General features: G+C 43.6%; 1 protein-coding gene across 3 annotated transcripts; it reads right to left on the reverse strand.

Annotated features, from left to right (window-relative positions):
- Positions 1 to 6526: 6526 nt before the first annotated feature.
- HDX (highly divergent homeobox) lies at positions 6527 to 51689 on the reverse strand. Of its 3 annotated transcripts, none has more exons than XM_075186218.1 (11): positions 51539 to 51689; positions 49923 to 50032; positions 46077 to 46223; positions 43295 to 44398; positions 39134 to 39187; positions 33200 to 33346; positions 27812 to 28004; positions 19396 to 19475; positions 17828 to 17911; positions 10085 to 10207; positions 6527 to 8804 (listed from the first exon to the last, which is right to left on the reverse strand). In XM_075186218.1, exons 2-11 carry the CDS (start codon positions 49989 to 49991, stop codon positions 8679 to 8681), a joined length of 2127 nt encoding a protein of 708 aa, XP_075042319.1. In that variant the 5' UTR covers positions 49992 to 50032; positions 51539 to 51689; the 3' UTR covers positions 6527 to 8678. The 3 variants fall into 3 exon arrangements, with proteins under 3 accessions (XP_075042319.1, XP_075042317.1, XP_075042320.1); XM_075186216.1 differs by having other exon boundaries at positions 19396 to 19478; positions 51539 to 51688; XM_075186219.1 differs by lacking the exon at positions 46077 to 46223 and having other exon boundaries at positions 19396 to 19478; positions 51539 to 51688.
- Positions 51690 to 72089: the final 20400 nt, after the last annotated feature.

A 72089-nucleotide genomic window follows, 5' to 3' on the forward strand; every position in this document is an offset into this window, starting at 1 on the left:
CTTGTGATTTGGGAGTCTATTTATTAAGACCCTGCATTATGGAAGAATTTTCCTGCGACAGGCAGTGATAAAAAAAAATCATATATTGGGCAATGTAACAATAACAGGGCGCGGGAGCAGCTCAGCGATGCTCAGCTCTCCGGCGACACTGGCTGACAGCGGTACGAGGAGTCTTAGGGGGGTATTCAATTGTTAGTGAAATTTTATTTTTTCCTGCCGTGTTAAAAAAAAAAATATTTTGCCGGCAATAGCGACCGTTTTGAGTTAGCGCAGCGGGGAAACCTTGTGCAATTCAATTTAAAAAAAAGCAGGAATACGAACCATTATTTATTTTTGCAGTGTACCCTGGCTAATGTCATCCTGCAACTGTGATTGGAGGACAACAGAGGTACTAGTACCACCATGATCCTTCCTAAAAAGCGATAACCAGCGTTAGACTTCACCAGAGTGGGGACTTTAATAAATAGAAAAATTCACTAATCGGCAGCTTCTGCGGGATCTAGGTATTAATAAATAGACCCCTAGGTATTTTACTTGTTTGTTATTCAGGAAACTCTTTTTGGTCTGGTAAAAACCAGGAGGGCCGTTAGATTCTGTGCCCAAATTGTGCCAGTGCCAGTTACTAGAGGTGGCACTTGCTGAGATCCTTACAGACACCAAGTAACGGCTGACTTCCAGCCATCCTCTGGATAAAGTGTCTCTTAGTCTGCACATCACCAGGAAATGAATAACTCTCATCACTATACATCGCTATCTCTGGTACCTTTAATTGCCACAGTATTTCTATATCCGTACAAGTTATAACCAGATGCGGAACCCTGACGCTTATCAGAGTACAGTCCTATAAGCAACCAGTACCAAACAAATAAAAACATGGTAATTAACACATGTTTGTAATCTTATTCCCATTAGCTATGAATATACAGTATATGCACTGACCTCTATGTGAGATATATCACAGCAAGAAAACCTCTTCTCAGTGGGAGCTATAGTCAGAGGGGGTGTGGCCAATCCATAAAGGGGTGTGTCTACCTATGGAAGGCGTGGTTAGCTCTCTACCAGTGCCCTCCTCCACGCACCCCATTGGGGTGATTTATTGATTTTTGTGCACTTTGAGTCACTTGAAGCTGATTTACAGGAAATACTGACTCTGCCATTTACAATATGAAGGGGTTTAAAGCTAGTTCTCTCTCAGTACTGTGCATGTCCTTATACACAGGGCTAAGCAAACCTAGGGAAGATGATAGGAGTTGCAATCTGTGGATCTCAATCTTTGATCAGGTGATGGGAAGATGATGAGTAGATGATGAGAGTGATGATGTCATGGTTCTTACGAGGAGACTCGGCAGATGTAGCGAAACCAAGAGATTCGAGCAGTTTGGCACTACTCCAACAGGGCGCGGAGTCTAATGAGGAGACGGTGTTCACCAGGAACCGCCGCAAAGCGGTATGGGCTTAGATGCGTCTACCTCGCAGGTCGCGGTCCCTACTAGAGCACTGTACGGAAGTCCCTGGGAAGACTACAGGCAGTAGTACCGTAGGAAGGATGATCAATACACTAAGTAATGGCAATGAAGAGGATGCAGATCGGTGTAACTCTGTAAACCACTATGTGGTGTAAAGTTCAGGAGAATGAGCGTCAGCTCTGAAGACAAATGTAGAGGAGATGTCTGGAGAGGAGCGCCAGCTTTGCAGGCCACTATGTGGCGGATAATTCCGTAGAGTGAGCGTCAGCTCTGGAGGCCACTATGTGGCGGAGAGTTCCGTAGAGTGAGTGTCAGCTCTGCAGACCACTATGAGGTAAAAGTTCAGGAGAATGAGCGTCAGCTCTGAAGACAAATGTAGAGGAGAAGTCTGGAGATGAGCGTCAGCTCTGCAGGCCACTATGTGGCGGAGAGTTCCGTAGAGTGAGCGTCAGCTCTGCAGGCCACTATGTGGCGGAGAGTTTGGTGGAGTAAGCGTCAGCTCTGCAGACCACTATGTGGTAAAAGTTCAGGAGAATGAGCGTCAGCTCTGAAGACAAATGTAGTGGAGATGTCCGAAGATGAGCGTCAGCTCTGCAGTCCAGAATGGAGGAAAATCACTGGAAAGTAACAGGAAGCCACTTCAATCACCAGGAGGTAACACGAAGAACAGGCACTGAAGATAGAGAGGAGGGGCCTTTTAAACTTGCCGCCAGGGAGAAGGACCAATCAGCAGAGAGCAGGGGAATTAGAATAATCGCTGGGTCTGCGCATGCGCAGACCCGAATCCAAGATGGCGGCGCCCAGCGGGAAGCGGAGCGCCGATGAGAGGTGAGTCTGCCGGGTGTCAGGTGCGCTGCCTGAACACCCGGCGTGTGATAGATGATGGGAAGATGTAAGTGATGATGTCAAGATGAGAAGATGATGGGAATGATGATGGGAAGATGATGAGAGTGAGTGAGAGTGATGATGAGTAGATGATGGGAGTTATGATGGGAAGATGATGAGAGTGAGTGAGAGTGATGATGAGTAGATGATGGGAGTTATGATGGGAAGATGATGAGAGTGAGTGAGAGTGATGATGAGTAGATGATGGGAGTTATGATGGGAAGATGATGAGAGTGAGTGAGAGTGATGATGAGTAGATGATGGGAGTTATGATGGGAAGATGATGAGAGTGAGTGAGAGTGATGATGAGTAGATGATGGGAGTTATGATGGGAAGATGATGAGAGTGAATGTCTCAGATGGATGAATTTCTCCACAAATCCTTCTTAGTTATTTATGTCTAGTATGTGAGGCAGATAATTAAAGAAGTCAGATATGGCCCCAAACAGCTTTCTATAGGGTATATTTCTAAAGGGTGATAAATCCTATTGCCATAGAAACAGCTTTGCCCTATAAATCTAGGACTCACCACTGACCATCGGGTCCCCATTACCCCACTAACAGGGAGGGGTGGTAAATTTTACCCCGCGGGGCAGAGCTCAACTCAGCAGCCTATTAGGGACATTTTAATGGAAAAAAAACGCAGGGAGGGAGTAGATGGAGGGTTGCTGAATATTATACCACTAATAAGTAGTATTACAGATAAGTAAATAAACATCAATTAGAATTAATGTAAAATGACTGACACAGTATATTAATATTAAGATGAGTCTTTCTCAGAAAAACAGTGAAGAGATATTTCTATAGTTCAGCTATTCGGCCCTAACAAAAGACTTCAGTGTTTTAGGCTTAATTATATGTTAAATAAGAAACTAGTAATGATGCTACAATGTATCAATACATTCATCAATATCTCTGTTGAAGTTTCAGCCCCTCTATGATGTCACTTGTCTGGGTGAAGATTTACAAGTAACAGGTCTTCTGTTGCCCGCATAGAAAGTACATGAATCTTAAATCATGGTACCCGGTGTATAATACTGTTGGTTATCCCCTTTCTGTCCCTCATATCCAGTCCAGTGAAGTGAGGCTATAGATGTGGGTAGATCGTCATCTGGCCAGGACATACTGTATTTACTCGGATACTGGCTATATACTTAGTGGTGCCCCTTATCTGACTCCTGTTCTGGAAACTCCCTGGATGACGATGGATTCTCCCATAATGTCCTGGCCCTGGGTCCTCGCTGCCACCTTAATCCTCTGCTCCCAGATCTCTGAGACCAGCGTTATCCTCGCACTCTGCCACCCTCTCCTCTCCCTCTAACGCCTCCTAACTCTGTCAGCTGTTTCTCTCTTATCTCTCTCTTTCTCTGCATCAATTATATAGACATATAACCATTAATGTATCGAGAAACCATCAATATATACAATACATATTTGTGACAAACGTCACAAATCTCCCCCATATGTTTGTACGGCTATCCCGGCCCCCCAATTTATTCCATCCTGAGGAAAAGAAAATTCGATTTCACACATTTTGTCCCTGACCCACATAACAATATCAGACCACGTATAAAGAACAAAGACAAAAAAAAGAGCAAGAACAATTTTGAAAGAATCTTTAGGTTTATCAAACAAAAAAACACACGATGGTCTCCTAAACAATTACGATGAGGATTCGGTAACAAGGGACAATTAGGAGACAGAGACATTACATTTGTTCTTCTCCTCTGTGTATAGAAACCTGGCTTCTGCCATAATAACAAATGTCCCGCCACGGCTGACAAAACCCGTGGTCCACAGAGTGGTAACATAAAATAAATGTGAATAAATCACCTGGAGCAGACGGCTTACATCCATGTGTCCTTAGGGAGCTTAGTGCAGTTATTTCTATACCATGAGTTATACTGGCTTGTACGGTCCTGGATTGTCAAGAAGCCTCGCAGGAGTAACTGAGTGCTATTTTCTATCCAAAGAATTGCAAGTCTCCAAAGCCCTCATATCGCTTTACTTTAAGTCCCAACAATAGATGCCATATCTTTATATAGTTAATGACTGAAACTATCGGTGACAGGATGGACCTCCTATGACACCCTGCCCGTGTGTTGATGGGTACCGGCTGGGCCTTGCCACCATCCCCTTTCTTTATCCCAAATTATGCTTCTCTTGTAGCAGTAGGAGGAGCCAGCTATCACTACTAGGACAATTACATGCCAGTCTCTGGTACTAGTGATCTTTCCAGAAGTTACACATGGTATGGTGATACATTACATGGTCAAACAGTGCTCCTTTTATACACATTCTGACACACATGAAAGCAGGGGCTAACACCACCCCCTGATTCTAGATGGCTCCGCAAAGACTGAGATATTACATTAGATATTTAGTATCAGGATGCAATATGCTCTCCGAATGCAAAGTTAACAAAATTTACACCAATCTGTGATATACTAAATCACATTGTTCAGAGGTTCAGGGGCGAACAGAGGACTGTCGGGGGGGGGGGGTTCCCCCCCCCCAAAAAAAAAAACCACCGCCCGTGAGAGCTGCTGCGCATGCGCAGCAGCTCCGTTTCTTCAGCGCTGTCCTATACAGCAGCCGCGGCGCTGTCTAAGAAGCGTCCGCGGCGGTGCTGTATACACTACAGCGCCGCCGCGGACGCTTCTTTGACAGTGCCGCGGCTGCTGTATAGGACAGTGCAGCTATAGCGGCCACTTAGTTAGCGCAGGGGGGGGGTTCTGGAGACTCAGAAACCCCCCCTGCGTGCGCCACTGAGGTTTCCTTTCACTTTAACAAGGCAGGATAATAGGTAACAAATCCCTGCATTGCTTTCATGGCTAAAAAGACATGTTGGTCCCTTCACAGGAATTAGCAGGAGGCTTCCTCAGAAATAAATAAATTTCCTATACAGACGTACAATACAATATAAAAAAATCAGTACATTTGCAATGATATACAGAGGTGCCCTGCACCCCTATTTAAAATAAATATCTACAATAAGTGATTTCTACGTGATCCAGCCACAAATAAGTTATTTATAAGTGATCCAACCGCACTATCTCACACCAGCACACCTCCCAATATTTGTAAAGTTGGGCATGGCCACGCCTCCTCTAAAAAGGGTGTGGCCACACCACATTGGGGGGGTGGTCGCATCACAATGGACCTGGTCACACCTCCAGGGGGGTGTTTAGTTACTCTGAAACGCTAGGCCACCCTAATCCACCTCCCCATCTCCTGTTGAATCGGAGATCACAGCGGCCTCTGGTGTGTGTTGCACAACACGACGAGCGGGGACATAACTCCCAACTTCGGGGCAAACCAGCCAAAATCGGGACAGATCAGAGCTATGCACCACTTTTAAAGATTTCTTCTTTTTTTTTGATTTCTGGTTTCATTATGAAATCTTGTAGAGGTGAAGTGAATAGAACTCATATAACAGACATATTATTATATTTATATGTTACATTTAAGAATGACATACTCTGCAGAAGGTGTATGTATTAATGAAGGTGTTTCCTGTACATCCTTATTACAGACAATCTGCAAGTAAGGTCTGGAGGTTACATTCAGCTCCTGTTAGAATAACTCTCTATATGCGCCCTCTTTATTACATCCTATGGTTTACCCGCTGCTCTCATTTTATTCTATTATGGAAATATAAACATGACTTTTTGCATAATTGTAGTATACACTGTCAGACTGAATGTGATCGCCGCAGACAGCGACTTGTGCTGTAGAAATCCTATTATGGTTGGTATATTATACAGTGACTGGTGACCCACTTAGATTAGGTCACTCTTCCATCATCCGCATCTTAGAATGGGATATGATTCCCCCCCCCCCCAGACCCGCTGACAAATGAGATATTCGGGGCTGTCCGGGCAGGTCACCGTGAACTGAGACCGCTCTGCGTTGTTGTTGAAGCGCTGGGGACTTGACATTTATTCACTGTTTGGATGACTGCAGAGAAATGAAGACTCGCAGCTAGAGGGCAATAGCAGGAAAACCTTCTCGGCTGCAGAAGCAAAAAATACTGACATTGGTGTAAAAAACTAATAGTAAATGTTTATATTTTAGGTGGATGATATTTAAGGGAAAATTAAATGATGTACAATATGAAAAGCTTGTAACATTGTTACAGTATATTTATAAAAGCTTCCATACCTTGACATGATGTGTTTGGATTCACATTTATTATACTGATTACTACAAGCTGTTGTTTTCTGTTATCAGCCTTGTTAGGTGTTGAGAGACTCTCACAATTCTATAGGTGAGTCTGGTGTGCAACAAAAACTGTTTCCCCCAACACAGATTTACATCCTGACAACCTCCGAAAACCTTTGTAAATACAGTGCATCCAGAAAGTATTCACAGTGCTTCACTTTTTCAACATTTTGTTATGTTACAGCCTTATTCCAAAATGGAATAAATTCATTTTTTTCCCTCAAAATTCTACACACAATACCCCATAATGACAACATGAAAAAAGTTTTTGTGAAAATTTATTAAAAATAAAAAACTAAGAAATCACATGTACATAAGTAGTCACAGCCTTTGCTCAATACTTTGTTGATGCACCTTTGGCAGCAATTACAGCCTCAAGTCTTTTTGAATATGATGCCACAAGCTTGGCGCACCTATCTTTGGGCAGTATCACCCATTCCTCTGTGCAGCACCTCTCAAGCTCCATCAGGTTGGATGGGACGCGTTGGTGCACAGCCATTATCAGATCTCTCCAGAGATGTTCAATCAGATTCAAGTCTGGGCTCTGGCTGGGCCACTCATGGACATTCACAGAGTTGTCCTGAAGCCGCTCCTTTGATATCTTGGCTGTGCGCTTTGGGTCGTTGTCCTGCTGAAAGATGAACCGTCGCCCCAGTCTGAGGTCAAGAGCGCTCTGGAGCAGGTTTTATCCAGGAGGTCTCTGTACATTGCTGCATTCATCTTTCCCTCTATCCTGAGTAGTCTCCCAGTTCCTGCCGCCGAAAAACATCCCCACAGCATGATGCTGCCACCACCATGCTTCACTGTAGGGATGGTATTGGCCTGGTGATGAGCAGTACCTGGTTTCCTCCAAACATGCCGCCTGCCATTCACACCAAAGAGTTCAATCTTTGTCTCATCAGATTAGAGAATTTCGTTTCTCATGGTCAGAGTCCTTCAGGTGCATTTTGGCAAACTTCAGGCGGCCTGCCATGTGCTTTTTACTAAGGAGTGGCTTCCGTCTGGCCACTCTACCATACAGGCCTGATTGGTGGATTGATGCAGAGATGGTCGTCCTTCTGGAAGGTTCTCCTCTCTCCACAGAGGAATGCTGTAGCTCTGACAGAGTGACCGTCGGGTTCTTGGTCACCTCCCTGTCTAGGGCACTTCTTCTCCGATTGCTCAGTTTAGACAGCCGGCCAGCTCTAGGACGAGTCCTGGTGGTTCCGAACTTCTTCCATTTACAGATGATGGAGGCCACTGTGCTCATTGGGACCTTCAAAGAAGCAGATATTTTTCTGTACCCTTCCCCAGATTTGTGCCTCGAGACAATCCTGTCTCGGAGGTCTACAATCAATTCCTTTGACTTCATGCTTGGTTTGTGCTCTGACATGCACTGGCAAGTGTGGGCCGTTATATAGACAGGTGTGTGCCTTTGCAAATCATGTCTGATCAACTGAATTTACCACAGATGGACTCCAATAAACCTGTAGGAACATCTCAAGGATGATCAGTGGAAACAGGATGCACCTGAGCTCAATTTTGAGCTTCATGGCAAAGGCTGTGAATACTTATGTACATGTGATTTCTTGGTTTTTTATTTTCAATAAATTTGCAAAAATCTCAAAAAAAACTTTTTTCACGATGTCATTATGGGGTATTGTGTGTAGAATTTTGAGGGGAAAAAAGGAATTTATTCCATTTTGAAATAAGGCTGTAACATAACAAAATGTGGAAAAAATGAAGGGCTGTGAATACTGTAAGTGTATTATCAATAAATCTTTTATATAAGGCACCATAATTCTATGTACAACGGGTTACGTTACATCAGATATATACAGATATAGGTCCATAATGTATTTATCCTCGGATGATCTGCACTCCAGAAAGGACTTTGTGATACACATTTATTCCTATGTAAATCAATGCAAAATGCTCTTTAGATGTATTATGTTTTATTTACTCTGTGAAGCAGAAATATTTCCAGGATGCAAAATATATTCTATTTCCACTTGATGAAAATAAGTTAGCCTTTTTTTATTTCCTTTTTGTACAGTCAGAGAGTTCCTTCAGTCCTACAAAGAACGAAGATCCAGGCGAGAGTCCCGGGGCGGAGGTGACAGTCTCACACGCTGTCCGATGTGTTCTTCTCAGACAGAGAGGACATACTGTATGAGGTATCGTCGGGTTCAGGAGACGTGTGGCTAAAGTCCATATCATCCACTTCCAGAGGCGGCTCATTGAGGAGCATCTGAGGGAAAATAAAAAAAAAATAAACTTTCACAGAACACAAGTGTCCCTGATTTATACACGACAGATAGACACAACCGGGGAGTCTAAGCTGTGCGATATCATAGGGACAATGTCCCATATTTCCAGGGACAGTTACAGGTTTTAAACATCTGTCCATGGAAATTATCGTCCCTGAAATTGTCCCTATTTTTCTAACTCTACAGTACAATTACTCTGACTAAAATTATCAACGTTATAAAATGATTAAAAAAAAGTATCAAAAAGGAAAAAAAGAACCTACGTGAAAGAGTATTTATGTTCTTGGGTGGACAGGTCAGAGCGACGTTACAGAACATAGATTCCTGAAACAGGCCCAGCGGATGTGGTAGGGAGGTATAATGGTATATTGGAGTGGTATAACGGCATATAGGGGTGGTATAATGGTATGTGGGGTGGTATAATGGTATATACGGTGGTGTAACGGTATATAAGGTGGTATAATGGTATATAGGGTAGTATAGCGGTATATAGGGTGGTATAATGATATAGAGGGTGGTACAATGGTATATAGGGTGGTATAACGGTATATAGGGTGGTATAACGGTATATAAAGTGGTATAACAGTATACAGGATGGTATAACGGTATATAGGGTGGTATAACAGTATATAGGGTGGTATAATGGTATATAAAGTGGTATAACAATATATAAGGTGGTATAACAGTATACAGGGTGGTATAATGGTATATAAAGTGGTATAACAGTATATAAGGTGGTATAACGGTATATAGGGTGTGTTAACCAGTAAATTGGGATGATCCTATCCCTCACTCCGTCCCGCTACGTAGAGGGGGCTCAGCTTAGACGAGGAAGTCATCAACTATGAATCTAATTCAACCTTGTTTTCTTATGTAAATAAACATGTTATTCATAGACACAGAAACATAATGGCTAATTATATAGGAAACCACAGTATATTGGTATCATATCTATTATAAGGAATCTTTGGGACTTCCCACGTAACCATGTCTATAATACACTAAATTACTTTTAATATTGATGCCCACACTATCCTTAGCATCCTCCTACTAATTAAACAGTTTATCGCCTCTTAGTGCTCATTTCTCTGTGTATTTCATTATTACCAAAAACAGCCATTGTTTAGTTATTTGTGTTATCAGGTCATCAGATAAGACTGGGTGCGTGTAGTTCTGTACGTCGGACCGCTGGGATCCAATCTAAGAGCCGCCAGCAAAGACGCTGCACATCATGAACTGCGCGTGCTAAGCGCTCAGATACCTGTTGTTGGTCTCTGTTGTTGGATCGCACGGCATGTACCAGGCTCCTTGTGAACGTCTGCAGCTCACTATACTTGTGCTTGTAGTTCTCCAGCTCAGTCTCCACATATCTCAGTTCTTCATTCTGAATGAACAAATAACACGACCGATGAGGAAAGAAAACGACAATACAGCAAAGTGCAGACAAAATCAGGCACTTGGGTTTCAAAAGGTCCTTACGGAGGAGGACAAGGGTCTGGGAATCACTGTGATGGGACACAGATAATTATTTATATAGTTACCGTTTAATCATTCACATCAGTCCCTGACCAATGAAGCTTACAATCTACCTTTCCTACAACATGGAAACAAACACACTAGGGTTCATATCAGCAGCCAATTATTATTATTATTTATTACCATTTATGTAGCGCCACTAATTCCGCAGCGCTGTACAGAGAACTCATGCACATCAATCCCTGCCCCATTGGAGCTTACAGTCTAAATTCCATAACATACAGGCAGACAGAGATGGACGGACAGACAGAGACACAGACTAGGGTCAATTTTGTTAGCAGCCAATTAACTTACTAGTATGTTTTTGGGGTGTGGGAGGAAACCCACGCAAACACGAGGAGAACATACAAACTCCACACAGATAAAGCCATGGTTGGGAATAGAAATCCTTATCCCAGTGCTGTGAGACAGAAGTGCTAACCACTGAGCCACCGTGCTGCCAATTATCCCACCAGTATGTTTCTGGAGCGTGGGAGAAAACCGGAGGACCCCCACGGGAAGAACCCGTGACTCTGGAGCTATGAGCCAACGCGGGCACCTCTCCGATGTAGCAGCAGACATAGAGGGATTTCAGGATGCTGGGAACCTCGGAAGTGAATGTGCCTCTTACATGGAGTCCTGGCCATGGGAGGGCTGGAAAATTATAGCCCGGAGGGCAAGACTCGGCTCAGCAGCCTATTAGGAGCATTTTAAAGGAAAAAAAATGCAGGTGGCCCAATGACCCAGCCCAAGGTAGCTCTCTATGGTACCAGTCCGGGGGGGCAGATGTCCCCTGCCCCCCAGCCCATAGGCAAACCGAGAGGGGGGGGGGGGGGTTGCCAGTGCCTGGAAACCCCCTCCAAGCCTGAGGCACTGTGTTATTGAGGTGGCTGGACCCTGCCCCCACTTCACACGGCTCTGCTCGAAAAAGGGAGAGCTGTGTGCACCTAACAGTAGTGCACGCAGCATTGCCCATGTATATTATGGGGTTAGGATTAGTTGGAGAGCAGCCAAGCACTGTTTAATATTATAGCCACGCCCCCATGCATGCTGGTCACGCCCACTGGCGGCGTGGTGTGGAAACCCCCCCTCTACAAATCCTGAGTTTACCCCTGCATCCTATAGAGATGACTTGTAATACACTATTAATAAATGAAGGAAAGTAGGTATTAGTTGCTGTGGGAGATCTTACAGTAACAGATTAGTATTTCCCTACAAAGCTGCAGCCCAGGGACGGGCAACAAGCAATTGTCCGGTATGAGGAATGTGTCTGTACAGCAGCTGGAATGTGTGACCACAGCAGTGCCAGGCTCTGACAGCGAGAGGTGACTCACTGGTAGCGTACGCTGAGTGGCACTGCAGAGGAGATTCTACATACCAGTCATTGCCTTGGCAGCAGAACTCCCTTAATGGCCTGTTACCATGGTACCAATTTGAATTGGTTTAACAAGGAATGAAAACAGATTCTCCCCGAACTCCCATTATAATGAAATTTCATCAGCAATCCCCTCCTGGAGCCTACATAAGAACAAACCCCGGGAACGCTCCTTTCCCTGCCTTCTACGCATAACCTGCCGAATGGAGAATACCATGGAAATAATAGTTTTCGGGGCAGGCGGCACTAACGCATAAATCCATCTTAATCTAGCAGGTGCTTAATATTTTAACAGCTCTGTGTCTTTGGAGCTAGGAGATTCTGACAATAGCAAAATGTGCTTTTTGCTGGGGAAACGCACATTCAATAGAATATTACTGAACGGTGGCAAAAAGATTTAAAACAAATATCTGTAACATTGTAGCTGAAGCCTTGGCGGATTTAAATAATCTATAGGTTCTATATAGAAGTACAATCTGCACAAGTATTCTCACGTTTTACCATCACAAGTTCGTATAACTACAATCAGTCTCCTATCAGTTGTACTAAGAATATATTTACATTAATATTGAGAAAGGCAAGAAACACATTTCCTGCTCTGCTGATAGGTCACTTATAGCTGGAGGTTATGTCCTTAGAAAACTCTTATTTCTGTACATTAATTCCTCCCTGTTGTACAAAGTGACAGCAGAATAAAATGATTCTCGTCTTAATAGTCACCCCCGGCCACCTGCGCTGTAGGGAATTGGGGACACGAGGTTTTTACACAGGGCTTAGGCTGAGAAAGGGTTAACGCTGGTCAGCATTAACGCAGCTGCAGATCTATTTTCACTTTATAATCCCACATAAAGTCATATTAACGAGCAGGTGATGCGGCCTTCAGAGTAACTATTAATGCTCACGGTATATTTATCTCCCTGCTATTTATAGAGCCGTTCTGCCATACTAGGAAAAACAAGGGCTGGAGTATGTGACACCCTTAATGTAAGGCAGAAAATTATCCATAAAAGAAACGTCTCTATCGCCTAGAAACGGATAGAAGAGACTGAACCGGAGTCATATACAGCTACTCCCGGATTCTGGGCGTATATCAAACGTTTCTACATAGTAACTGTCATGTAAACATGTTTGTAAGGGATGGATATGTTCTCCCGTAGGCGGTGGTCAGAGAACGCTGCGATGATCGGGCTGGATCTGCGGATGGACAGAAATTTCTGTTGATTTGGGCTCCGAGTTAAACACTGATTCATCAAGGAACGTGAAAGGAATGTATTGCGCATTTTTTAAAAACACACTTAATTCAGGTGTACGCATGTTCGTATTCAACTACAAGCGGATCTGAAGAAACATCTCTTGTTCAATATGGGTCTAGGTGCGCTCTGTTCTGACAGACAGAATACACTGCAGGACACGTACAATATAGATGTGGATTATAAAGTCCCAAAAGAATGCAGAGGAAAAAAGTATTCAATTAATGTCACCTGTTAATAATATAGACAAAAATGAAAAAATATTAAAAAAAGGAATTTTTTTTATCCCCTCCCCATAAAATACATCTATCAGGGTGTTATGAACGTCTACTAAACATAAAATCATTTTTTACAGTTGCTCCTGACACAGCCGCCATCACTAGTAATCAGCACTTACACCCGACCTGTAGTTGGTGCCAGTCATACGACAGAAAATCTCCTACCTGAGAGATGCCCAAAGTTTGAATCAAACGCCGCTGTGTGCGCTCCAGCTGGGCACGTCCTCACTGTACACTGACTACTGGCATACGCCCAGTTCTCTCCCCGTTCTGCCCCTGAAATCGTTGGTGTCGGAAGTTTATTTACCTGCGATGTTAAATTGCTTTTTTTGGTCAATGTATCAGTTTCGTGAATGCGCAGTGTGAAAAAACACGAAATACACATATGGTATGTACGTTCCTTAATGAATCAGGCCCGGGATGTATTTATCTTCTAAATTCTGGCTGAACATCTTTCACATTTCCCCCACCGACGATGCGGACATAGGAGCTGGTGCAGAGATGGCAAAATGGGCACAAATTACCCTAAAAACCCAAAGTAACAGCGTATTACCACCAACGCGCAGAGTCGTGACCGGGTTAAAGTGAGTTATCAGTGAGTATTTACACACGCCCCATAACAGGTGCAGAAAATACACCTAACGGGCCCACATACGTGTATCTGCAGGTCTGCATGATCCATGTGCACGCCTCTCCTGTACTTGGCCTGCTACTGCACACCTCTTCCCTCCTCCATCCAATCGCTACAGACCCCGGTGGGCACAAGTACCAGAATCACACGTGTCTGCAATGTAGCATACGACTGCGCCCACATTCTGGGCACGAGCAGAGCAATTTCACGCAAGATGCTACGCAATCTGCAGAACGTCCGACTGTCTGCTGTGAGGGCAGTGGCACAGATAGCAACACGAATGCCCAGTGCCACCCATGGCAACCCATATACTGTGTACAGTAATGGCACAGGTATATCTCAGTAGGCGCCTATCACATAATAATAACTTATACATGTACAAGAATAAGTGACTGCACAGAAAATGCAGAATTGTGACATTATTGCATCCATATGAAGGGGCAGGCGCATAGTATAATGCATCAAGATGGCTGCGAATTGCAGGGGTGCAACATGCACTTTGTATTACACCCCCATAGATAAAGATATTAAGATGAGCGTCCAGGGTGAAGACTGTGACATTCTCTGTGTATAGAAGAAGCTGAAAATGACCAGCGGAGCCGATCGGGTGTCGTCATTTACTTTCCATCACAATCCTTGTTCTGTGGTCAGCAGGGATTATATGTAAGGAATACGCAGTCCCTGCTGTAAATTACATGGACATTACAAGTCACCATGGAGTTTTGTGTATATATTTCACACTTAAATTCCAGGCAGTACCAATGTCCCATTACTGTCAGACAATACTCGAAACACACAAGAGGGTCAAATGAACTACAAAGTGAGAGGGGGGGAGGAGGGTTTAAAAAAAATAACTGAGGGCAGGACAGATGTATTAGCGAGCCGTGCGTAGTTCAGTCGTACAAGTTACGTGCAGAGAAGTTCCGCCATCCAAACCACAGTAATGATGTATATCGGATGCACAGGTAGATCCCGCTCAATGTAGACGTTCACCTGTGAATGTATCCACCCACCGGGCTAAATAGGAGGAATATATTACATAAATAAGTCTTGTTCTCTGTAAGCAGATTTAACAGACTATTTCAGTCACTAGATGGTAGACACTCTGCATATAACCAACAGGCTGCAGATTCCTCGGGAACATCACCCTGAATCCTTCCGAGAATCCCTGCGGCTCCTCTCCTCCTGGGTTGCTAGGAGATTAATCCCTGCATTTTATTGATCTCTGGACCACTCTGGAGGTCTGCCAGCCTGAGCGTATGAACATAAAAAGTTTTACAGGCGTGTGGACACGCGGCATTACACGAGAGAGCAGAGCAATTAGCAGCGATCTGACCTTGCTGAATATTTCTAACGACGCTGAAATGGAAGAGTTGCAGAACGTTGTTTTTATCGCTAACGCTGGTTAACCCCAAAGAGGAAATTCTCATGAAAACGCTGCAAGTCGCTGCTAGGAACGCAGATCGTCGCTTAAACATTTCGCAGTTGGATCTGTACGTGGGCTTATACAGGCCCCTGGCATTACCCTTTAAGAATCCAAAAGCCCAGATATAATACATAACAGAACAGGGAGATCAATCTCTGAGATAAATAAATGAGAAATTGCAGCTTGGTGATGACTCAAATTATATTTAATATAATAATATAATAATATAAGTAATATAATATAATAATATATTAATATAAGTAAAACAGAGACCGTCTTGGAGTCGAACAAATTAAAGGCTCCTTATTAGAGCCCCATCTGAGCTCAGCAGTCTGGGTGTGAATGGGTTAAACATGAGATTAGGCTCCTCCTCTTTTGCATATTGTCATCTACATAAAGATTTAGACTAATGATCTTATCAGTCACTACAACAGTGCCATCTGCAGGCTACACGGAGGTACTGCACAACATTCTAATAGAGGATGGGCAGCATAAGAAATGCAGATAGTCAGCTTGGCTCAGTTATAGCTGGGGGCTATTAATCCAGGGAATTAGTCCAACAGCCGTTGATGGCATCAGATTGTTCTACCTCCTTCTATTCAGAGTTACGATGATTCTATTAGGAAACAGTTGTGACATTTACTAACTTATCTTACTGTCATTTCCTGTCTATTCTTATATGTCTGTTGTCATTCATGTCTCTTTCTGTAATTCTACCATTGGGAGTCTGTTCCCACCGATGCTGTTAACGTGTATTTATTTCTCACACATAAAACCTGATACAAAGATTCCAATGTGTCAGTACTCAGTATACCTCCATAATTCAGTTATATTGATTCCCACGAATAGAAAGTGAATAAACACATAAAAAACCGGGTTCAATAACTACTTACAAATGTGTCAGAATTGATTAGTGGTCTTTATTAAAGTCCTTTGTACAATAATACTGAGAACCTGACTCCTTCCCACAGTTGTGGTAGTTCTCTGCTTTTCACACTGATTTTCCAATTGGAATAACCTGGGTTGAATTTGGTAACAGAGCCTCAGAGGAAGTAGATCATCTCTGTGAGGAGCTGTCAGGTATGACAGGCTCAGAAGACCACCCTACCTATAAAGCAGGAGGTGGATCTCACCCAAAAGGGGGTGGGGCTTATCATCAGCGAAAAATTTACAGAAACGAAGGTGCAACTGCGACATAAAACCTGCACCAATTAGGTACTTTTCCTATGTCAGCTCAGACCTGGCACGTGGTGCAATTCTGGGGGGGAAGGGATAATCTACTACTAAGGATGCCTATTATACAGCAGCTGGGGTCTCACAAAGCCCCTGCATCAGATTATTACCCATAATGCAGTGTTTCAGCTGCAGTCAGAATTAATATCACAGAGATCAGTTATCATCTTTCTGTACATATCATACAGGTTATGTGGCTGCTTTAGGGGCAGGAAGGAAACCGTTTAATATGAAACTGCACCTTCTTTATAGTATAAATGTCTGGATGCACCTTCATGCAACATGGTCTTATACGTGCCGCAGCTGATGAACTCTCCCTCTCTTTCTTCCTTTTTCTTTTTCTCTCTCTGACTTTCACACTAACTTTTAGTAGAACAAAAGTCTGTAGATGTATAGTATTTAATATCCTATTAATTCTGGGACAATCGGACCCTCTCCCCACTGAGTAACTTCAGAGTAAAGTTCTGATAGATGCTGCAGACACAGATGGAGCAATACTACAAACACGATTTATGCTGCAAGGACAAGGCTGTAATAATGATATTGGATTACTGATCCCTACGCGTCAGACAGGCACAGAGACCTTGTGGAATAATATAATAGACTGATATTAATGCAGTGGGTGACGTGGGTCAGATCTGGAAGCAGTTGGCTTGTCGGATCCAGATTACACTGAATTTATTATAACTGGTTGTAGGAGAGTCTCATTAAAGTCTGATCTTACTACAGAAATATATATGATAGGCATCTCTTTGTTTTTGGTCTTATAAGTGTCAAACTTTGTATCATCATCATCATTTATTTATATAGCGCCACTAATTCCGCAGCGCTGTACAGAGAACTCACTCACATCAGTCCCTGCCCCATTGGGGCTTACACGCTAAATTCCCTAACATACACACACACAGACAGAGAGAGACTAAGGGCAATTTGACAGCAGCCAATTAACCTACCAGTATGTTTTTGGAGTGTGGGAGGAAACCAGAGCACCTGGAGGAAACCCACGCAGACACGGGGAGAACATACAAACTACACACAGATAAGGCCATGGTCGGGAATCGAACTCATGACCCCAGTGCTGTGAGGCAGAGGTGCTAACCACTAAGCCACCAAGCTGTCCACGCTGAATATATTATAGATGTGTTTTATGAGACCCATCTTTCTGAATAAAAGGACTTCTGGCGGCAGATGCGCTGCTGAGATCTATGGATAGTAGTTTCCGCTACTCCTATTATACTAAGATCCATTAAGAGAATCTCGCAGGTCAGTAAGGATGTAGATGTACCATGCCCGTACCTTAAAATCCAAGAGAGAGCGCATCTGTTCCACGTCAAACTTGCTGATTGTGTCATTCGTCTCTTCTTCCGGAACTTCTACTTTCTGGAATATAGAAGCAGAGTTTGTGCTATATGAAAAAACAGTCAGTATTTAACTTATGTGCAAAACAGAACACTTATTTGCACCCCTTGTATTGTAACATGGTTTTGTCCAGGAGACTGAAATAAGGATCCTCTTCATTTAAGATCCTTAATGAATCAGGCCCCTAGTTATTTATAGTACATTCTACAAAATGACAGCTAGAATCTGATTGGTTGCTATAGGCAACATCTCCCCTCTTCAAACCCGCCTGAAACTCGCAGCTTGATACATTTACCCCCAAGACTACTAATATATTTATTACCTATCTGATATTTAAATTTATGCATATTTCTCACTGGATAATGTGCACATTGGACAGGGCTGTGTTGGAGGCTAATCGGGTGTTAGGGACAGATTGAATTTGACGCGAGGTGATGCAAAGTGTCTCCAGAACAGTCTGCAAAGCCACATTCGCTTATATTCCTCGTATCCCATAGGAGTGAGCAGAAAAATTAGCGGAAATTCTATCCGCAATAGCCGACAATAGGTGCATCTGAACATCGAAATCCAGGTGATGTTCATGGGCACCTCGCGCCAAATTGAATCGGCACTTAAAGCCTTTTCCAAACTAGCCTGGTAAATGTGCCAAGAGACTTGGTGGAAGAGGCAGCCTTAGTGCCGGCGCGTTCAGGAAATGGTGAGTATCCCCCAAAATAACACTTTAGGAAGAATAAGTTGGGAAAAACATAACAAACGAGAGAGACTACTATACCAAAACATTTATACTCCTGTATTATATTAAAGAGGTATCAGCAAATTCTACATTACAGATTGCAAATCTCAACGCTGCTTATTTGGTGGAGACATTTTTGGAATTTTCCTTTTTTAAACTTCTTACATGAAATATCACAGTCTAAGCCCAGGGGGTAAATCTATCAAGCTGGGACTTTTCCGACGGGTTTGAAAGGTGGAGATGTTGCCTATAGCAACCAATCAGATTCTTTGATTCATGATAGCTAGAATCTGATTGGTTGTTCAACCTCCCTGGAAAACTCTCAGCTTGATACATTTACCCCCAGATGTAAATGTTAAAGCAGTAGGATGGTACAAGGATTCCTATGTTGTTGGAAATAATTCTCATTATTCATTAAACTTCTCCCCCAATAAGTAACAAATTGAAGATGATTTTCTGTAAGACGTCTGGTCTGGTGCAGCCAACGTCTCCTCCTAAGTTTTGAATGGCTTAGCTTAGCTTTCGCCTGGTCTTTGTCTTGCAGGATCCGGTGGATCCATGTTAGCGGAGTGGCCTGGGGTTATAGCCCGCAAGTTAATCTAGCCTTATGGTCCTGGATGGAATTCCTCAAGAATCTGGATTTATTTTGAGAAAGTCACAGGTAAGTCATTGTTTCAGCCACAAGAAATGTTTTTATTTGGGTCTATTACCCTATGGGTTTCCACAAAGCCCTTGTGGGGTAGACATTGCGGCGTACAGATGAGGTACTTACCACAGTATGCAGTCGCACCACGTTCAGGCTGTCTTCTTTCACTGCCACGTCCTCGTTCCGGCCCACCTCCGGCATTTCATCTGCTAGAAGCCAAGAGATGAACTTGTTTTACTTGTAGTTTATTTATGATTGCTGCTTATTTAGCTTGTACCCCAATAATCACATAACTCTGACTCCCCAGGATTTTCTGAACCTGCTCTGCAATATTACTGACAAGTGTCAGGAGTCTGGTTTTTAGGTCATAGACACATTAGATGCAGGAAAATAGAGATCTGGGATTAATCTCCTGCCGGAGACATTCTGCATCAGCCTGGGGCTCCCAGTAATACACAACACACAGAGATGTAGCGGGGTCCTGGAACGATTCCTTCTTCTGAGCTAACGGCTGCATTGGTTTCCTGGGTCACCTTTTAATAAATCTATGGTTTTCTAGGTTCTCCTGGTAAATAAATCCTATTATCTTTCCTGTGTGTCTTAATACATACGGCTCTGGCCGACTCAGTTTCTAAGGCAATGACAATCCTCGGAGGGACAACCTTCCGATAGGAATTATTCCAGTTCTCTATATGTGGCCTCAGCCGGTGGAAAGACATTTTAACTACAGTTATAAACTGACTGTTACTTGCAAGAAGCGGGAAGATTATGAGTAGTGGTTTAATCAAGGTACCGGCAGTTTCACGTGGCAGTTGTACCGTTTCCTGTACAGAACAATATATGTATTAAAAACTGGAATGTGATGTAATTAAGATAACAGCATTGTTGGTCAAGGTAAAAGAACTTATTTTAAACCATGGTAGCTCACTGTAAATCGTGTATGTAACAAAGTGGCCCACGTCTCACCGATTTCTCTGGTTCCTAGTGATTTGATAGGCGGATTAATGGCTGAATCCATAGTGGACAGGTGAACTCTGGAGCTTTGTCCCTGGAAATATATTGTTTTGCAGCCCTTGTATTGTTGCACAGGTTAACATATGATATAAAGCACAATTTACGGGGGTTCCTGTGTGAATACAAACACTTGCTGTCAGGGCCGCCGTCAGGTGGGTACGGCCGGTACAGCTGTAAGGGGCCCAGACAGACCTCTCTCTCTGGGGCCCCCTGGACTGCCCGGGCCCCTCAATCTGACTGACCGTGCCACCATCTCTTCTCCCATCTCTCCCTTCCCCTATCAAATTAATACCCAATTAACTCACCTTCTCCTCCACGATTCTGTGGCTTCCAGGCTCTGATAGGCTGGGACTGCGCGGCGCGGTGACATCATAACTGCATGCCGCGTTCCCAGTCTATCAGTGAACGGGAACTGCCACATCACGGAGGAGAAGGTGAGTTAATTGGGTATTAATTTGTTAGGGGAGATAGGAGAGGGGGACATTTACTGGGCTGTGATTGGAGAGAGGGGGATATTTCCCGGGCTGTGATTGGGGAGAGGGGGATATTTTGTGGGCTGTGATTGGGGAGAGGGGGACATTTACTGGGCTGTGATTGGGGAGAGGGGGATATTTTGTGGGCTGTGATTGGGGAGAGGGGGATATTTCCTGGGCTGTGATTGGGGAGAGGGGGACATTTACTGGGCTGTGATTGGGGAGAGGGGGACATTTACTGGGATATGATGTGATGGGGGGGAGGAGAGGGGAACATTTACTATGATTGGGAGGGGAACATTTATTGTGATGGGATGAGGGACATTAACTGTGATGTGATTTGGGGAGGAGATGAGGGAGGCATGTACTGTGATGAGGGAGGGGGGCGTATGTATGACGAAGAGGGAGGGGACATGAATGAAGGGAAGGGGGGAGGCTGCCAGATTAATTAGTACTGGGCCCCACAGTTTCTGATGGCAGCCCTGCTTGCTGTGGAGAGATCCACGGTGGTCTACGCGACATCCTGAGCAGGTCACAAACTCCTTATTTTGCAATCACAGAAAAGTGTTTTATTGGAGAGGAGAGAGGACAACGCAGATACGCTCTCACCGTCTGCATAGGCATTAATAACCTTACACAATACTTAGGGATATGGTTGCAAGTTACCCCTCAGTTTTTGCCCACTAGTGTCTTAGAGTAACCCTTGTTAAAGTCAGGTTTATAATTGAAGGAAAGCAATCGAATCAGCAATGAAACTGTAGTACAAATCAATATGTGTGATCTTATTCTTAGTATATAGGACTGTCATTTATATTGCTACATAAGTAGAAAAAAAACTGGAGATAAAGAAGATGATTCGGAAGAAGCAGGAAAGCTTTAAATTATTGCATCATTTTGTCTTGTAACCAATGACTCTGTGTACGGTATCTATGTATGATGTCACAACTCTAAGCAGATACTTCTGTGTGTTCTGTATCTATGTATGATGTCACAACTCTAAGCAGATACTTCTGTCTGTTCTGTATCTATGTATGATGTCACAACTCTAAGCAGATACTTCTGTGTGGTCTGTATCTATGTATGATGTCACAACTCTAAGCAGATACTTCTGTGTGTTCTGTATCTATGTATGATGTCACAACTCTAAGCAGATACTTCTGTGTGTTCTGTATCTATGTATGATGTCACAATCATGCGTTACATCCCTTATTGTATTCCTGTATAAACCGTCAGGCACTGAACAGAACATTTTGGATAGAAGCTCAATACTGGTACTTGCCCCGCTTGCACACTATAATCTTTTGAACTTTTATTTGCGAAACAAATCTTTTTATGCTTTGGAACCACAACCTGATTGGACATCAAATTATTTGCATTTCATACCCTGTATACACTGTTACCTTCCTCAGTAATCTGTGGCACAGCTAACGTACAGTGTATCAAATTTAATCAGTGTATTCTCTCAGACTCTGGCACAGACTGCACAATGAAAAGTGTCCAGAGAAAGCAATACACAAGATATCTGTTGTTTTAATTAGTAATCCTCAGGCTGCTTCTCGCTGTTTAATAATAATAATGGCACAGCGATACCCCTATATTGTGCCAACAATAACACTTCATATACCACAATATTCAGGTACTGGGTGTAGACAAATTGGCATTGCGCCATTTTTGAAAGAGAGATCCAGGTTTGTCCTTTACCGTTATCGGCGTTTGTGGCAGGACTGGCGCTCTGCGTGGTCTCCATCCCTCGGCCTTTCTACAACCAGATAACATGACGTCTACTCCGTACTCTAATTTTTCATCTCTAAAGTAACTTTTTACAAGAGGTCCTGACACCTAAACTCCAGCCTGTCTAACTCACCCATAGAATATATATATATATATATATATATATATATATAAAACCTTCTATCCTCTGAAGCTCCTTGAATTTAATTGCTGCCTAGACTTAATGACCAGCAGCCAGACTGAATTGGATTTCAGAGGTGACCGGGGAAAATTTTCTAAGTATTTGGCATAAATGTCCCATTAAATTATTTTCTTTTGCATTTTATTTCCTGATCAACCCCCAGAAATGTAATAAGCGTGTAAGCGCATAGTCGCACAGCGCATACAGAAATGTTGGAATAACAAGACTGAAAAGTGGTTGCTGCGGCAACAGTTATTGTCATCCGCTGGGACCTTTTCTGTACTTTGGAATTTTACTCATTTTAAGATAATTTAAGAAAATGTATCTACAAATGTTTTCCCTAAACCCCCAACCCCATAGCCGTGGCGACAGTCGTCGTTGGCTACAGTCAGTTCCTCCTTTTGCTTTTGAGACTTTTCTACAGCACTAATTTTAAACTATTTACAAATCATTTAGTTTTCTTATAGCTGTGAAATCAACACGATTCAGATCTTGCCCAGAGTTCAGCCTACAAACAGCTTATAATTATGTTTAGCTGCAATTATAAAGAAACAATTTATCTGCAGTTTTAAGAGCTGTGAAATGTAAAATAAAAACATAACCCTTAAATGTGAGCGATTATTGCTCGGTCGAGGGAGGGAAAGGGGGAAGAAGGAGAGACAGCCAGAGGCAAAGACGAGGGGGAGAAGGAGAGACAGCCAGAGGCAAAGACGAGGGGGAGAAGGAGAGACAGCCAGAGGCAAAGACGAGGGGGAGAAGGAGAGACAGCCAGAGGCAAAGACGAGGGGGAGAAGGAGAGACAGCCAGAGGCAAAGACGAGGGGGAGAAGGAGAGACAGCCAGAGGCAAAGACGAGGGGGAGAAGGAGAGACAGCCAGAGGCAAAGACGAGGGGGAGAAGGAGAGACAGCCAGAGGCAAAGACGAGGGGGAGAAGGAGAGACAGCCAGAGGCAAAGACGAGGGGGAGAAGGAGAGACAGCCAGAGGCAAAGACGAGGGGGAGAAGGAGAGACAGCCAGAGGCAAAGACGAGGGGGAGAAGGAGAGACAGCCAGAGGCAAAGACGAGGGGGAGAAGGAGAGACAGCCAGAGGCAAAGACGAGGGGGAGAAGGAGAGACAGCCAGAGGCAAAGACGAGGGGGAGAAGGAGAGACAGCCAGAGGCAAAGACGAGGGGGAGAAGGAGAGACAGCCAGAGGCAAAGACGAGGGGGAGAAGGAGAGACAGCCAGAGGCAAAGACGAGGGGGAGAAGGAGAGACAGCCAGAGGCAAAGACGAGGGGGAGAAGGAGAGACAGCCAGAGGCAAAGACGAGGGGGAAGAAGGAGAGACGGCCAGAGGCAAAGACGAGGGGGAAGAAGGAGAGACGGCTAGAGGCAAAGACGAGGGGGAGAAGGAGAGATGGACAGAGGCAAAGACGAGGGGGAGAAGGAGAGACGGCCAGAGGCAAAGACGAGGGGGAGAAGGAGAGACGGCCAAAGGCAAAGACGAGGGGGAGAAGGAGAGACGGACAGAGGCAAAGACGAGGGGGAGAAGGAGAAACGGCCAGAGGCAAAGACGAGGGGGAGAAGGAGAGACGGCTACAGGCAAAGACGAAGGGGAAGAAGGAGAGACGGCCAGAGGCAAAGACGAGGGGGAAGAAGGAGAGACGGCCAGAGGCAAAGACGAGGGGGAAGAAGGAGAGACGGCCAGAGGCAAAGACGAGGGGGAAGAAGGAGAGACGGCCAGAGGCAAAGACGAGGGGGAAGAAGGAGAGACGGCTAGAGGCAAAGACGAGGGGGAAGAAGGAGAGAAGGCCAGAGGCAAAGACAAGGGGGAGAAGGAGAGACGGCCAGAGAAAGGGAGACAGAGAGGGAAAGAGACAGTCAGAGGCACCGAGAGAGTGAGGCAGGGAGAGACAGCTAGTGAGACATAGCCGTCGGTAGCAGGGGTTACTCCTAGTCTGCGTTATGAGTTTCATTTATTTTGCAGTTTTTATTTATTTTGTTCTAAGACCAGCTGCTGTTTATTAAGGTAAACATACAATATATGCCGGGGGTTAGACTGTAATGCAATACTACCATGTTCTACCTGGAGTATGGCTACAACACGAGTGGACGTTATCTGGCTATTATATAATATAATATGTGCTATAGGACAGGTAGAAATAAATGTTGATCCTGTGTATGGCACTGCATATGGGCAGAAATACCTTTGTATATGGCTGACAACGGTTTAGATTCCTTCTCCACACGAAAGACAATATACTTGTCTAGGAATACAGCTATAAAAGTATTTAATTATTTACATTTATGCTACAATAACTACATCTCTTTCCACTGAACCATTCATGTAAGGAAGATTATTTTTGCAGTACCTTGGTGTATTCCGTGTGCAAAATAACTTGTTTCCATGTTTTACTGGAGAACTTAAAAATACAGAGGAAATAATTCCCACTTTTAAATGTGGTACATTATTCCTTTAACTCACAGTCCCTACATAAGTACCAGGAAAGATGCATTGGTAGATGTAAGCAATATACGATAATTACATTTACTGCAGCCGTTCAGGATAAATATTTGTACTAACCAAAAACTATTTTGTTTTTGAAGACAAATTTTTCCTTCAAATCAGAGGGACTGCGATGGGAACCTCATCTGCCCCAGCGTATGCAAACATGTGTTTGGGGTGGTGGGAAAAAGAAATTGTATTCAGTGATTCTAATGACAATTATACCAGCCACATAAGCTTGCGGCTACGGTATATAGATGACCCTTACATACTATGGGAGGGTGAGGATAGTTTCATGAGTTCACATGAACAACAATTAAATTAACCTCAGTCCAACCATCATGGAAGTGGTAGTATACGGGGTATGTCATACCACCACTTCTCCTACTGCCTTCATTGTAACACTGTTACAAAACAGTGTGTGTGTCTGTGCATATATATATATATATATATATATATATATATATATATATATATAGAGAGAGAGAGAGAGAGAGAGAGAGAGAGAGAGAGAGAGAGAAGTGGGGGGTATACTGGGTATGTCATACCACAACTTCTCCTGCTGCCTTCCTTGTAAAACTATCACATTCCAGTCACTTTTTATTATGTATGATTACTATTACTACAGAGGCTCCTAATACGGTCAGATCTTAGTCTTTAATAACTGTAGAAAGTAGCTGCTCTCAATTTTAATCCGTTATCTGAAAACCATTACCCAGAAATTTCAGAAACCCAGAAATGGGAAAAAATATGTTATCTATGCTGTTCTGTGATGTTGTTATACACAAAGACCTGAGCGCAAACTGTTTCTTCCTATAAGGAGATAATGTCAGATGTGTTTTGTAAATTGGTAAAAACAATAGAAGAACAGCAGTAATCCCCCGTTATCAAGATGCCATTCTGGCAAAACAACCGGTCAGACCAATTGTAATTAGCAGTCGCCTGACTCTCAGGTTTTTCAGGTAACATTCAATGCAACCCAGACCGCCGTGCCACCTGCTGGATGTCACATGCCCAGCGTCGGTCAATCACCGGCAGTCTGGAGGTTTCTGATTAGTTGGTAATGTTAGGAAGATGTCTACCATGGTTCATAGCAATTTTACCACATGATTTTGCTATATTGAGGCTTATAAATGACTTCATTATCAGGTCCCTCTCATATTAATTATTGCACGGCGATTGGGTGCTTTATGGAGGATAATTGAAATAACTGATGAATGACGGGACACTAAGGGCCGGACGGCCGGGACACTAAGGGCCGGACGGCCGGGACACTAAGGGCCGGACGGCCGGGACACTAAGGGCCGGACGTCCGGGACACTAAGGGCCGGACGGCCGGGACACTAAGGGCTTGACGGTCGGGACACTAAGGGCCGGATGGCTGGACACTAAGGACTGGAAAACCAGGACACTTAGGGCTGGACGGCCGGGACACTTAGGGCTTGACGGTCAGGACACTAATGGTGGGATGGCTGGACTCTAATGGCTGGAAGGCCGGGACATTAAGGGCTGGAAGTCCGGGACATTAAGGGCTGGAAGTCCGGGACATTAAGGGCTGGAAGTCCGGGACATTAAGGGCTGGAAGGCCGGGACATTAAGGGCTGGAAGTCCGGGACATTAAGGGCTGGAAGGCCGGGACATTAAGGGCTGGATGGCCGGGATACTAATGGCAGGATAGCTGGGACACTAATGGCCGGGACACAAAGGGCTGGATTGCCTAAACACTAAGAGCTGCATGGTCGGGACACTAAGGGCTGGAAGTCCGGGACACTAAGGGCTGGAAGTCCGGGACACTAAGGGCTTGACGGTCGGGACACTAAGTGCCGGATGGCTGGACACTAAGGACTGGAAAACCAGGACACTTAGGGCTGGACAGCCGGGACACTTAGAGCTTGACGGTCAGGACACTAATGGCGGGATGGCTGGGACACTAATGGCGGGACAGTAAGGGCTGGATTGCCTGAACACTAAGAGCTGCATGGTCGGGACACTAAGGGCTGGAAGTCCGGGACACTAAGGGCTGGAAGTCCGGGACACTAAGGGCTTGACTGTTGGGACATTAATGGCGGGATGGCTGGACTCTAATAGCTGGAAGGCCGGGACACTTAGGGCTGGATGGCCGGACACTAATGGCGGGATGGCTGGGACACTAATGGCCAGACACTAAGGGCTGGAAGTCCGGGACACTAAGGGCCGGACAGCTGGACACTAAGGACTGGATAACCGGGACACTAAGGGCTGGACGGCCGGGATACTAAGGGCTTGACTGTTGGGACATTAATGGCGGGATGGCTGGACTCTAATAGCTGGAAGGCCGGGACACTTAGGGCTGGATGGCCGGACACTAATGGCGTGATGGCTGGGACACTAATGGCCGGATAGTAAGGGCTGGATTGTCGGGACACTAAGAGCTGGATTGTCGGGACACTAAGGGCTGGAAGTCCGGGACACTAAGGGCTGGATGGCTGGGACACTAATGGCCGGATGGCCGGGACACTAAGGGCTGGACACTAAGGATTGGATGACCGGGACACTAAGGGCTGGATGGCCGGACACTTAGGGCTGGATGGCCGGACACTAACGGTGGGATGGCTGGACTCTAATGGTCGAATGGCCGGGACGGCTGGACACTTTCCCATTATGGATTTGTGACCTTACCTTGGGAACTATCTTCAGAGAAACAAATAGAGACTTCATCGTGTCTGTCGCCATCTTCTGCCACCCCAGCTACAGGATCTTCAGAAGGTGTCAGAGATGAGGAAAATTCCGGAAAGGTGGCGGGTCCTCCTCGGGGAGGTGGGACCTCGATCCCCATCAATCGATACTTTCTTCTGCGATTCCCTATCCACGTCTGCAATAATAACACAAGCATGTTGGGATCGATGGACCAGGACTGATGTAGTAATTATAAAGACCGTTCACTTTCCTCTGTGTAATACCAGCAGCGGTGGATTATAATAAGGAGGGACGAGGATCAGATTACTCTCTGCAACATTAGTGCTGCAATTATGTACTCGGATAAAGCCGATCTGTCAGCAGGGTTTAATTTCAGTATATATTGTTATAACACTTCAGTAAAACACCATTCAGTCAGCATGAATCCAACTGCTGTGTATTTGTTGAGCTTCCTCACCCTATAATCTGGATCGTGACCCTCTGATGGGACAGCTCCCGCGGTAGAAGAGTCTAAAAAGCAACTGGTACATTCCTGATCTTTACCGAGCCATAGCCTTCGAACTAAATAACTCCGAGATGTGATTTCCTGTGTTTTATTTAACAAGAAGAGTTACAATATTATTTTCGCATAATGTCACTTTACACTGGATGTTTGGGGCTCTCATCACTGAAAAAGTGGAACTTTGTGTGACCCGTTTTATACGAGTCCTTGCACGTCTCTCCATAATGGGACAGCCTAATCCGCTGAAAACTTAGACGCCCAGTTGTGTGTAGAAGGCTGCTGTATCATCTGAGGAACATGTGATGATGGTCATGTAATAATTTCACTGACAAGCTGTTTGGAATGAACATTGCAGTAGGTGGTCAGACATGGATCGTGGTCATACAATCTACCTGTAAACCCACATTCACATCGCAGGTTGAGCGAGCAAATCTCCTATACAAAGCCTACGGGACATACCTTTTAGGGGCAGATGCACAACGGCACAAGGTGACACAATGCGTCTCCGGAACAGTCCGCGGAGACACATTGCGTCAGCGATTTTATAGAAATTTCAGCTCATCTTTCCTCACGTACCATAGAGGTGCACAGAAACATGGAGTGGAAATTTCTTACCGCAATAGCCAGCAATAGGTGCACCTGAACATGGAGTGAAAATTCAGCGCCACCTCGCGCCAAATCGAATCTTTCGAGAGAACTGACTTCATACACTTACAGATCGCGCTTCCTGAAAATGTTAAACTTCCCTAATGATCTGTATTGTCGTCTATATATTTAATATAATATTTATTACTGACGTATATGACAGTTCAGCTGCAAGTATAAACCTTTCTACAACACAATATATCCTAATGTGATTCTTTAGGGCACATTTATCAATCACCGCATAAAATTTAAAATAGTTTTCAATCCTTATCACATTGATAAGGATTTAACTATTTCTTATATTTGCAAAAAAAGCAACAGAGGAACAGCAGTTCCGAAAAACTGTGGTTCCTGTGAAGTGGAAAACATACTTACCACTGCCTCTTCACTTCCGAAAAAGTATGCGATCCACAGGGGTCCTCTTCTCACTCCAGTGCGCATGCGCCAACTGAAAACCTCGGGCATGCGCACAAACATCTCTGCACTATACAGTTGCAGAGAGAGAGCGGTGAGTGACAGAGAGGGATCATGTGATCAGTGACAGGGAGGGATCATGTGATCAGTGACCGCGAGGGATCATGTGATCCCTCCACACATGCGCTGTCCAGTACTGCTCTTCGGAGCAGAGCTGACAGCACTGAAACTTTTCAATTATGATAATGTACGCCAGCTTCAGCTAAACAATTGATCATTTTTTTTTATCAAACTTCAGTAAATAGCGATACTGAGCAGTGCCCATACACTGTTATGGGGACTGCTCAGTAAAACGAAGAGATATCTATGATATCTGCTGCGATGCAGTGATAGTAAATAAGAATTTTGAGGATACGTTTTCGGGGATTGAACACACTATTTAGTTTCATACATAGGCTCCTTTGAGAGTAAACCATCACGTTATGAAAACAAGTGAACCCAAGCAGAAAGTATCCCCCTCAGCAGCTCTTCTCTACAGAACCGCCAGCCCTTCTGAAGACGTTCCTAGATCATACAGACGCCGCTCACCTGGGGGCTTGGGTCTATATTTAGCTGCACAGACAGAATGAGTTATTAGTTTGTGGCACGGCTATTTATTATACAGGAGCTAAAATCTATTTCAGGCTCCTGAAGTCCAGCACAAGGCTTGTCTCATGCAATTTTAAATGACTTCTGATGCAGAGGAATCCATGTCCTAACGTACAGCACACTGCAAATCTATTCTATGAGCAGCGTTATTACACCGTCCGCTTTATTCAGAAGCCTCGCAAGCGATTCCTTCGCCTAATCCAATTAACCCTTATCCAGGAGTGTCTGCTGCTTACAGTAATTCAATGAAAACTAGCTTTAATCTCCTGCATGTATCAACCATGTTAATGTAAGTGCTTTAACTGCAAAATGAAATAAATGTAACAAAATAGCTCCTATAAAGCAGAAGAGCTGACTGATCTGAGTTTAAAGAGCATTGCAGTAAAATAAAGAACACCGGAGGGTAAATGTATCAAGCTGGCAGTTTACGCCGTGTTGAAAAGTGGAGGTGTTGCCTATAGCAACCAGTTAGATTCTAGTTATTTATTTGCTACAGTCTACAAAATAGTTAGAATCTGATTGGTTGCTATAGGCAACATCTCCACTTTTCAAACCCACCGGATACTCTCAGCTTGATACATTTACCCACAAAATGCTTCTAATCCAGCTCACTTGCCCTACACCAAGTAAGGTAGAAAAGTAGATATTGAGGAGTTGTTTCAAACAAGCACAGAAGCGAACCGTACAAATCTCCCCCAGCGCACGTACATCCTGCACCAGCCTCTCACTGCATCAAATATTTATTATAGACAGGAGAAAAGTGTATCATACAGATTGAAGAAACCGTAGATAATCCGGCTGCACCAATCTTCCAGTAACCGTTTGCTAACACAAATATATTCCATAGACAGGACTTCTGGTGCCGCAGTCATGACCAGTTAAGAAACAGCAGCATAGATCTTTTGGGAGAGGTGGGTGGGTGGGGGGGGGGGTCTAGTTATTAAAGGGATAAAAGCACTTGATTCTGCAAAAAGGAAATTTTATTTTTTTGCAGGACTTAGGGCTTCTCCTTATTTACCAAAGCCCCCGGCCAGTAAATGCGGTCACAGGCGGCTAGCCATAGCTGGGGACCTCCTATAAAGCACTGGGGAAGCCTAGTTACCAAGTGACAGTACAAGTACTGTCGCTTTCCTATGATTGCTAACGCCATCTCTGGGAGTGTCCACGGCAAACAAAAACTTTATTACATTTTTCCTGATTTATATATTGTCCGCTCTTTTTCTATTTTTGAATTTTTATTTTTTAACTGTATTATTTTTTACGATGTAGAAACTGGTACTGGAAACCTGGGCAATCCAGTTTGCATGTCCGCGCTGGCGTGCTGACCAAAGCAGGCGCTGAGCGTCCCAGGACTGGCTTGGTTATTGGTAGTAAGAATTTCCGCTGCCAGCCAGTCACAGCAGGGGCTAAGCATCGCTCCACTGCCCGGGTGACATTTTCTTAATAAATTGCCGGATAAAAGATTCCTATCGCTGTGGTCTGCAATGATCTTGTTATCAGAGGGCACTTAAAGCACAGACCCCTTATTCACTTGTTATGTTTTTAAGTTTTCTAGGTGCAACAAATGAACAATTTAACAACATTAAATGGATACACGAGTTTCACAAGCTCAATATACGTATCTGTCTGTGACCGGCATCACAGTTCTCAGGTTGTTGATGGAATGATACAGTGTTGCCAGTCAATAAGCTGTTATTTCTGAACTAAAATATTGTTTTAGTGGTTCTACTCCAGCCATGCAATAAGCCATCACAACTGGGAGAAGATAGAGATGGGAATTCGGTCTGTTTTACCCCTTCACACCGAGTCCTCTCGCCCCCATCATCAAATCTTTTCACAGATTCCACTCTGAAAGGGCCGATACAGATTGGGGCCTCCAGACAAACACCCGAGGGGAAACAATGTCTTTGTACTATGGATATAAGGGTCGTATTGTCAAGAACTGCTCAAAGAAACGTTGTTGTTCTGGCTTTCTGGGCTGTGGTGCTGCCAGAAATTTTGATATCTCCTTTGCCGAGAGTTTCAGGTTACCGGCGATGCTTCTCTAAAATCAGGGGGTGCTCTAGATGTTTGGCCTATATCTAGAAATATAGTTTCTTTTATAACTCCCAATGTGACTTTGGTGTTGGTGGAAATTATCTTGAAAATATTTTGTATCATTTCATAAATTCACCATTTTCCTGTGGTTATTTCTGGCTTCCAAGTCATAGCCCAGTTGTTGATTTGAGGTTATTAGTTGAGTTTATCTTAAATATTGCATTATTTAACTGGTTTTACTTTGCTTCCATATAGGTGCAAATTTGAATATAAAGGAGAAAGAGGAAATGACTATAGTGTGTAATGTTTTTAAAGAAATGGTGAAAAACCTCCCATGACAGCTTCTGTATAGGGGTTATCAGTCGCTGATTGTGGGGTCCATGACTGTAATAGACATCCGTATCCCACAGAAGTCCTGGGGGCAACAGAGTACCAGGGGGGTACATCTAGCTCTAAGGGAAAAGTGTCTGATATAGGTGAAAACCACGACCCGTTATTGGGGTTCACTACAAGGTTCTAGAGGCCGAGATTACACCGGATACGCAGATCTGGTAGAGACTTCACCAAACAGACTTAGAGCTTTGTTTGCATTTAAATGTGTCACCACCAAGAATTATTTATGTAATTGTCTGTTTTTTTATGTAACATTTTAGCGTTGTATTTTTGTATTTGACATTACAGTGTATTTTGGATTTTATTATCTGAGACCTCAAACAACGTTCATTTGAGTCATTGTTCTAGAACCACAAACGTCAATGTGCCGTAACTCTGGGATCCCACAAGAGTCAGCCTGCCCCCCACCCTTCCCCGCTCGGAGCACTGCTGTATATTATAATGGACAAAGATATGTTATATACAGGTTAACAGTATGTGATGGTTACTCCAATGAAATACTTGGGGTATAACCTGGAGCATTATTGTGTATCTTGATAAAGGGATAAGCAATGTATAATAATATAGAAATTAAATTAGATTGTAAGCTCCAGTGGGTCACAAACCGATGTGACTGATAAATATTCCCTGTACAGCACCACGTAATACAGTGGCGCTATATAAACAATACTAGATGTATTTTAGCGTTGGGCGACCTCCCTGTACCCGCTTGTGGGTTTCACGTTTCTTACCCTCACTATTTCACAGTCCACGTTTAGCTCCGACGCCACGGCCTCTATCTTCTCCCGACACACTGAGCCCAGACTGGTCATCCCATTGTCCCAATACTTCTTCAGCATTTGAACGTCGCGGTCACTGAACTGAGTGCGATCCTGGAGCTGAGGAACGATAAATATCACGTTATTTGTACACAGCGGAGGATTATACACAATGTCCATTAACATGAATAGGACGAACCGCTCTGTATTCTGCACCATGGTACTGCAATGCAGATGATGTGGGTCAAATGGTCTAAATCTCATCATCATCATCATCATCATCATTTATTTATATAGCGCCACAGGTTCCGCAGCGCTGTACAGAGAACTCATTCACATCAATCCCTGCCCCATTGGAGCTTACAGTCTAAATTCCCTAATATACACTCAGACAGAGAGAGAGAGAGACTAGGGTCAATTTAAATAGCAGCCAATTAACCTACTAGTATGTTTTTGGAGTGTGGGAGGAAATCGGAGCACCCGGAGGAAACCCACGCAAACACAGTGAGAACATACAAACTCCACACAGATAAGGCCATGGTCGGGAATTGAACTCATGACCCCAGTGCTGTGAGGCAGAGGTGCTAACCACATAGCCACCGTGCTGCCCAAATCTGCTCCTAATAATGGATGTACGTCTAAATAATCTCCATTTGTCATGATAGACAATGTCGTAATGCATTGCAGTGTATTGATGAATAGTGAGTGATACATTGTAACATTATTTTCCATTCTATAAACTGCTACGAACTAAAACAGCCGAAATGTCCCACTTTGGGTGGAACAGCTTCAGATTAAATTTGTTGTCAGGAGATGAGTGATGTGTTAGTGAGGACAGGGCTGCATGTGACAGGGGCAGTGATATGATGTGAGGAGGGGAATGGAGGCAGCAGGAAGCCACAGACTGAGAGTATTATAGGGGAAGGAGCAGGGTTCCCAGCAGCACAGAGTATATCAGGAGATGAGTGATGTGTTAGTGAGGACGGGGCTGCATGTGACAGGGGCAGTGACATGATGTGAGGAGGGGAATGGAGGCAGCAGGAAGCCACAGACTGAGAGTTATATAGTGGAAGGAGCAGGGTTCCCAGCAGCACAGAGTATATCAGGAGATGAGTGATGTGTTAGTGAGGACGGGGCTGCATGTGACAGGGGCAGTGACATGATGTGAGGAGGGGAATGGAGGCAGCAGGAAGCCACAGACTGAGAGTATTATAGGGGAAGGAGCAGGGTTCCCAGCAGCACAGAGTATATCAGGAGATGAGTGATGTGTTAGTGAGGACGGGGCTGCATGTGACAGGGGCAGTGACATGATGTGAGGAGGGGAATGGAGGCAGCAGGAAGCCACAGACTGAGAGTTATATAGTGGAAGGAGCAGGGTTCCCAGCAGCACAGAGTATATCAGGAGATGAGTGATGTGTTAGTGAGGACAGGGCTGCATGTGACAGGGGCAGTGACATTATGTGAGGAGGGGAATGGAGGCAGCAGGAAGCCACAGACTGAGAGTATTATAGGGGAAGGAGCAGGGTTCCCAGCAGCACAGAGTATATCAGGAGATGAGTGATGTGTTAGTGAGGACGGGGCTGCATGTGACAGGGGCAGTGACATGATGTGAGGAGGGGAATGGAGGCAGCAGGAAGCCACAGACTGAGAGTATTATAGGGGAAGGAGCAGGGTTCCCAGCAGCACAGAGTATATCAGGAGATGAGTGATGTGTTAGTGAGGACAGGGCTGCATGTGACAGGGGCAGTGACATGATGTGAGGAGGGGAATGGAGGCAGCAGGAAGCCACAGACTGAGAGTATTATAGGGGAAAGAGCAGGGTTCCCAGCAGCACAGAGTATATCAGGAGATGAGTGATGTGTTAGTGAGGACAGGGCTGCATGTGACGGGGCAGTGACATGATGTGAGGAGAGGAGTGGAGGCAGCGGGAAGTCACAGACTGAGAGTTATATAGTGGAAGGAACAGGGTCCCCAGCAGCACAGAGTATATCAGGAGATGAGCGATGTGTTAGTGAGGACAGGGCTGCATGCGACAGGGGCAGTGACATGATGTGAGGAGGGGAATGGAGGCAGCAGGAAGCCACAGACTGAGAGTTATATAGTGGAAGGAGCAGGGTCCCCAGCAGCACAGAGTATATCAGGAGATGAGTGATGTGTTAGTGAGGACAGGGCTGCATGTGACAGGGGCAGTGAGATGATGTGAGGAGGGGAATGGAGGCAGCAGGAAGCCACAGACTGAGAGTTATATATTGGAAGGGGCAGGATCCCCCAGCAGCACAGAGTATATCACACTCTCTACACTCTGCATCATACAGAGCACTGTGTCCCACCATCTAAGCCCACTATAACATTGTGTATGACGTTGGAGTTACAAAACGACACTCCTACATGTACTGTATCATTGTTGTTGATTTGCAAGGTGTCAGAATGCTCTATAGGACCTCATTGTGGGGAAAATCGGGGATACATAAAACAGGGACATACAAAGCAGATAAAATAAATGCAGAAGTGGAAACAAATAGTAGGGCGGGTCCTGCTTGTGTGAGAGCTTACAATCTAGTGGGTAGATCGCTCTATAAATCTATTGGCTATTTGCAGGAGCTGTAAAAACAGTAACTATTCCGCTGTGTTGGAGATCTATGTGCTTAAGTGAAAGATACATTAAGTGCATATAAATATATATACACAATATTGTAATATTCACAGGCAGGAGATTGTTCCTTTGTACTTTCATATCGGACCTCCCACAGTAAACCGCGTGTTCCTCTGGCAGGAAAATAAGAGATCAGTGACTAATTGTTCCTGAATAATGTGCAGGAGCAGCAGGAACCCATCTGGTTTAGTAAATGAGCTGCTGCAGACTGGAAGGTAGAAGGTTTTCTTTACCTGAGCTCTAATCTGCCTAATCAATGTTCTGCTCAGCATCACCGCTCTTTACACGGATCAGCAGCACATGAACCGGAGCCGTTATCTTACACGGCTGCAGCCAGACGGTGTAGACACAAATCCACGGTTAGTCCGGCTTCAGACTGATGCTCGCTGGGGACAAGAGACTCGGACGTGGCCAAGAACTGTTCGGTGCACATGGTGGATCTACGGCCCGATGACCATATACTTATCATTAACAAAGTTAATATTTTCCATCTACCGTTCTTTTCACCTGCTATTGTCTGATAATGAGGAAAGACGCTGCATTAACCGTCGGCGGCCTGTAAGGACGGTGGCTCGATACGGCCGTATAAGGCGGTAAATCTATGCGGATGGAACGTGATGTAAGAAAGGCAACGCTAAAGCAGCGCACCTCGATGCTACTTTAAAAAAAAAAGCAAGTGGGTATCAGGTCATTGAATACAGTTTTGTACTAGCAATAAAATAATATAAGTAAAATGCATTTAATTAACACAAGTAGGTATGAGGTCTAAACAACATATAACACTTGTCACACTCAGTTGGCCACGTTTGAACCTCCGTATATTTCTGTGTCATCACTTTATTTCCCATGATCTATGCCCACAGATGGGTAGGAGCATTGATCATTGATACACCAGTCAGTAGCAGCCAGGGACGTCCTCGGCTGAAGGGCGGGGGGGGGGAGGTATCTGCCCACCGCTGGGCCGGGCCGATAGTGGGCTACCTGGGGCTGGGTCACTGGACCACCTGCATTTATTACCTTTAAAATGTTCCCTATAGGTTGCTGAGCCGAGTCTCGACCCCACAGAATACAATTTGCCAGCCAGCCCCTGGCAGGAGCAGCGGGAGCCTCGGAGGGGTAGAGGACCACACCTCTGGGATACGTAGTGGCTGCCGCCCCTACACCCATTTATTAGATGGTTTCCCCAGTCATGTTATGTGGAGCATAAGCCAATCAATCTATTTCTACTGGAAAAAGGGGGAATGTACATAAAAGGAGAGGGGCCTAAATAAAAGGGGGTAATTTACTGATCCTTGGCCGGGTACACCAGCAGAGACTGGTGGTTAACAGGTCATATTGTCACAGTCACGCCAGCAGCTCAAACTCTCCCAATATCGGGACTCATGCCTAAATTGGGACAGTGGGAAGGGGAGGGGGGACAAAGGTGTAGAAAGATAACCGATGAAAACTAAGGCTACTATTTTACATAGTAATAATCCGGTGCAGTCAGGTTTGGCAGCGTCCTGCAGGGACAGAGAGTCACTGGCTGAATATTTGCAGTCGGCGTTTAGCTGAACGAGTTCCCTTACTCTGTACTTCCCAGGCTGTCTGATCATTACACTACAGATCAGAGGGAGCACGCTGGGGGGTCCTCGTCAGATGAGGCTCCCCCCCCAGAATCATACATTTCAAAGTGGAAGTGGAGACACTGAGCCCACCAGACTGAAAACGTTTTGCACAAGGTATAAAATGTGTGAAACATTTATTAGCTGAGTGGTTTCCGGTCCTAACTCTTAATAAAGGCTCTTTACCCTTCAGCCACTATGTCCTGCACAGTGCACTCACGTTGAACTATTGTGCAGTATATACATTCTGAAATTAGACTATAATCAATTCACTAGTGGACAGATGAACATTTTTTGAAAACTGGTGCACAGGAAAAAGTTGCTATAAATCACAGGTAATCACATTATTCCTCTTTCCCTTCGGTCATTGTACATGTTTCACTCCTATTATCCTTTTCCTAACTGTGTGAAATAAAAAGCATTTTTTTTCAAACAAAAGGGGGAGGGGGGCGTTTGCTAGCTCAAAATTTTGATCTTAAATTGAAATATTATTTAGGGGCACTGTGAAAGATATATCGTGCTTAAAACACACATTGGCTATTGGTTGTGCAAAAAAATGGATCTCGCAGACACCAAATTCCATTTCTTTGAGCTAAATAGCGTATTGTAAACTTCTTGCATTCAGCTGTTTAGTAAATAATCTGATGAAACAGAAAATTCATATCTCAACAGGAAAGAGAATGTTTGAGACTCAATTTAGATAAATACATTCAATGCCTGTTATACGCACACAATGTACAATGCAAGGGGGTTTATCAACCTATCTACATAAATCCAAAACAAACACAAAAAGAAAAACAAACAAAACAAAAACATATCTTATTTGGACAATGCAAATGGAACAATAATCTGTTTCTGAATCATGATGCAACTTTCTCTAAATCTATATTTACAATTCATTCCACAATACAGATAAACACTGGATATAAAGGACACAATTCTGCTGTGGAATCCATATGGTATTTAGTTTTCTTCTGTGCCTGACCTAGATCTGGAGACGGGAACAACTTGTCAAAACTTCACTTAACAAATGGAGAACATGTTCATAATGCTTTTACGCCTGGTGCTGTCAAAAAGTAACAAGTGAACGCTGTAAGTTCAATGATAAAAGTAAATATGCATAAAATATGTCCTTGTTTATTTAATTAATTTTACACAATCTCTACTTAACCATTTCCTCTAACTTATGCAAAACAAGAACAACAACAAAGCGTGTATAGAAATGATGGCACCATGAATGTTGCGTAATTGTTCTATGCAGATCACATAAAACTCAGCCCCCAGCGGACCCTAACCCACTAGAACCAACCAATCCACGTGTGGTCAATATGTATCACTACGGTGTGCTTCAGTCAAGACTTATAAGCTCAAAGCCGACGTTTATTTTTCTGCTTAGTGTAGTGCCCTGTTGTAGCCTTCAGAGGTCACTGTTGCAATCTATGCAGCTCTTTCTGCCATTGGCCAGTCATATTTCATAAATTTATAATATAAAAGTAAAGTTTACTCTATGCCCAGTTTTAAAGAATTTCATCCAACGCACAGCGGCGTACACGTTTAGGTCTGATCGGGGGCTGGGGACGGTTATTGTATTCTACACAAGGATTCTACATTTATAAGGCCCCAAATGTTACTTAATTTAAACTCACTCACTGTTCTTTTCCGCGAACATTCGGTAATCCAAGGCACGGAGAGGTTTCCTGATATCTGCGGAGAGAAAACCAGCAGTAATATCATCCAGTCACTTGTATCAGGACTCTATAACATGTGCTTACCATAATCCTATGGTCTCCACCGTGCCAAGTGTACGTCAGACAGCGACAGGCCGGTAATAACGTATTTACAGACACACAGAATTGGAGATTTGCTCGTTGTGCAAACTGTAACCTCAAACTATCCAAAATGTGTTTACATAGAGTAGGTGGAGAACAATTGCACATAATTTCTGGTCACTCCAAACTATCTCCAGAAACGTCCACAGACGTTAATTAGGGTTTCCACGTCACCGGTATAATGGCAACTACATACTGAGCACACACGTTGAATGTTTGCATTGGTGAGAATGGCAGAAAACATCTGATCTCGCTGTGAAGCAATCATGTAGCATGAACAATGTATTCATGGCCGGTATTAAATGGATGATGTGGAAACCTTAAACACTCCAATGTCAGCTATGCTGGATTCATGCACAACAGGCCCATATGAACAGCACCATAAACACTTTGTGCTCTGCTTGTGTGACTGAGTTCTGCTTTCCACACGTGTCTAGTGTAGGGATCAGTCCCGCCAACGCTTGCACCCTGTATTGTGCACTGTAGTGAGTATTGTTGAAAGTAAATTAGAGTATAAACGAGTCTCGTCTTTTATTATGAGCTAGGCAAATGGCTACATCCCTCCTTCTGTTCTAACGTCCTCGGTGTCCACCTACGTAACTGTGCGCGGTCCAAGATGGCGGCTAGATGGTCTCCGCAATGTCTAAAGACGCAGTATCCCCCTTAACTACTGAACGTAAGATGAAGAAGCTGCGTTTGTGCCAATTCCATATAATCACAGCGATTGTGACCTTCTATCTCAACCCAAAATCTTTCTTTCCAATATCCTATACGTTTCCTGGCAAAAATAATCTGAGATTTGCATTATGCAGCAACCCCTGATCATTAATTGTAATATAAATGTAAAAAAAAAAATTGTACTATACTTATTTTACTAACCAGACTTTTCTAAAAGTTAAGAACTATGTTCAGATAACAAGGGAAAGCCAACGAGCTGAAATAATTGAAGTGGAACTAAATAAAACCATTAAAACCTTTGCTACGAGTTAAGATGTATTCATACATTACACAGCAATAAAGGGACTTTATATTGTGTAGTATATTTGGGTGCTGACATACTGTTTATATATTGGCACACAAATCTTTACTATGGCAAGGTACAGACTGAAGGTTCAAACGATTGAATCTACGACTGAAGGTCCGATCAGTCTGACGATTCATCCATACACACTGACACGATTTACCTTCAGATCTGTGCTCTTCATCTGGTCCTCTAGTCTTCAAAGAATGACGGCACAATATTCATTCATTCATTCATTCATTACTGTCACATTGTCACACTGATTAAAACCGCCTTGTTATAGCTATCCACATGTCCTAACGAATATCGTTAGCTTCTGTGACTCTGAAACAAAACATTCAGTCTCAGAAGGAACAAATTAATTATTCCTTTATTCACCAGGATATTCATCGCTAGCATCTGCTGAAAAGAGCCCGACTCTGTAACCTCTATGGAGATCGTGAGCATGAGGGCATACACACTACATGATCGGTCGGAAAATATTAAACAGTACAACCAACCAAATGAAATGATGATCTGCACTTTGGAACGATCATCGTGTTACTATACTCACTCACATGATATCTGATCAAACAGTCGGATGTCGGCTGATTTGGAGGTTTTTGGTGCAATCATCGGGCCAGTGTGTACTTGGCCTTAGTTTTGTCTTGGGATCTACAATCCCAAAGTCCTTGAGAATAAATGATGATTTGTAGGCACAAGTGGCTACTGGCCTGTTTATTGCACCCCATAAAACACAACAATCACCTAGCACAGAGCAATAACAGTATAGATATCCTAGCTCTGTTACGGCACTAATATATTGTAAACACACCTAACCTGATCCAACCAGGCACCTGGGCTGCTTAACAGCATAAATGCATCGCGGACACAGAGTATTTCTACCTTTTTTGTGAGATCTGCAGCAATACAGGGAAGACATATCAAACCCGCTCAAAATACTTTGATAGATTCCAAGGTAGTGAAATACCAAGCTTTATCCAATTATTCTATCATTTACAAACCCCAGGCATCAGATTGGTCTCACAATTGGAAATGTACAGCAATCATTGCAAAACCTCATTGTGCCATCAGGTTTTGGTACCAGAATTGTTGGGTTATTCCACTTGATATAATAGTACACCTAAAACAAGCCTTTTCCTGACCTTTAAATTAACATCTTCTGTCCAGGCTTCAGGGATTATGTAGATTAACCTTTCTCTGGTGCTATGATAATGTCCTGTTTAGGTATTCTTTTTCTTCATGGACAATATGTTTCGGTATCTCGTCTCATCTCTGACCTTATGTTACTGGTGCACAAACCAAGTATCTGATAGAGTCACCTTTGGGTCAGAGCGAAGAAGCTCTTTAAGTTTAAGGGCAAATGCTTCAGCAGACTGACGTGATATACCGGTTCTGGCTTTCTTCTACACTTCTGTCCTAATTACCTTCTCCTGCTCGTTCATCGACCTCACAGGGCCCCTGCCATGTGGCAACAAATTAGGGACCAAAATTAAAGCAGCCTTTCTCTAGGTTGGAAAGTCCTGATTCAGACATTCTTATTGCAACTGTTTTCTGTGCTGCATGGTCAATTACACTGTGCTGGAAAGCGGGTTTCCGTCTTCCAGGGGGTAAATGTATCAAGCTGAGAGTTTTCCTGCAGATTTGAAAAGTGGAGATGTTGTCTATAGCAACCAATCAGATTCTAGCTTTCATTTTGTAAATAAATGATAACTAGAATCTCATTGGTTTTTCAAACCCACCATAAAACTCTCAGCTTGATACATTTACCCCCAGGTCTCTTTTTACTGTATCAAGTTTCTCGGGGATATCGCCCATAGAATAATTCAAAGCGGGTGGAAGCCTGAGGCACATTTGTGATAGAAAACAACTGCCCAGGGGAGGTCAACAGAGGATGAGTAATGTTCCGTTTATAGAACTGCCACAACCTTTCTGACCTTTGACACAAATGGGGTCCTCTGATCAGTTATGATCTATTTATGAAAACTCTGTTAAACATGAGCATAAGATCTTTTTGGATAAGCTTTGTAGAAATATGTTGTAGAGGTACTGTCTCGGGGTAGTGTAGTCCCACCATATGTCCGGGAGACCACTTTAACATTGTGTTATGAAACTCTTGTGGAATAAGTAATTGTTTAACCACCTTATAATTTACTTTAAAATAGGGATAGCTGGGTTCAATTTCTGGTTGAGTAACCCCTCCATTAGCGTCCTAAATCTTCCTGGTGGCTTTGGAGAATGTGACGGATTCTACTGACTAAACCAAGTAGGATCCTGATCTGATCTTTCCTGCTGTTAGTGCTCTCCTACCTTGGTTGGTGTCATCTCCTACTAATGCTGTATTTGGGACTAAAACTGTCTCTCTCTCTCTCTATCATCTTCTGAGATCGATTACTGAGAATCCTCCCTCTAGTCAGGCTCACGGAGAAATCCCTAAACAGATTCCTTCGCGAGAAGGCACATTCATGCTCCCATGACTGTACCCAAAACACTGTCGCTAAATTTAGAGAGGTGAAAATACCCGTTTTACATTTTATTGCCACAGCATGTCCGTCAATCTCCATGAGAAACTGCTAATTGCTCCTTAAAAATGTTTGCATACATGTGCATGATAGGAGAAACCGTCTAGTCTACACTACATATAAGGATACGTATCAGTAAAGATGGCAAAAAAACTCCAGCACATGCCATGACCGTGATGACCACAATTTTAATATCTGCTATGTGGACAGCACACAGGGAATAGGGATCTGTGATCCTTAAGACTGTAGTATTTTGTTTTATTTTCTGGTGACATTGTCCTAAAGCCACCAGGCTTGACGCCATCAACTCTGTTGCTCAGATATACCAGTGGCTTTGTCATCCTGAAAACCAACATTTCCAGGATATCCTGAATCACAATCCCACAATTTGTTATATTTCATCCAACAGTGATCTATAGTAAAACAAAGTTAAGCTTACCTGGTAGTTATTTGGGTTCTGTAACAGTCCGTGTTGAGGGTGAATATTGTAATGTCTGTGCAGATTATTCCTTGATAAATTACCACCGGTGAATTGTGTGCTGGTTGTGTTGTGGACTGAGGTATTGAGCGGTATGTAATAATCACTGTTCTGATACACTGCGTTTTCCGATACGTCTCTCGTGTTAGCCGGGTGTATTTTGGCATTTCCTGTCCGTACAGGAAGTGGGGATACTGTGCACCTGTTTTCTGCATGTGGGGAACTCTTACAATCCCTAAACCGTGAACACATCTGGTTTTGGGCCCCCATGGAAGCCAGCTCCTCCTCACGAGCGTATTCGTCATTTACGTCTCCTGTTTCCATAGCGATAGAAAAACAGTTACTTTCCACCGGTCGATATTTCTCCTCCAATCCTGCACTGAGAGTCCTGGAAGAATGGTCAGTAGCAGCCAATGAAAAGACTTCACGAATCTCAAGGTTCTTAAGACCACAGGAAGAATCTCTAGTCCATTGCCCAGTGTGAGAAATAGGACTTAAACTGGGCTGCTCCAGTTTCTGCAACCGTTGCCCCCCAGGGTGTTCTGCTACATTTTTTAAGGGCCAAGACATTGTCTTTTGAGGGCCAATTCTTTCTATCATTTGACCCGGAGAACCACCAAAATTTTTCTTGGCGTAGAGTGAGTTTGGTGGATTTGCTACATTTTGCTGTCGAGACAACACCGCGGTTTTATCTTCCAGTTGCTGGAAGGAGTTCTTCGCCAGAAGCGCTTGTCGCTGCACTGGAACCTGAAGCTTGGGGTACGTGATGTCGTTCCTTGCCACCGATCTCTGCGCAATGGGCTTCTGTGGATCAGTCTTAGGAGTGATGGTCTGCGTTGTGGTCCCTTGTCTGGCAGATACATTATTTGGACTGTACACGTAAGTCATCATAAGGTCACCACCAGAAGAAGTCCGAGGAGTCAGGCTATGGGAGATATTTGGCACGTTTCTGACTGTCCCTTCGGGAGGCCGAGAAGGGGAACTGGACACAGATCCTTGTAGGGGGTCACCAGACTCTGTATAAATCTTAGTACTCATCTTCCTCCGTTTGTTGCCAACCCAGGTCTGTGAAAAAAATAATAATTGAGATTATATGTGATAAAACAAAAAACACAAAAGTTACAAAAAAATATTATAAATGTCAGTGAAGACAAAAGTGAGGATACTATAGAAACAGTAGAGAAAACGCTGCACAATACAAAGTTACTCCTCTGTGTAGTAGCAGCCTGTGTCTAATTTATTTAACGGTATTTGCATGTTAAATCCAGCCAACCATCCCAGCATTTTCCAGAGTCTCTCCTTGGGATTGTGGGACTATATTCCAAAGTACTTTGGCAAAGAAAACAGTATTACAATTGCATTAGTGTTGTGTGCCAAAATGCAGAAAATTAGGCATTTTGAATTGGGTGAAAGCTAACGGTCTATTTGGCCTCACCAGAGAGGATGTGTGGCATTGTCTATGCCTCTGGATTGACATATTGCTGTAAATTGATCTTACAACTTTGCTCTATTACCCCTGACCAACATTGTTGTGTGACGGGATCATTTAGCTTATGAGTCCCTTTTACCTTTGCAGTCTGGTTGGGCCGAAATGCAAAATGTAGACTTAACCTCATGTGTCAAACTCCCATTGTCCAATAGATTGTAAGCTTGCGAGCAGCCTTCTCACCTCTTTGTCTGTTTTACACAGTTTGTTTATTAGTTTACTGTGTTTGTCCCCAATTGTAAAGCGCTACGGAATATGTTGGCGCTATATAAATAAATGATGATGATGATGATGCTGATGATGATGATGCTCTTGGCTTAAACGTAGATTTATAGTTCCTTTACAGAGAATATAACCCACCCCTGAACAAAAAGTGTTATTTTGTTGAAGACAATGGATTGCCCCACCAAGTCTTAACAGATAAAAAAAAAAAAAACAGTAAATCATTTACAAGTTCATTAGACACTGTCATATTTATGTTAAAGTCTGTCCCACGTCCACAGTCCTTGACAATTATGGTCCTCACACATATATATCTGCTCTCGCTGACATGTACAAATGGCTGTCACTGAGAGCTGGAACACTGAGCACAGACCAGAGCGTGAAAACAAAGATCTGTTTATTCCATTCTTCAGCCCTGATGGTTTAGTTTCATTGGGAGCCCAGAACAACGGTCTTTGTAGACCCTGAATCTATCGTACTAACCAAGTGCAGAGAAATAACCATCCTTAACACATCCCGATGTCAGCAAATAATGTCCTATCGTCAGTTAATGAACTACAGGAAGCAGTAAGTATGACCTTGTACCAGCACTGCAAAATCATATGGTGAATCACTGACATCTGGTCCCTGAACCCCTGTTTTGACACTATAAAATCGCAGCTTCAGTCACTTTGTAAAAACTGTCAACAAATATTGTGAAGACACAAAATGAGGGGAACAAAGGCCTAAGACCACCAAATGCAACACTGACAGGACACAGGACAACCACGGGTAAATACTTTAAAATATTTTCATAAATAAAATGGTAATCGAGGGGTCTAGATCTGAAAGTGCAGATTAATTGTTGCTTATGAGCTAAATCCCAGTAACACAAAAATGGTGAGACACAAAGCTGAAGGCTTCTTGTACTGCAACACAGGTGAATCACGTCTATTTGTTCCGTCTATCAATATATTGACATCCTCACGCTCCACTGCACGGTTTAAGCAGTCGGCAGAAACAGAATGGGATATTATCGGATCCCCGGCTACTTACCCTGACTACACTGAAGTCTAATTTTGTTTCTTGAGCGCATTGCAAAATTAGCTGAAAGCAACTTTTACTCTGATTGGTCATGCCATTTTCATAATACCGCTGCAATATTCTCTGTTGCTCCACGGTAAATACAGAACGAAGATTCATCTGCAAAAGTAGAAGACAGGCTATTAATTAACGGCAAAACCACACTGGGGGATTCTTCTAATGTTTCCAAAATGCTCTTAAAGGAAAATAACGAGTAAAAATATCAAAAAGATTCCAGTGTTGGAAGGGACTGTGACCTAACGTAGGTGCTGGAATTGGTTTTATTATCTCTCTGTGAAGACGATGAGCAGACTTTGTTTGCCTGCTCTTGGCCTATTTTAATTTCGTTTTTGGCCTACCTACACCCCAGTGATGTCATTCTGTGTCACAAGTCTATAACCCCAAACTATTGGATTGTATGAGGATTATTACACCACAGTAAGACTGACAGGAAAGCTCTGGTGGAGATAAAGGGACTGTGGGGCAGAGAAGTCAAACAATGGCAACTGTACTGATTGGTGAGCTCCACAATTAGCACGATCATAGAAACATAGTAAAATCCTATAGTGAGTATATTGGCTATCACAGTTTTACGCCTAACCAAAACAACCCTTTTTATTATAGTTAGTTTCGTACTTTTTCTCGGTTGTGGGAAAGATTTGGTTTTCTTCCTGTAACGGGAGCAAAATTTATTCTAAAGAAAAATATGTGCAGAAAACATTGGAAAATCAAAAAAATCATTCTTCAGGACTCTGGCCAATATCATGTTGCTGCAATTTGTTCACCTAACATAACTTTATATTTGATGGTATAACCTTAGGCCCCCGGACATGCAGTGAGTGCGGCTGACTGTTATAGCGGCATCAGATGAGCCCTGGCTGCACCCAGCGTATAACTGTTCTAGGGAGGGGACTTTATCCCGTATTTGTGCCTCTATACTACAAGATAATTAAGAGTGGCTGCAAATCACAGACTGTATCGACCGAAAATGCCCATCTCAAATACTCAACCAGAATCTACCAGGAGTCAGTCTGGACAGATGGCAAATGTAGCAACGTATAAAATAATGAGTTCATTGTCTGACTACAAAAATCATAGGCTGGGTCATGGTCACGTCCGGCCCTCATCAGTTGGTCCAAAGGGCTGGTTCAGGCAGTATTGGGCCAGTTTAAGGGACCTGAGCTAGTTACTTGCAGACATTGGGCCTCATTAATCTTGGAACGCAATTTGCATTTTTAAAAATTGGACGTTAATTGCGCACAGGTACGCACGTATTAAAGCACAGGCGGCTCTCAACAAACGTTTCCATGTGAATCTGGGTATAAGTATATAGCTAGACAGACAGATCAGACTGCAGGATACGCACAATGCATATGTGTAATATAAAGTCCCGTCAGAATGGAAACAAAACAATTATCAGTAACAGCTCTTAGTAATATAATCATTAATAAAAATACATTTACAAAAGAAAAAAATGTATCTTTTCTTTTTTTACATGAAATACATAAATCAGGATGTTCTTAATACATACTGTGCAAAAAATGTATTGATACAATTTATCTTAATTGCAAACATTTTCTGCCGTGTATATATGCAGTCATCACTATCAGTCGGCACTTACACCTGACCTGTAGAAGGTGCAAATGATACGGCTAAAAATCACCTCCCTGAGAAATGCCCAAAGCTTGAATAAATCTAATGTGCGAGGACTCGACCTCAGCTCGCCCCCTAAATGTACATTGTCTACATTAATACGCCCCCTCACTCCCCCGTTCCACCCTTCAAATCGCAGGCAATTGGATGCGTCATTTGCGTTTAGACTTGAATTGGATGCACCTCTGTTCACTGGCGTAAGGTCAGTGTCTGAGCGATTTCATGCAAAATACGGCACGTGACGGTATTTATGTCTGAAGATGAAGCAAGACCCCTATATTCATAGATAGCGTTTGTTTCCAGGCAGAATGTATTCAGATGTTTGGTCTCTGCTGTACTTTTCATAGTATACACAGATAGTATATACAGAGAATATACATTTGTACTTTCTGCACCCTCCCTCAGAAATCCTGCTTACTTCATCAATAACTGAGCGGGGCATCCTGGAACGGATGGTGCTGTTCATAATATATGTAGTCCTGAGCCAGAATTATTGAATGAATGGAGCAAGAGAAATAACAAGTTGAGACCTGACCAGGGCCTGATTATCCAATAGGCTGTAGCCTGGGGCAGTGACGAAACTACCATTGATGCACCCGGGCCCATGGAGATAATGGGGCCCGCTGTATGGGGAACTAGCGAGCTATAAGCCCCAGTTCCCTCCTCTTCGCCTCCATTCATCGGGGCCCTAAGCTCACTAGTTCCGCCTCTGGCCTGGGGTGCAAGGTTTTGCAAAATTGTGACAGGGAGAAGTATGAACTGAAATTCATTTTAAAATATAAGAGAATAGTTGTTCCTCAAAGTATAAAGAAAACATGAAATAAAACTGTAGTTAGGTTTTAATCTTGACGTGTTCCCATGTAAAGGCCGAAGACAATGAGTCATCCTTGGGCGGACGCTTGAGGATAAGCGTATAGGAGAGACGAGGATGGAGACAGGTGCAGGTGTGACCGCCCCCTCCCCATCACATCTGCATCCTCCATAGCGCTAATTAATGCCACCGTTAATCAGGTGTTGCATTGATTGTGTTCTGCAGCATTACCAGAACCAGAACAGTGAGATAATTTAGGTCCCACACACAGAGGTTGTTTGATACACACAGATCAGAGTCTGGAGCCTATTTGCTCCAAAATAGCCACAATGGCCAATAAAATTGTAAGGCGTGCAACTTACTGAGTGATCCTAGGAGACTCTACTAATATTACCATAAACAGACTACAGAATAAAACCTTTGTTTTAACCGCTGCAGATGCTCCACATGCAGAATTGCCAAATAGTCAACAAGTGTGTTGGTGACAGAGATAACTGAATATACAACTGTATATCCGAAATCTGTTATCCAAAACCAATCGGGTTGAAGCTGATTGAAATGTGGATATTGTACAGCTGTCAGGCTTTATTTGCACACTTGAAACTGTTTTATATTGAGCTACAAATGTATTTCTGATCTGTCAGAACAAAACTGTAATGTGTGTGAGACAAACAATTAGTAACTTAGTCTGATGAAGAACCATTGGATACGTTGATTGGATAAGTAATTGTCCATGTTTGATCTGTGCCATTTAAGCCTATTTCTGTTCAGTGCTAATTCCAACACAATGTTCTTTGTCTGTACAGCGTACAGGGACCACCGTACTTATATGAAGAGAATTACAGAAGTACATTTACTCCATTTCCTATAACACATTACAATGGCTCACACACAGGAGAAATAAGCTCTACAATGTCCATTTTTCAATATGCAGCGATTGCACTTTATGTGATCCATAAAGTATGTTTTATAAAGTAGTTAAATGGATATATTTTTAAATATAACAGTTTCCTATAATCCCAGTTACTAATATGTCAATGTTGTTCTCTCTGGTTTATTGATTTGTAAATACAATGTTCTACGGTGTCTCTACAAGAACCTTACACAGCAGCTAAGTCTCACTGGTTGATACTTTCCCAAGAACGGGTAGGCTGTATGTAATGCTAACCTAACCTGGAGATCTGTAATATGGGAACCGTTATTGTGACAATAAAACAGTAAAAATAGCATAACTATATAATATAGTGTGGGTGTGTACATATACAATGCTCCTAAAAAGATGTGTACATATACTGGATATTAAACACAATATTGATGCCGTCCCTTTAAACGTTATTAAGAGAATTGTTCCGTACCTCTGGCTGATATCCCTGAGACCCCGTGGAGGTGACCTCCCCAACATTGGGGTGCACAGTTCCCTCCATTGTAGGATTGTAAGAGCGTCACTGGCGGAGATTCCACAATCCTAACGAAGGAGAAATGACAGGTTATTATGTCAAGACATTTACACGCTGGATACATTGTATCTACAAAGGCACCATAAAAGGATCAGCATTCTCATGTTGTAGACCACACTGGGGTACCCTATATGTATATAATTGAATGTAATGACGTGTCATATACACCAGTGATGCCTGGACAGTGTTGTCAATAAATGAGAAAGTGGCATTTTCCATATAAAATGTAATGAAATACTAACACCCCTCATCCATTTATTTATACTTTATAAATCATCTTCCCTGCAGTACTCCAAGTGGCAATAACAAATAAGTAATCAGAATAGACTGACGCAACTTGAAATAATATAGCAATGATGCAAATGAATGAATGACGGGTTCAATACGTAAACAGCCAATCAGTAGCAGTTAGATAGTGATTGCTATAGTCATCATTGTGTGTTATGGCCCCAGTCCTTCAGTTCTCACAAACAATTTGCTTCTTCAGCAGGGTATATGGGGATGCCTCATAATGTCTCAATGTCGTATCTCCAGGTGGAGTGCAACACTTGCATGTACTTAACTTACACTTGCCCCCACGCAAGGCATATGGGGCCACAAGTCCAAGAAAAGCTGAAATCTATCTACGGAGGTATTTGGTATTACAGGAATTGGGTACGTAATAGATCAGAGGTGGATATATGATAGGTACAGTGTAGCACAGGAAGTGGGTACATGATACATTGTAGCACGGGAGGTGGGCATATGATGGATGCATTATAGCAGTTGGGGCAAGATATATGATACAATGTAGCACAGGAGATGATACATTGTAGCAGTTGGGGCAGTTGCAGCACAGGAGGAGGAGGATATATGATAGATACATTGTAGCATAGGGTGTGAGCACATGATACATTGTAGCACAGGAGATAATAGATATAATGTAGCACATGAGGTGGGCACGTGATGGATACATTGTAGCACTGGAAATAATAGATATATTGCAGCAGAAGTGGTCACATGATGGATACATTGTAGCACAGGAGATAATAGATATATTGTAGCACAGGAGATAATAAATATATTGTAGCACAGGAGATAATAGATATATTGCAGCAGAGGTGGTCACATGATAGATACAGTGTAGCACAGGATGTGAGCACATGATACATTGTAGCAGTTGGGGCAGGTGCAGTACAGGACACGTGACCTCAGACAGGTCTAACACTATAGTACGAGGGCTGCAGACTGCGCATGCCCGGTGAGGGGGGAAGGGAGTTAGAGACACTGCCCCCCCCCCCCTCTTCCTCTCATACACACACAGGCCGCAGGGGGGGCGGCGGCGGCTGATTTCTCGTTAACCCCCTCGGCTGGTGGAGGATCAGCAGCGCACGGGTTAAGGAGACCCCGTATCTTAGTGTGGTGCATGCACAGGAGGATGGGGCCCTCCTTGTTGCCTGCACACCCCACAGGAGCCCCCCCCCGGGCCCCCGCTCTCCTCCCCCCACCACTAGTGGCCCCCGGCCTCCACCTACCTCCCCCCGCCGCTGGAATCACCGGGGCCGCGCCAGGTCCTCTCCGGTCCGGGTCCAGACAATGAAATCAGCGCGTCCAATCATCAATTCTAATCATGATTGTGACGTCACGGCAGACAGCAGCCAATAGCAGAGCGAGATCAGGGGCCTGACATTCCCAGGGCTGGGGGAGAGGGGGGGCTGGTGTCGTGTCCCTGCATCCATGTGTGTGTATAAAATCAGGACTGTGATCATCGGGATCACAGCCCCTTGTGCACATTATAAGTAATCTGTAATACAGGAGCCCAGAATACCCAGGGGGCAGGTGGTAATAATGCCCCATAACCTTATGAAGGAACTGGCTCCTAAATACTATTATACATGGCTTATTATATGGGGACACTGTGCTGGTTATACACTGGGTCACCGGCTTCAGTGTGCTTATATCTGCCAAATCCATGGCTGGGCTGGAACATCTGGATCTTATGGGGTACAGTCAGTGACTGGTCGTATACACGGTCAGATCACCACGTAAATGTACCAGGGATAACGCCCCTAGGTCGGGATATAGAAGGACGACATCGGTTGTATGGTCCCCGTAGACCTTGGAGTACTACAATTCACATCGTTATTATTATTATTATCTTTGACTTATAAGGCGCCACAAAGGGTCCGTAGCTCCGTACATTACATATACAGAAAACAGAACCAAGACACATGATACAAAAATATATACAAACATCATGTTATGTTTACTGAATGCAATACTGTACTTTTTTGCACTTTAAATTCTCTTTGTTAAGCGTTAATTCTCTTTGTTAAGCGTTAACTTATTGAGCCCAGACAATAAGAATTTCACATAATAATAATAAAATTGTCTGATACTGAAAAATGCGGATATTTACAAGGACAATTCCTTATAAAACCTGGGACTATCCCTGGAAATTAGACACAGTTGTATATACCCCTTGTACCAGTCCTGATCATTATCTGGTAGATCCAGACCACATGTACAGAATTAGACCCAATCAGGACATTGTCCTAAAGATGTGGGAGGAGCTTCAGCTGCCTGGAGCTATGAGGGAGGAGCTTCTGCTGTCTGCATGGGGGGGGGGGGGGGGGGGGGTCGGAGGGCAGCACTGCAGAGGGATTTTAGGGTAACACTGAATCTTTAGATATTAACCATGCGGGTGAACTGAAGTTTTGAGTTTAGCGACCCTGTAAAAGCAAGTTGTTGTGTTTTTTATACAGGTGGATGTGGAACGTGAGGGAGCTTTTGATTTCCCCATATTAGAAAATAATGTCGTTTTACATCGACTATTGATGGTGCGTTCAGACCTCAGTCTGTCTTTTATAACTTTTATTAATCTGTCACCTTCATTTTGTTTAATCGTAATTTGTTTTAAATGTATTTTTCTTTTTGTAAATATTTTGTCTTATTGGATAAATAAAGAACAATACATTAAAAGGGGGCATTTTACCAGATTATGTAGCAGTAGACCCCTCTGTTCTCCGGGTGGGGTACGTCCCGCATTGGTGATCGTAGGCCTCTGAAGAGGACAACTTATAGAACAGGGCACCTTTAGATACATTCTGCCAGACAGTCTATCTAACCTATAGTACAAGATAGGAAGGAAGTTGTATGTACAAAATAAACCCCTTTGGGTCTACTATGCCTTTTATAGTAACAAAACAATAGGTCCAAAACGGTGGACCCATCCCTTAATTTATATTTTGTATTTTGTCCTAGTTATCACATTAGTGATGTTCAAAGTTCATTACTATTGTTCACTCTTATAACATTGCAAGGCTGCAGGCAGCAGACATATTGGTGACCTGTTGTGGGCACTGGTCTAGGTCAGAATTGGGCAATACAGCGTTTTGAGACTTTGAGTGCTGCCAGGCTGACCTGTGTGCAGAACATTGCCTACTCTGAGTACTGAGCGATTGGCAGGATGAAGCTATAGTGACCGGCTGCCTAATGTCGACCCTTTAAGAAATTGACACCCCAAAGTGCTTTGAATTTTGGAGCACCAATCAGAGAGCTCTTCAGCACAGAGAGGAGGAGCCAATAGTAGAAGCATAGGAGGACCGGCTGGCCTACAATTAAAAAGAATAAAAAGGTTTTTTTTTAAAATGTTTAAAAACAAAGTGAATATCATGCTTCCAAAATGAGAACATTAGCAGGTAAAAGCCTGCTGAATTGTCTTAAATCTGCATTATTTAAGTCTGTTGTTTCTTTGGAACATTTTCCCAAGTTGGCAAAAGTTTTAACGAACAAAATATACATAATATGCAAAATAGGAATATAAACAAACATGTTGGCGTGTTTGAAGCACTCATTGGAGAGTGCAATGTGAGAGTTAAAGAGAAAGCACACAAAGCGAAACGCGCATCGATGTTCGCTTTGCCATTCTCATTTACTCTGTCTGAGACACTTTACTATATGGCCACTAGATAGATTTAGATCTAGGCAGCAGGGCCATCTTAACAACATTATGGGCCCCCGGGCAAAGCAGTGCACCGGGGCCCCTAGATATATAGATGTATACAGATATAGATATATAGAGATAGATAGTTGTACTTGCTCAGTGACCCTTGTAAGTTTTTTTTGCAGGTTTTTTTCTTTTGCAGGATTATTTATTCTCATTAAGAGCCCTGCCTATGGGGCCCCCAGGCAGCTGCCCATCATGCCCAATGGAAAAGATGGCTGTGCTAGGCAGTAAGAAATTCACTAGTAATTTTTATTGACTGGAATAATGATCTGTTTGCTGATCTATTGTATCAAGTCTCTTTCATATCCTACTGATATAATCAAATGAGATATATCATCATCACCATTTATTTATATAGCACAATCATCATCAACATTTATTTAGATAGCGCCAGCATATTCCATAGCGCTTTACACCTGGGAGCAAACACAGTAATAATACTGGGTAATACAGACAGAGAGGTATGAGGGTCTTGCTCACAAGCTTACACTCTATCGGAAAACAGAATGCACCTATCGGCTTCAGAGGTGAATATACAGTTAGCCAATCAGAAGCGGCTAGCTAGTGCCCTCTAGCAGGTGCAAAAGACGCGTATATCTGTGTCACTCACCGGACTGTGAGTGCTTCTTCCCGGACATTTAGGAACCGTGGCCGTCCTCCATCCTGAGGGACTGCGCATGCGCAGCCCTTTCTATACCTCCAGTGTATGTTCCTTTAACTTAATTGGCAGATCAGGCAACCTCCCTATATTAAGCACCTGTGGTCATCACCACATTGCCTGATCTTGGAGTCTCATTCCCCATGAGTCTCTGAAGGTGTTCCTGTGTTTCCTCGTTTATTCAGCCCAGCTGATTCCTGTGGTTTCCAAACCACTTCTACCTCTGTGGTTTCCAAACCACTTCTACTACTGTGGTTCCCATACCACTTCTACCATCTACTGTATCATCGTGACTGTGAGCTGATTCCTATCCGCTGCCTCCGTGCACTACAGTCTTCTAACCACTTCAACTCTACCTTGTATCATTGGGACTGTTAGCTGATGCCTATCCGCTGCCTCCGTGCACTACAGGCTTCAACCTGCAACCCGTCTGTGTTTCATCGTGACTGTTTAGCTGATTCCTATCCGCTGCCTCTGTGCGCTTCAGTCTTCAGTCCTTGTCAACTCTCCCGTGTTTCCTTGAGTCTGCTGCCACTATTGCTACCCGCTACTCTCCGTGATCAACTGTTCCAGTTCAACTCTGCTCTGGTGTCCCATCGTTACTGCACCTGCTGGTTGCTATTGGCTACCTCCGTGTTCCCGCAGAGACCCGCTGCTGTTACTTCTCAGCGCTACGCATCCATCTACTGCTGATCCGCTCTCCACGCCTTCCTGGGTTCCCTGCTGGTCTACCTACCTGTGCGCTGCACCTGCTAGACCACCGCTTCACCCATCCAGGGACTTTGCATCCTGCCGGCCTCCTGCCGTTCAGGTATCTCTGCACTTCTGTCTGACTGCCTTCTCCTGAACCACGGTATGCATACTTCCCATTGACTGTGCTGTGTATTGCATACCTTGCTGGACTGTGTTGGTTCTCCTCTGGAGTGTACTATCCGCTGAGTCTATTGCCATCATTGACTGTGTTATCTCATGCTGGATTACTTCAAGAGACTTTCTATATTGGCAGTGTTGTTCAGTCATTTATACATTTATATTGTGCATATTACTGTGGATCAAAGTCAAGGTGCCCGTGTATATATTGTGTTGCAGTCTCTCCCCGTGCACCTCCTCACATATATATTCAGTGGTACAACTTGCTAGTGGCAGACCACTGACCCCTGTTTCCAGTTTCACCTGCTCCAGTATCCTCTCACATAGCAGTGGTACAACTTGCTAACGCAGACCACTGACTCCCCGGATACCTCCATTTGGATTCCATTCCTTCACTCAGACAGCGGTACAACTTGCTATCCGCAGACCGCTGACTCTCATCACCTCCTCGTTTCTGTTGGACATTCCTCCTCACTAAAGCAGTGGTACAACTTGCTACCGCAGACCACTGACTACCTTCACGTGTCCTTTGTCCATACAGTTCCTCGTGTATTACTACCTCCATATTGCCAGTGCTGCTAGTCATAGACTTTCCTGAGCATCTCATCATCTGCTATTTCCTGTTCCGTGATCACCCTGCTACCAGAGTACCATATTACCACCTATACTGCTCTGGTAAGCCTATCACCTGGTGATCCCTGGGTAAAGACTCCTAGTGCCCGTGACAGTAAGATCAGGCCATGACAGACCCAGATACGGAACCTACTGCTAAAGAGATGCTGCAGCATCTGGTCAGCCGTGTGGAGCAACAGGATGCTCGCCAACAGCTGTTACTTCAATGTTACCAATCATTAACCTCCCAAGGAACATCTGGACAGACTGTTACAGCTAATATTGAAGCTCCTGTGCTTTCCTCCGTTTCCCCAGTGCCATCCCAGGTGTCTACAGCTCCTACGCTTCACCTGCCTACTCCGTCAAAATATGACGGGGACCCCAAAACTTGTAGAGGTTTCCTTAACCAATGTTCAGTCCATTTTGAACTCCAACCTCAAAATTTTTCTACCCATCGTTCCAGAGTGGCCTATCTTATCTCATTGTTTTCGGGACAAGCCCTGGCTTGGGCCTCCCCCCTGTGGGAAAGAAACGATCCAATTCTACAAGATAGTGCCAAATTCATTTCCACGTTCCGAAGTGTGTTCGATGAACCAGGTCGTGTGACCTCCGCTGCTTCCAGCATTCTTCGTTTGCGACAAGGCTCCCATACAGTAGGACAGTATGTCATTCAATTTAGGATCTTAGCCTCTGAACTTCAGTGGAACACTGAAGCATTAGTTGCCGCCTTCTGGCAGGGGCTCTCCGATAAAATTAAAGATGCACTGACTACCCAAGAGCTTCCTTCGTCACTAGAAGATTTGATCTCTCTTTGCCATCGTGTAGATATGAGATTTCGTGAAAGAGAGTCTGAGAAAACAACAGCTGTCAAAGCACCTCTTCGTTTAAACCCTCAATTTCGTCCAGCTCCATCCTCTGTGATTCCCATGGAGATAGGACGTTCCAAATTATCTTCAGAGGAAAGGAAACGAAGAGTAAAGAATAGACTCTGTATCTATTGTGCTGATTCCACGCATATGCTCAGCTCTTGCCCTAAGAGATCGGGAAATGCCAGGCCCTAACTAGTTCTGGAGAGGTGAAGTTAGGGTCCCTGGAGTCCTCTCCATTGTCTATGAAATCTAAAGTCTGCGCTTTTGATGTTACGATTTCCTTTGCTACCAAATCCTTTGAGTCACAGGCATTGATTGATTCCGGAGCAGCAGGAAATTTCATTTCTAAATCACTAGTGAATCAATGGTCCCTACCAGTGATCACTTTAAAAACACCCATTACTGTGACGGCTATAGATGGATCACGCCTCATCAATGGTCTCATCACCCAGAGTACGTCTCCAGTAACCCTTCAGATTGGTGTACTACACCATGAAGAAATTTCGTTTTTAATTCTTCCAGTTACGACAAGTCCGATTGTCTTAGGCCTTCCATGGCTTCAGTGTCACTCTCCCCAGATTGACTGGCGCACCCCTCAAGTTACGTCTTGGGGGTCTGAATGTCACCATCGTTGTCTCTCTCAAGTTATTCCTCTTAAAGTACAGCGATCTTCCATCTCATCTTCCTCCCCGGGACTCCCTCCTCAGTATGCTTCATTTGCCGATGTGTTTGATAAAGCTCAGTCTGAACGTCTTCCTCCTCATCGTTCTTGGGATTGTCCGATCGACCTTCTACCTGGCAAGACTCCTCCCAGGGGTCGGGTCTATCCTCTCTCGTTACCTGAAACTCAAGCCACATCTGAGTACATACAGGAGAATCTCCAGCGTGGGTTCATTCGACCTTCCACCTCTCCCGCTGGAGCTGGGTTCTTCTTCGTCAAAAAGAAGGATGGATCATTACGCCCTTGTATAGATTTTCGTGGACTCAACGCCATTACTATCAAGAATCGGTATCCCATTCCGCTGATCACTGAGCTATTTGATCGCATCAAGGGAGCTCGGATATTTACTAAGTTGGATCTTCGTGGTGCTTACAATTTAATTAGAATCCGTTCCGGTGACGAATGGAAGACCGCGTTTAACACCAGAGATGGGCATTACGAATATTTAGTAATGCCCTTCGGGCTGTGTAATGCCCCCGCTGTTTTCCAGGGTTTCATCAATGAGATCTTTCGGGACTTATTATATGTATGTGTCGTTGTCTACCTAGACGACATATTGATCTTCTCACAGGACCTGCCTTCTCATCACCAACATGTGGCAGAGGTCCTCTCCAGACTACGGAAAAACTCGTTGTTCTGTAAATTGGAAAAATGTTCATTCGAGTTACCCCAGATTCCATTCTTGGGGTATATAGTTTCCGGAGTTGGCCTGAAGATGGATCCAGACAAAGTAAATGCTGTACTACATTGGCCTCAGCCAACTACTCTTCGTGCCATCCAGCGTTTCTTAGGTTTTGCCAATTACTATAGACGCTTCATTCAAGACTTTTCATCCATTGCATCTCCCATTGTGGCCCTAACTCGGAAAGGGGCTAATACTAAGCAATGGTCATCTGAGGCTCTCCAAGCCTTTCAAATCCTCAAAGAGGCCTTCTCGTCTGCTCCCATTCTGCGACAGCCTGATGTGACACTCCCCTTCTTCCTAGAAGTAGATGCCTCTAATGTGGGCTTAGGAGCTATTCTCTCCCAACGCTCGGAGCAACAAAAATTACATCCTTGTGCCTTCTACTCTCGGGGTCTTCTGCCCGCAGAGAAAAATTATACTATCGGGGACAAGGAGTTGCTGGCCATCAAAGCTGCATTAGAGGAATGGAGATACTTGTTGGAAGGAGCTCGCCATCCGGTGACGATCTTCACGGATCATAAGAACTTGTCATATTTGCAATCTGCTCAATGCTTGAACCCTCGTCAAGCAAGATGGTCTCTTTTCTTTTCCCGTTTTGAATTAATTATAACCTTCAAACCAGCCGCTAAGAACAAGAAAGCTGACGCTCTATCTCGAGCTTTTGTGACGTCCTCTGATGTAGAAGAGGTTCCCAACCATGCTATTCTAGACCCCAAATGTATTTCTCTGGCTGCTTCATCCACCAAAATGCTACCATTTGGGAAGACCCTTGTGCCTCCTACTCTGAGGAGGAAAATCCTTTCGTGGTTCCATGCCTCTCGTTTTTCTGGACACGCCGGTGAACACAAGACCTTTGAGATTCTCTCTCGTAGTTACTGGTGGCCTTCAATGAGGAGAGACGTCAAAGAGTTTATTGCTTCCTGTGATTTATGTTCTCAGTTCAAATCCTCCCGCAGAACTCCAGCAGGGTTGCTGCGACCACTACCCATTCCGTCCAAGCCTTGGACCCATATTAGTATGGATTTCGTTACTGATTTGCCACCAAGTAAGAATCACAATACTATTTGGGTAGTGGTAGACAGATTTTCGAAGATGGCCCATTTCGTCCCTCTGTCCGGTTTACCTTCCTCGTCTACTCTGGCTGAACATTTCATTAAAGAAATCTTCCGCATCCATGGATGTCCGTCTGAGATTGTGTCGGATAGAGGAGTACAATTCGTTTCCAGATTCTGGCGGGCCCTTTGTAAAACCTTGGGCATACGATTAGCACTCTCATCGTCTTACCATCCGCAATCTAACGGACAAACGGAACGAGTCAATCAAGATCTTGAGACTTTTATTAGGATGTTCTCTTCAGCCAACCAAGACAACTGGGTAGAATTGCTCCCTTGGGCTGAATTCGCCCATAACAACAGGTACCATGAGTCATCATCCAAAACTCCATTCTTTGTGGTCTACGGTCACCATCCGTCTTTTCCGGAATTTCCTGCCCTCCCGCCCACCCAAGTTCCTGCTGTGGAGACTGCTTGTCAAACCTTCAAAAATATCTGGTCTCAGGTCAAAACCTGTTTAAAGAAGACATCTAATAAATATAAGTCTTTCGCAGATAAGAAGAGGCGGGCTATTCCACCACTAAAAATTGGAGATCGTGTCTGGTTATCTACCAAAAATATTCGTTTGAAGGTTCCATCTATGAAATTCGCCCCTCGTTTTATTGGTCCATATAGGATCATTCAAGTTATCAATCCAGTATGTGTTAAACTTCTTCTTCCTAAGAATCTTCGGATTTCCAATGCCTTCCATGTGTCCTTGCTCAAACCTCTCATCATCAACCGTTTCTCGACTCCTCCCTCAGCACCGCAGCCAGTTCAAGTTCATCAGGAGGAGGATTTCGAGATTACTGAGGTATTGGATGCAAAAATTTCGCGAGGAGTCCTCCGTTTCCTCGTTCATTGGAAGGGCTTTGGTCCTGAAGAGCGTTCATGGATCAAAGCTGAAGATCTTAATGCTCCTGCCCTTCTGAAGAAGTTTTATTCCAAAAATCCGGACAAGCCCGGTTCCAGGCGTTCTGTGCCCACCTTTAAAAGGGGGGGTACTGTCACTCACCGGACTGTGAGTGCTTCTTCCCGGACATTTAGGAACCGTGGCCGTCCTCCATCCTGAGGGACTGCGCATGCGCAGCCCTTTCTATACCTCCAGTGTATGTTCCTTTAACTTAATTGGCAGATCAGGCAACCTCCCTATATTAAGCACCTGTGGTCATCACCACATTGCCTGATCTTGGAGTCTCATTCCCCATGAGTCTCTGAAGGTGTTCCTGTGTTTCCTCGTTTATTCAGCCCAGCTGATTCCTGTGGTTTCCAAACCACTTCTACCTCTGTGGTTTCCAAACCACTTCTACTACTGTGGTTCCCATACCACTTCTACCATCTACTGTATCATCGTGACTGTGAGCTGATTCCTATCCGCTGCCTCCGTGCACTACAGTCTTCTAACCACTTCAACTCTACCTTGTATCATTGGGACTGTTAGCTGATGCCTATCCGCTGCCTCCGTGCACTACAGGCTTCAACCTGCAACCCGTCTGTGTTTCATCGTGACTGTTTAGCTGATTCCTATCCGCTGCCTCTGTGCGCTTCAGTCTTCAGTCCTTGTCAACTCTCCCGTGTTTCCTTGAGTCTGCTGCCACTATTGCTACCCGCTACTCTCCGTGATCAACTGTTCCAGTTCAACTCTGCTCTGGTGTCCCATCGTTACTGCACCTGCTGGTTGCTATTGGCTACCTCCGTGTTCCCGCAGAGACCCGCTGCTGTTACTTCTCAGCGCTACGCATCCATCTACTGCTGATCCGCTCTCCACGCCTTCCTGGGTTCCCTGCTGGTCTACCTACCTGTGCGCTGCACCTGCTAGACCACCGCTTCACCCATCCAGGGACTTTGCATCCTGCCGGCCTCCTGCCGTTCAGGTATCTCTGCACTTCTGTCTGACTGCCTTCTCCTGAACCACGGTATGCATACTTCCCATTGACTGTGCTGTGTATTGCATACCTTGCTGGACTGTGTTGGTTCTCCTCTGGAGTGTACTATCCGCTGAGTCTATTGCCATCATTGACTGTGTTATCTCATGCTGGATTACTTCAAGAGACTTTCTATATTGGCAGTGTTGTTCAGTCATTTATACATTTATATTGTGCATATTACTGTGGATCAAAGTCAAGGTGCCCGTGTATATATTGTGTTGCAGTCTCTCCCCGTGCACCTCCTCACATATATATTCAGTGGTACAACTTGCTAGTGGCAGACCACTGACCCCTGTTTCCAGTTTCACCTGCTCCAGTATCCTCTCACATAGCAGTGGTACAACTTGCTAACGCAGACCACTGACTCCCCGGATACCTCCATTTGGATTCCATTCCTTCACTCAGACAGCGGTACAACTTGCTATCCGCAGACCGCTGACTCTCATCACCTCCTCGTTTCTGTTGGACATTCCTCCTCACTAAAGCAGTGGTACAACTTGCTACCGCAGACCACTGACTACCTTCACGTGTCCTTTGTCCATACAGTTCCTCGTGTATTACTACCTCCATATTGCCAGTGCTGCTAGTCATAGACTTTCCTGAGCATCTCATCATCTGCTATTTCCTGTTCCGTGATCACCCTGCTACCAGAGTACCATATTACCACCTATACTGCTCTGGTAAGCCTATCACCTGGTGATCCCTGGGTAAAGACTCCTAGTGCCCGTGACAATCTGTCTCTGTGCTGGTCTGAATCAGCCGCATTCGCTTGAACACCATTACTGTACTCGCCCTATGCTAGACCGCCCAATCCCCTCCGTGTTCGGCATCTCCACTCACAAGGAGGCGCCAAGCTCTCCTTGCACGCCTATGTCTCTTTGTGACAGCGCACAGTACAAACTTTCGTATGCTGCGTTACACAAACTGGCGTAAGGTCAACTCCGCATCAGGCCCTATAGGTACGCCAGTGCTCATATGCGGAATGTAACATGGCAGATTTTATTTAACTAAAGCCCAGTGGTAGAATATACATTTCAGTAATAGGTTTGCCCATGTGTTTCCTGAATGTCAAATGGCAGAACATTGAATGACGTTGGCTGCATAAAATCAGACATACATATTGGCCGACTGTGGCGAGAACTTAATGAAAGAATAATGCCACATTCAAACAAGTGGCTTCTATTTAGAGATGAGCGGGTCCAGAATTATTAAATCAGAACTCCCCCCGAACAGTGCCGATCCGAGCCCGGATCCGAGCACTGTTCGGGGGTTCCCGCCGACCACGAACCTCATAACGAGGCAAAACCTCGTCATCACGCCGTCGGATCTCGCGAGATCCTGAAGAGAGGAGGATCAAGAAAGACAGATGGGAGGTGTGGTTTAGTACTTACATGGGTGATGCACTGGGCAGTGTATAGTGGATAGTGCTGTGATGGGCATGAGGCTGCCATGCACTGGAAAATGTATTTTGCATAGGACTAAATGTGATAAGGCATAGGGTTAGATATGGTGGACAAGATGTTATATGTGGTAGAAATAAGGCTGTTGTGTCTAGCACACATGTGGCTGGCATGAGGCTTTTATCTTGGGTGCAGAGATGGGCATGATGCTCTTATACTGCGTTGGGCATGATGCACAGAACTGTATGTGGTTGACAGGACTGTGGTGGATATGCTAGATATGGGGATATATGGTATGTGGTTGCTTGGGATGTTTGTGGATATGATGCTATTATGCTGTATATGATGGGCATGTGATTATACATGGTTACCATGGGGTCGTATTTTGCTACAGCTATACAGGACATGGGTAGACACACAGCTATTTTATTGGGCATCGGACTGTATATGGTGGTATGAGATGTTATGCTGACGTTTGGCTGCACTGTTATACATCATTGTTTCAGATATAAAAATGGGAAATAAATACTAAATAATACTAAATAAATATGGGGTTCAGCTTTTTGACACGTTGTGGGGTGGGGAGAAAGAGCCAGGTAACAAACAAGAAAATAACTTCCTGTGGGTCAAAAAGGTGCGGTGTGAGCATAGTTTATGAATATTCTTCCTCCTACACAAAGCAAACAAGGGTTCCAGTTATTCAGGATGATTTTTCTTGCTCACTACATTAAACTTGTGTCGCTTAGCTTAGACATCCAACTACCTCGGTGCAACCTTTTGTACTAAAAACAATATTGTGAGGTGTTCAGAATAGACTGGAAATTAGTGGAAATGAATGTTATTGAGGTTAATAATAGTGTAGGAGTGAAAAAAAAAACCAAAATAATGGATTTTAGCACTTTTTATGCTTTTTAAAAAAAAAAAAATCAGAACCCGAAATCAGAACCAAAACCTTTCGTGGGGTGTTTTGGCAAAACAAATCAGAACCCAAAACCCAAAACACCAAAAGTGGCTGATGCACACCCTTACTTCTATTGTATATATTTGTCCAAAATGTATAACTCTGCTAATGGGACAAGGTGCCCGTGGGAGCCCTTATGTGGAATAATACTGTTTGGTTGCTTTGAGTAACAGACGCTGCTGTGCAGCCTGTGGACTGTCTGGCTGCCCCCTCTCCCACTTCATATCAATGTTGTATTGTCTGTAAGTGTTTGCTCCCAGGATTCCAGAAACACTAACTGAAGCTACCAGGCTACAGGCAGCTTATTGATGATGTCACAGGGGAGAGAAGATTGGGTTCGATGTTGCTGTAGACTGTATTTTTGCAATGTGTTAGGAGTTTTACATCGCTGCCACAATGATTGCACACACTGCTGTAATATCATTCAGAACACCCTTCCCCCACTGAATGATGAGAAAATAAAAACACAGAAAACTGCTACTGGGATTCCTAAAAAAAATGTATTTCTGTGGGTCACAAAAATAAAACCAGTATATAAACCTGTTCTTGTAGAAATACTCTCTTTATTACAGACATTAGAGATTGAATCATCGGTTCTTGCATTTACTTTATATTCTCTCAAAGAGCTGTATAGGACACAGGGACATCTGCAGCAATAATCAGTTCTAGAGATATTAGTATTGCAGAAAGTGGGACACTGGAGCTGAGAGTGAGGAGCTTCCAGGAGTTTGACAGCGAGAGAGAAGGCTCAGTAAAAATAGAAATACAAGTCAGGAAAAGGTGAAGGTCTTATACAATATTTATGCTAGCGTTGTACAACAGACAACTATATGATTAAATCTTGTTTTATGGAAGGCTCGCTGAAGCATGTACAAGTTCAGATGCTGTTTTTGTGGTTATATAATATCTCACATGAAGCCATCGGTGTGGTTCATAAAGCTACTGGGTTGATGAAAAACTAACAATCTGCGTTAAAGCATAAGGAGGTCCAGACTCCCAATGTCTGTCCTCACACATTCACCATTGTAATTAACATGATCATACTAATTACCCTTTGGGAGAATCACAGAGGGCGTTTCAGAGAAACAATCTCCAGAAAACAATGGTTGTGTTGACAGAACAACAGCCAAATGTATAAATATTACAGTGATTTAGTATACACAGAAAATATAAAAAGTAAAATAAACAGCCTGGAATCAAAGTAAACACTAATCTAGACATAAACAAATAGGAATTTAATCATATTATAGGCACAGGATGTAAATATTGTGGATGACTCCCTGAATCTGATATTTTAGTTCCACAATTGGATAATGGTGCAGTTACATTTATATATACTGTGTCTCACCAGCACTTGGCTGACTGTCCTCTTCCAGTTACAATACCAAACTCTTATATTCTTGTAACATCTAGGTTTAGGTCACTATCATTCCCCAACTATCTCATTAGATGTTTAATCCCAGTTCCAGGTCAGGTTTTGGATATAAAACAAGTAGAACTATACAAAACCTCTATTTCTGTTGCATATTGGATCTTTGTAAGCAACATCTGAGGCGAATATCTCCCTTCAAGAATATTTGCAATTTATACAGCCATAGTAACATGTTCTGAGTTTGTATTTTTGACTACTCCAAAAACACTAAAACGGGAACGGGTTAAAAACGTTAAACTCTAAAATGAACCAATTACACAGTGGAAGGCAAATAATTGTGGAACACATGAGGTGTGTCTGCCTTATCAACACATTAAAATCTTTTCCCAACCCTTCCAACCCAAACCTACTACTATCAGTGCTCAGGATCTTGCTTCCTACTTTAAGGATTAGATTGATAAGATTTGGCTAGAAATGGTATCATCTCCCTCGACAAGTAATCAGCTCAATTCATTCCCAGCACCCTCTGACACCCTCTCTTCATTCGATCCCACAAATGAAGATAAAGCATCTACTCTCTTCTTATCTTCCTACTCTACCTCCTGTCCTTTTGATCCCATTCCCTCACAAGTTGGTAGGCCCTTGTCTCCTGTGCTCATGCCACCTCTAACTAAGATCTGTAATCCTTCTCTATTGGTATCTTCCTGTCATTATACAAGCACACAGTGATTACTTCTATTGCAAATTTCTGACCCAAACTCTCTCTCAAATTACTGTCCCATCTCTCAGCCCCCGTGCCCCTCCAGCTTCTAGAGATAACTGTCTAAACTCACCTCACATTCTCTTTCCTCATAAAACCTATTGGATCCTCTTCGGTCAGGTTTTTGTTCTCAACACTCCACAGAGACTGCGCTGACCAAGGTTGTCAATGATCTGATCACAGCAAAAACTGAAGGCCATTACTCTCTTCTAATTCTCCTGGATCTCTCTGCTGCATTCAACACTGTTGACCAATCTCTCCTCATACAAATGCTACAATCCCTAGGTCTTGAAGGCACTGTCCTATCCTGGTTCTCATCCTACCTATCTAATCACTCTTTCAGTGTTAATTTCTCTGGATCCACCTCTGCTCCGCTTCTTTTATCAGTTGGAGACCACAAGGCTCAGTCCTAGGTCGTCTGCTATTCTCTATCTATTCACTTCTCTTGGAAAACTAATAAGCTCCTTTGGATTTCAGTATCATCTCTATGCGGATGATACACATTTATCTATCCTCTCCTGATCTCTCACCATCTGTGCTGTCTCACGTTACTGACTGTCTTTCTGCCATTTCATCTTGGATGTCTTCTCGCCAACTCAAATTCAATCTCTCAAAAACAGAAATAATAATATTCCCATCCACCAACAAGAGCATACCTGACATTTCTATCTCTGTTGATAACATGACCATAAATCCCACCCCACAAGCTCGCTGTCTAGGTGTAATCCTTGACTCACAACTATCATCTCTTCCCCACATCGACTCTATATCTAAATCATGTTACATACATCTAAAGAACATTTCCAGAATGAGCACATATCTCACACAAGACACTGCAAAAACCTATTTCATGCACTTATCTCCCGCATCGACTATTGCAATTCCCTCCTTACTGGTCTTCCCCTAAACAGATTCTCACCCCTACAATCTATTTTGCACACAGCTGCCAGACTAATTTTCCTTTCAAATCGTTTTTCCTCTGCTGAGCCACTCTGTCAGTCTTTACATTGGTTGCCTGTTTTTTACAAAATCCAATATAAAATTCTTCTACTAACATACAAGGCCATCAACAAAATTGCACCAACATACATCTCCTCACTTGTCTCAAAATATCTCCCAACTCGACAATTCCATTCTGCACAAGATCTGTGTCTCTCTTCCACCCTCATTACATCCTCCCATTCCCGGTCACAGGACTTTTTTCGTGCTTCATACACTTTGTGGAATTCCCTCCCTCGCACAATAAGACTTTCCTCTGGTCTACAAACCTTCAAGCGTTCTCTGAAACCCACCTCTTCAGACAAGCTTATAGTATTCCTTAAACACCCTCTTAACCTGACTAGGTTACCCTATTACCACCCTTTACACAATTCACACAAGACAACAACACTCTGACCCCAGACCAACATTGTTGTGTGACTGGATCACATAGCATACAAATCATTTTTTACCTTTCCAATCTGGCTGGACCAATATGCCAGTATGTAGATTTACTTCATGGAAACAGTAGCTTTGGTGACTACGGTCCACGCCTTTTCGGGAGGTCATTGTGGTTCTGCTGGTAATGGACTAGGGGGTAAATGTATCAAGCTGAGAGTTTTCCGGCGAGTTTGAAAAGTGTAGATGTTGCCTATAGCAACCAATCAGATTCTAGCTGTCACTCTGTAGAATGTACTAAATAAATGATAACTAGAATCTGATTGGTTTTTCAAACCCGCCGGAAAGCTCTCAGCTTGATACATTTACCTCCAGGTGTTGATGTTGTCGAAGTCAAATAATTGGATATGGTCATTTCAAATTAATATCTATCAATCTGATTGTCTTTGTCTGGAATTATGCGAATCGCATGCTATGACGTAGAGGACCATAATAACTGCAACACGCACAAACACTTAAACACACATTTACACGGACACATATACTTGTAATTAGTTCATATTAAAAATAGTTCATACACATAGTTATTTATAATGGAATGTAGCAGAGTTTATAGTTAAATATTATAATGTTATATACACTTTAGTGAGATCAACGGTTCAGGATACAGGAAACATATCATGTCTGGTATCATTCTAATTCCCTATTTATCTGCAGACGTCCGGTTCAATCGCATAAAGGATCGCACTTTGCGTATGCTAGTTATGGATTATAGGGAATAAATGATCAGAATGGTATTGTGTGTGTAATGTAAATAGACCAGTTTGAACCAGCTTTCAGCGGAAAGATTAGTATTCTTCTTTTGGAGAGCTGACCCCCACCTTTGGAGGGCATCATTTGAACTGTCCAATGACCTGCATTACACATGACTGTCCTGAAGCCTGAACCTATGGAAACATGCCAAATCATCTGTATTGTTTTCACTGTATCACTAACTGTATCTAAGCAGGAGCTCTGGGACCAACAAACAGTCTTCTCAACCACAGACTTCAGGACTGAAGGACTGTATGCTGGATCCAGGGTGCCTGCGTATGCAATCGGCTGTACTTATTTTATTTGAATTGTTACTCTGTTGCATCTTGATATTAAATCGCATTGTGCTTTGGAACCACACAATTTGAAGTGAAGTGAATTTGAACAATTGTCATTGGATAGCGACTAGACGTACATAACAATGTGCTCACTGTAGAGTGATGCAGTGAAGGGAGCCCCGATTTTGGATGAAGGACGTTGTTCTCTGTAAGCTATGTAGCTTAGTAAATTTTATTCTGTTTCCAAATCTATATATGGACCAGTATCTGATATAGTTCTCACACAGTACAGAAGTGAAGGGCTTGAGCTATCTACATTTAGCCTCAAATTTAAGAGAATGAGGTTTCCGAGACTCTCATGATATAGTCTCTCTTTCCCCATGCCTTGGTTGAGAGAGATCTTGAGATTTCTGTCTTAGTGCTTAGTGGGCCTGTATTGAGTAAATAAGGTTTAGTCCCAACGTTCCACCCCTTCAGGTTTTCCTTTATTCACAGTTTGTTACACCAAGCCCTGTTTTCTTGGTCCTGTGGATGTTTTTGGAGATAGGTGATGTCCTGGTTCCTGGAGGTGCAATTTGGGTCATGCCCTCATCAATCCTTTTGTTTTTTTTTGAACAGTCCTCTCCCTATTGAAAATATTTTGGACCTAAAACATTGTGTTCATTAACACCCACCGGGTTTATTCCCTGTTAGAATGTATGAGTAGTTTTATGTAAAAGAAATTGCTGCTCTTTTGCATTGAGTTGTAGATCTTTGGTCCGAGGACAGGAGAGAGGACTTGTTTTGAGACTGCATTATTATAGTGCGCTTACAGCGTTTTGTAGAGTGATGAATTTCATGGTTTGTCTTCTGTCCTTTATAAAGATGGAGAAGTTGTTCCTGAGAGAATACAGCTTGGAGATCATCTGTCGCTCTTGGTTTCTACAACATTACTAACTGTTAAAGATGTCCTTAGGGGATTACATGTAACATATCTTCACACTGACTTTACACATTAGTGCAATAGTGGTGGAATATCCAGGATTTCGGACAGGAAATGACTGATATCAGTCCCCTTAGTAACTGAAGATGTTCATATATTAAGTATAGATCGAGCTTTGAGGTAATTCCTGGTTGTAAAGACACGACTTGCAAAATATATTAATATATATCTCCCAATAGTCCCGTTTTTGGCAATAATATCACTATTCTTTGATGTATAGGAGTGTGGTTTGGGTAGATCGCAGTATATCTTGGCAAATTGGGGCACTGTTTGGTTGACTGTCGTTGTCTTTCTTTTGTCCTAAATTTTAGCTTGTCAATGTGTATTTGTCAAGGTGGTGGATCACAGGAAAGCAACAGGAATTTTGTAAATTATATCGGTAGCTATCTAATGTGACCTGATGCTTACCCCATGTATATTTTTATTATAGACATAGTTAAAACTAATGTAAAGGACTGTTTCTTTTATTATATGTGTACACGTGTCGTCTTGTAGCTGTGTGAGAAGTGTGTGTGCTCATATGTGTGAGAACCAGCCAACTTGTATGGTTCCACTGATTTGATATCGTGTCACATGGTCACGCGGGCACAGGGGTCATTTTGGGTCATATTAGTCCAATATTGGTTGGCGTGCACCCAGAATAAGGCTTCTCACCGTGGACAACAAGGGTCAATGTACAAAGCAGGTCATGTACTTATTATCCTCCGTAATATGACGTCTCTGTGGCGTCTGATTGGTACACTTTGCTTGTCCTGAGGACCACAGGGGAATAAAACCTCCTAGGGACCAGGTCTAGGTGTGCACAGAAGGGTGACGTTGGCTCAGGGGCCTATCCCTGTCTGTCTACGTGGGTACAGTGTATCACTGTGGATTCATGTCAGTGTTGTAAGGAAGTCAACGACCACTCGGTGATGTGGACTGATGAGGGTGTGGTGTTGTACAGAGAGAAGTAACCTATTTACTGTAGATGTTCTTCCATCGTAGCTCTCCCCAGGGTGTAGTAGTTGTGCAAGGAGTAGATAGGAGTTGGGATAACTTTCTAGGGTACATTGACTAACATTGTTTAACTGGAACTTGTCCGTTTTGTCTGTTGCTATATATGCCACAGTTGCTGATTTTATATATATATATATACAGTGTCGGACTGGGGCATGAAGGGCCCACGAGGGAAATGCAGTGATAGGGGCCCACTACATTGGAGTGTGGCCAACTGTAAGAGTGGGTGTGGCCAGTCAAGGGGGTGTGGTCTACAGTGCAGCCAAGTCAAAGAAAATGTCATGTACGGAATCAAATGGACAGTGTCTATCCACCAACACGGAAATGAGACTTATTGCTACAGTTTGACCAATCAGTCACAGAAGAATATTGTATGTGTGTGTGATGCAGATTCCACACCATGGAATGTGACATTTTTTTTAGCTGTGGCTTGTTGGACTAGAGATGTAACTGGCCAAAACCTCATCACATTTCATAGCAGAATGCACCTGCCACTTCCCCCCCCCCTTTTGTGTAATGTTCCTTGTGCTTGCTAATAATAATAGCAGCAACTGGGCATGTCACCTTTTATGTGCTCTTTAAAGAAGCCAGAAAAGCCATGGATAGAAGTCCAACCTCATGAATACATTAGTTAGGCAGTGCCTCCTAAAATATTGGCTGCAAAATGGTTCAGCCCATAAAATGGATGCTTCCACTGTGTTTAGGTGCCAGGTCTACTTTATGCATAAACATTTTAACAAAGCTCTACAAAACACATTGATTTAGAGTAAGTATTATTCTGTATAATGTCCCATTAAAATATAAGAAATAGACAAAATGTAATGCTATAAAACCATAGAGATGATATACATATATTTGTGTTCTGCAGCAGGAAGAAAATTACCACCGTCAAAAAGTAAAACACATCCAGAATTTGCAAGTATCCAGGAAATAGCGGAGAGAGAGTGAAACATAAAACCATATTGTACAATTGCACTACTTCTCTGCAGGTGTGATGCCACACTGCCTCTGACACCCAATGCTCCTTTAGTACATTAGCGGGCCAAGAACAGAGATATAATGCACAATGTATGAGTACATACACATGTCTGGTAAAAAATAAATAAATGACAGGCTGGCTGGCTTGAGAGGGTTCTCACCTACCTGAAAGCTCTGGCATCCTGCTCCTCTGGGCGGCCGTGACACCAGGAAGACAGCACACTCCTCCTCCCCTGCTGAAATGAAAAACACACTACCGCGCAGGTGCAGAGAGCCCAGACACGGCTCTACACCTGCGCGGTAGTGTGTTTGTGACAGAAGTGGTCCCGCCGACGACGACATATGAAGACATCTGAACTCTGTTCAGATGTGTTCCCCATAAGCTCCGCCCTAACAGTGGAGGGGGTGGAGCTTCAACCCCGCCGGGCCTACCGGTGGATAGTCCGGCTGCCCAGCAGGCCAGTCCGAGGCTGTATATATATATATATATATATATATGAACATGGACTTATTTTGCACGACCTACATAACAAAAGTAATTTACAAGATGATAAAACTCCGCCGACTATACAGTGATTTTTTTTATGTTATTGTGTTCTAATCACTCTATAGCTCAGAGCCATATCTACAAATGATAGCACCTAGAGCAAGAAGACAGATTGACGCCCTTCCACTGTAGCTCAACTAACCTAAAAAATGAAATCCCTGTGTCCTCATGAGGTTTGC

Source organism: Mixophyes fleayi, chromosome 9 (genome assembly GCF_038048845.1).
Source record: "Mixophyes fleayi isolate aMixFle1 chromosome 9, aMixFle1.hap1, whole genome shotgun sequence".
In the NCBI taxonomy this organism is placed as follows: Eukaryota; Metazoa; Chordata; class Amphibia; order Anura; family Limnodynastidae; genus Mixophyes; species Mixophyes fleayi.

Coding starts and splice junctions, on each gene's coding strand:
- HDX (XM_075186216.1), bottom strand. CDS start 49,991: ATGGAGGGAACTGTGCACCCCAATGTTGGGGAGGTCACCTCCACGGGG. Junction 46,224..49,922: donor CTCAGGGATATCAGCCAGAG/GTACGGAACAAT, acceptor CTACTTTTGCAG/ATGAATCTTCGTTCTGTATT. Junction 8,805..10,084: donor ACAACAGAGACCAACAACAG/GTATCTGAGCGC, acceptor ATTTTCCCTCAG/ATGCTCCTCAATGAGCCGCC.